This window comes from Indicator indicator, chromosome 22 (assembly GCF_027791375.1).
Source record: "Indicator indicator isolate 239-I01 chromosome 22, UM_Iind_1.1, whole genome shotgun sequence".
Taxonomy (NCBI): domain Eukaryota; kingdom Metazoa; phylum Chordata; class Aves; order Piciformes; family Indicatoridae; genus Indicator; species Indicator indicator.
This window is the reverse complement of record NC_072031.1, coordinates 145,233-214,856: the sequence shown is the minus strand read 5'-3', so window position 1 is coordinate 214,856 and position 69,624 is coordinate 145,233.

Here is a 69,624-nt window from a genome sequence, read left to right as displayed (position 1 = left end):
TCCAGACTGCCCCCCCCTAGCTGGGAGGAGGACTTGGGGACACTTTGCCCTGCCCCTGCCTGGTGTGGGACCCAGTGAGAAGTTGTCCCTGTGGGGCAGAGCTCTGCTGAGCTGGGCTGATTGGAGCCTAACAGCAGAGAGCTTCCAAAAGCAGCATGTTTGGGGTGGTCCCAGCAGGATCCCAGCTCTTTTCCCTGCTGTACACATTCCTGCTGCCTGGGGAGCACAGGCCAGTGCCAAAGCTTGGTGCTGCCCTTGCTGATCTCCACTTCTTGCCCCTGGGCTCCTGCCACTCCTCCCACTCTTCTGGAGTCTGGTGCCTCCTCAAATTCAGCAAATTCAGCAGCAGGCAGCCACAGGCCAGGCTGGGACCCACAGCCAGCCTGGTCCAGCCAAGGGTGAGCAGAGGAGTTCCCCCATGGTGCATCTGTGGGCAGGGTGCCAGGCTGCCAGCTGTGGCACTGCTGCACTGCCCAAGGGTTATCAACAAGGGCTGCTAGTAAGGAGTCATAGAACTACAGAACCATAGAGCTGTTGAGGTTGGAAGAGACCTCTGAGACCAGCAAGTCCAAGCACTCACCCCAATACTCACAACCTCACTCACCCCAATACTCACAGCCTCACTCACCCCAAGCTCCCAACCCCAGCACTGCTGCTGAGTCACTGCCACTGCACCACCTCCCTCAGCACCACATCCAGGAGGCTTTTAAACACCTCCAGGGATGGGGACCCCACCACCCCCTGGGCAGCCTGGGACAGTGCCTGAGAACCCTTGCTGGGAAGAAATCATTCTTAATACCCAACCTGAGCCTCCCCTGACAGCTTGAGGCTGTTTCCTTTTGTCCTGTCACTTGTCCTGCTGTGCTTTACCTGAAGCAGGATCTCCCTGGGATCTGCACCTTCCAGCCCCAGTCTGAACTGGGGCAGTGCTGTCCAGAGCCTCAAGCTTCTGGATGGTGCCACTTATGGCTGTAGGGCTCAGATCCATCCCTGTGTGGTGCTGAGTGGCTCCAGCACCACTGCAACAGCTCTGGCTTGCTGTGCCTCTGCCCTCCTTGGTGATGGAGGAGAACAGGCTGGCAACTCCTAGCTGCCAGCCTCCTGCTGTATTGGGGTGGTCTGTGCCTGGCAGAGGTGAGGACCAGGTGAGTTTTAAGGTCAGGACCAGGCACATCTTCACCTCTGGGACGGTGTAGGGGTGAAGTGTGGCTGCACAGCAACTGCAGTTCCCAGCTGCTGTGGAAAAGCCCAAGCCATGAGTCAGAGGGCTGGGAAAGCAGGAGATGAAGACCCAGATGGATGTTGATGAGCAGTGCTTGCAGTCTGACAGCCCTGCAGCCTGCTGTGCCGTTCTGCTGACTGTGGTGGAGCTGTGGTGGGAAGGTGTCAGCAAGGGCTGTCTGGGTGTGCCCACAGGGACTCAGGAACAGCTTGGCAGGGTTTAGACCAACCTCTGGTCCTACAGGTTGTGTGGCAAGAAGCTACCACTTGGCTGGCCCAGCTCTTGGATCAAAGCAGCTCCTCTTTGGGTGATGGTGGGAGGTCACTCACTTCAGAGGCAGCCAGAAACCCATGTCCTGGGCTGCAGCAAGAGAAGTGTGGCCAGCAGGGCCAGGGAGATGATTCTCCCCCTCTGCTCCACTCTGCTGAGACCACCCCTGGAGCACTGTGTCCAGTTCTGGAGGCTCTATTACAGGAAAGATCTGGAGGTGCTGGAAGGCATCCAGAGAAGGGCCACGAGGATGAGCAGAGGGCTGGAGCTGCTCTGCTATGAGGACAGACTGAGAGAGTTTGAGTTATTCCATCTGGAGAGGAGAAGGCTCTGAGAAGACCTTCTTGTGGCCTTCCAGTATCTGAAGGAGGCTCCAAGAAAGCTGGGGAGGGACTTTTTAGGGTGTCAGGTAGGGACAGGACTAGGGGGAGTAGAGCAAAACTAGAAGTGGGGAGACTGAGGTTGGATGTTAGGAAGAAGTTGTTGGCCAGGAGGGTGGTGAGAGACTGGCACAGGTTGCCCAGGGAGGTGGTGGAAGCCTCACCCCTGGAGGGTTTTGCAGCCAGGCTGGATGTGGCTGTGAGCAACCTGCTGTGGTGTGAGGTGTCCCTGCCCATGGCAGGGGGGCTGGAACTGGATGATCCTTGAGGTCCCTTCCAACCCTGACAATTCTGTGATTCTATAAATTCCTGGAGAAGTGTCTGAGCTGCTCTTGGTTGCGTGTGGCACCACCCTGCTGAGCCCAGAGCTTTCCTCTCTTCCTGCCTGTCCTTAGTTTAGAGCAAGCAGATGCTCTTTTAATTCTTCCAAAAGGGGTAAAAGAATAATGCTCACACCCAGGATTGGATAGATGGGATAGAGACACCTGGCCTCTAAAGCATCCCAGTGCTGCAGAACAGGGATGCTCTGCCCACAGAGCTGTGAATGGATCGGGTGCTGTGCTTCATGGAGGCATTGCCCCCTCCCTGAAGGTGTTCAAGTCCAAGCTGGATGAGGCCTTGAGCAACCTGGGCTGGTGGGAGCTGTCCCTGCCCATGGCAGGGGGTTGGGACTGGATGACTTTGAAGATCCCTCCCACCCCACCCCACTGTGTGATTCTCTGCTGATTCCCTGTGCAAGCAGACATTCAGCACAGGGCAAAACATTTCACACTGCTCCCAGCTCCCGGAGCTCTCTGGCTGCCTTTTGGAGCAGGCATCAGCTGCCTCCCTCCCAGCTGCTCTGGGGACTGGGCTGGCCTCCCAGCCCTGGTGGCAGAGGTGGTGACAAGGAGGGGGTCTTTTCTCTCAGCAGACTGCCACTTCTAAGCCCATCTTCCTCACATGGGCTGGCTTTGAAGGCAAGCCCCCAAGTATGCGTTTCATTAAGATTTAATAAAGCAGCTGCCTGCTCCTGAAGCACCAAATGATTATTAGAGCCTTTATTGAGGATTAATAGCTATGTAATCAGCACGTATCTGGTTCCTACAGGCATCTATTACATAGCTTCTAAACCTCAGTGAATATGTTTCTAATTGGCCTTTAAGAACATGCTGGTGCTTTATTAAAGCCTAATTAAAGGCACATTGGGTGAAGTCCATTCAGAAGTGGTTATTGCAAGCTACTTGTCAGTACCTAATATGTGCAAGCTAATGGGCATCTCAGCTTATTTGCTCTGGTAATTATTGGGCTTTATGGCCTTTGCTTGGGCTTTGTCTGTGTAATTTGGGTCACACATGGTGCTGGCTGCCCTGCTCCAAGCCTTCTGGAGGAATGGCTGCTGCTGTACAGCCAGGGCCTGCCACTGGGCTCACCCAGCAGGGCAGGCTGGGAGAGGACCTTCCCAGGTCTTTTTAGGGATGTTCCTGTGCCAGCTGCTTGCACTGAGCTCCAGCTGCAGGGGGGACTCACCCCTGCGGGAAAGCACAGCTCCAAGAGGCTTTGAGGAGAAGGCCTTGGGGGTGTCTGTTGGTGACAAAGTCCCCAGGAGCCAGCAATGGTCCCTGGCAGCCCAGAGCCAGCTGTGTGCTGAGCTGCAGCCAGAGCAGGAGAGCAGCAGCACAGGGAGGGGATTCTGCCCCTCTGCTCTGCTCTGCTCAGACCCCTCCTGCAGCACTGCCTCCAGCTCTGGGGCCCCCAGCACAGGAAGGACCTGGAGCTGCTGGAGAGGGGCCAGAGGAGGCCATCAAGATGATCAGAGGCTGGAGAAGCTCCCCTGTGGGGACAGGCTGGGAGAGTTGGGGCTGTGCAGCCTGGAGAAGAGAAGGCTCCAGGGAGACCTTAGAGCAACCTTCCAGTAGCTGAAGAGGCTCCAGGAGAGCTGGGGAGGGACTTTGGACAAGGACTGGGAGGGACAGGATGAGGGACAATGGCTTTGAGCTGGGAGAGGGGAGGGAGAGTGAGAGTGGAGAGGAGGAAGAAATTGTTTGGAGTGAGGGTGGGGAGACACTGGCACAGGTTGCCCAGGGAGGCTGTGGCTGTGCCCTCCCTGGAGGTGCTGAAGGCCAGGCTGGATGAGGCCTTGAGCAGCCTGGGCTGGTGGGAGGAGTCCGTGCCCATGGCAGGGGGTTGGAGCTGGATGAGCTTTAAGATCCGTCCCACCCCACGGTTCTGTCATTCTTGATGGGCTGGGGGCTTCAGCACAGCCTTCAGGCTGGACCATTTTGGAGGCTCAAGACCACACTGAGCCTTGTGGGCAAGTCCTTTACCAAGCTCCACTGCTCTGCAGCTTCCACTTAGGACCTAATGAAGCCTCCCAGTTTGTTTCTAACCATTTCCAGTGATGTGTGATGGTGGTGCTGGGGCAGTCATGAGCATCCTTCATCCTTGGTTTGAATTTGCTGCTGCATTGTGCTGAGGCACAAAGGAAATGGCAAAATCCAGGAGAGGCAAAGTGCAGGATAAAAAAGGCTTCTTTGTCCACATGTGTTTGTTTTTGGTGTTTGTTTTCATTTGGTTTGGGTTGGGTTTTGTTGTTTGTTTGGGTTTTGTGTCTGTTTGTTTGGTTTTGCTTTGGTTGGTTGGTTGTTTGTGGTTTTGTTTGTTTGGTTTAGGGGAAAAAGGAAGGAATTTTCCAGCCTGGAGACATCTCCTTCTCTGGAGACATTCAAAACCTACCTGGAAGTGTTGCTGTGTGACTTTCTCTAGGTGAACCTGCCTTGGCAGGGGGGTTGGACTTGATGAGCTCCAGAGATCCCATCCAACCACCACCATTCTGTGATTCAGAACTCTCTGAGTTTCAGAACTCTCCAGAGCTGCTAGGTGAGGGCTGGTGCCACCAACACCTTCTCCCCAGCCTTTACCCTGCTCTCCTGTCCTGCCCCCTCTTGAGTCTGAGTACCATGGCTGGGGCTCAGGTGGCTCCCTGGCTTGACTGGGCAGCTCTGGGGGGTTGTGTGAGGGCATCAGCTGCATGGTGCCACATCTCAGAGGGCATGCCTGGCTCTGTGGTGGGTGGAGGAGGCACACTGGTAGGGGTTCAGAGGGAAACCATGTTGAGATGCTGGAATTTATCCAGAGAAGGGCAACAAAGCTGGGGAGGGGTCTGGAGCACAGCCCTGTGAGGAGAGGCTGAGGGAGCTGGGGGTGTTTAGCCTGGAGAAGAGGAGGCTCAGGGCAGACCTCATTGCTGTCTACAACTACCTGAAGGGAGGTTGTAGCCAGGTGGGGGTTGGGCTCTTCTCCCAGGCAACCAGCACCAGAACAAGAGGACACAGTCTCAAGCTGTGCAGGGGGAAGTTTAGGCTTGATCTTAGCAAGAAGTTCTTCCCAGAAAGAGAGACTGGCCATTGGGATGTGCTGCCCAGGGAGGAGATGGGGTCAATGTCCCTGGAGGTGTTTAAGAAAAGCCTGGATGAGGCACTTGGTGCCATGGTCTGGTTGGTTAGTTAGTGTTGGGTGATTGGTTGGACTGGATGAGCTTGGAGGTCTCTTCCAACCTGGTTGATTCTGGGATTCTTCTCCAGGCCACCCTAGGACCTTCTCCAGCTGCCAAACTGGAGAGGTGACACTCCCAACAGGATGCCTGACCCCCTAGCCCACACTGGGGTGTCTCATGTGCTGCCTGGTCTGCCATCCTCCATCCATGCTCCAACATCTTGCACGGGGCCAAGCTCAGCTCCTGTCCTAGCTGGGGAGCGAGCTCAGATCCAGCCTCAGGGCCTGGCTTGGGCAGAAGTCCTGCCCCTCGACAGCCACCTCAGGACCCTCAGCTCCCTGTGTCTCCCTCCTGTGATGTCTGGATGAATGCAGATGCTCTGCTTCATGCAGGTGAGCAGCTCTCCTGAACTTTCCCCTCCAGCTTGAACCACACCCAAGTCAAACTTGCTAATGCTTGAAAACCTTTGGCCAGCACTCCCCCTCCTCCCCCCACTCTATTTCTCAGATTTTGCAGCCTTTGTACTTTCTGCATCCCTGCTGGGAAGCAAAGGTGCCAAAATCCTCCACAAAAGGGCTGTTCTTGTAGCCTTTCCCAGACCTTCCCCCCTTCGGAAGCGCCGGAAACCGTGGGAGCAGAGCTGCTCGCTGGAGAGCCTCAGCCCAGGTTCCGCAGACCCTGGAGATCTTGGAGGAGCTTGAACTTCCCCAGGCGTGGACCTCTCTCCAAAGCCAACAGGAACTCGGAAACTTTGGGGCCTCTTTGGTTTAGCTTCTGCCTAGATGCTGAAGCTCTGAGCTCCTCCGTTGCTTGCCGTGGCTGCGGTGCGTGAGCGTGTCCTGAGTTTTCTAATTAGGGTGGCAAATTCCTCGTCAAAGCTGCCTGCAGGCCAAGCTTTGCCTTGCTTGACTTCAGGACAAATCACAGAGCTGTCTGGGCTTGGAGCTGGCTCTCCTCTCTCTCTCCTTCAGAGCCAGTGGAGAAAGAAAAGATCCAGATCTCGGGGCGCAGCTGCCCCAGGAAAAGAGTTCCCTGCTCTCTGCAATGAAAAGTGGAGAGCAGGAGCTGTGAAGGGCTTTAGGTGGGGCTGCCAAGCTGAAGAGGACCTCCTCTTCTTCTGCCTGGGGATGGAGATCCCAGTCCTGTGCACAGCCAGCTCAGCCTGACAGTGAAGAAGAGCAGCAAACCACTGTTTGTTCGTTTAACATCTCCCAGTGGCTTTGCTGCTGGCTGATTTATTTCAGTGGGCTTCCCCTTCTTCCAGCTCTGGCTTGGGTTTCTTCTCCTTCCTAGAAAATGCAAGGGAAAGGGGAAAGAAGGAAATTCCCTTTCCCACGGGAATGGCTCTTGGCTGCTCGCTTGCCGTGGGTTGAGGGAGAGAGAAGAATTCACAGGAAAGCTGAAATTGAGGAATTTTCATGTTGGAATCTCCCTGAAAATAAAACAAATTATATCTATGTATTAAAAAAAAAAAAAAAGTAAGTTTTTGCAAACTCTGCTGGCCACAGTTTGGTTTTGTCCCATTTCCAGCAAAGGAGGGAAGTCCTGGGGGGAGATTCCTGCTGACTGTACCCTGTTTTGCTTTGCTCCTGCTCTGGTGGCAGTGTGGCACCAAGCCCTGACCCAGGGCAACTCCAGCTGGGCAGATGGGACGTGAGGCCTGAGCACCCTGCTGCAGCCCTGGGACTGCCCCCAGAGCCTGGTGAGGGACAGACATGGTCTGTGGGGACTCCTGACCTCTGGCAGCAGTGTGGGATGGGCACCCAGACATGTCCTCAGCTGCACCAACAAGATCTGCCTGAGCCATCAGTGGGGACAGAGGAGTGAGGCATCATCCTGGGTCTCCCCATTGCCTCCACTCCACTGGTGGCTTAGGCTTATAGAACCACAGAATGGAAGGGAGCCTCCAAGCTCCTCTTGTCCAACCCCTCCACAATGAGCAGGGACATCTCCAACTAGATCAGGTTGCTCAAGGCCCCATCAAGCTTCACCTTGAATGTCTCCAGGGATGGAATCTCCACCACCTCCTTGGGCAACCTGTTCCAGTGTCTCCCCACCCTCACTGTGCAGAGCTTCCTCCTGATGTCCAACCTGATCCTCCCCTGCTCCAGTTCCCGGCCATTGCTTCTCCTGTTGTTACAAGTCCTTCTAAACAGTCCCTCCCCAAGTCATGGGTTACTCTCCCATGGCTGGGTCCTGCTCAGCTCTTCCTGCCCATGTCTGCATGCCTGTGACAGCTGAAGGCTTCTGCAGTGCTCTTCCTGCAGCTTCTCTGGAGCTCCTGGGGCAGTGGCAGGGATGCTGGCACCTGTGTGCTGTTACACTGTGTGGCACTGGCAGTCCTGGAAGCATGGCCAGGCATTGTCACTGAGATGGGAAGTGGTGGTGGAGTTGTTTGATGTGTGCACCTGGCTCTTAGGGACATGGCTTAGTGTCTTCAGTGCTGGGTCGAGAATTGGGCTGGATGATCTTGGAGGACTCTTCCAAGCAGCTGTACTCTGTGTGCTCCTGTGTGGGAAGGGGAGAGCTCAGTCAGATTGCTCTCTGAGCAGACACCCAGGCTGAGAGCAGCAGCAGCAGATGTGCTGTCATGGGCACCTGGGGCAAGTGAAGAGGAGGCTCAAGGGAGATCTTACTGCTCTCTACAACCACCTGAAGGGAGGTTGTAGCCAGGTGGGGGCTGGTCTCTTCTCCCAGGCAACCATCCCCAGAACAAGAGGACACAGTCTCAAGCTGTGCAGGGGGAAGTTTAGGCTCCAGGTGAGGAGAAAGTTCTTCACAGAAAGAGTAATTGGCCATGGGAATGTGCTGCCCAGGGAGGTGGTGGAGTCACCATCCCTGGAGGTGTTCAAAACAAGATTAGATGTGGCCCTTGGTGCCATGGTTTAGTTGTCAGGAGGTGTTAGGTGTTAGGTAATAGGTTGGACTTGATGATCTCTGAGGTCTTTTCCAACCTGGTTGATTCTGTGGTTCTATCATTCTGTGATTCAGTTATTCTGTGATTCAGTTATTCTGTGATTCTATCATTCTGTGACTCTTATTCTGTGATTCTATCATTCTGTGACTCTATCATTCTGTGATTCTGTTATTCTGTGATTCTGTTATTCTCTGATTCCATCATTCTGTGATTCTGTGATTCTGTGATTCCATCATTCTGTGACTGTTATTCTGTGGTGCTGTGATTCTATCATTCTGTGATTCTCTGATTCTATCATTCTGTGATTCTGTGATTCTGTCATTCTGTGATTCTATCATTCTGTGATTCTGTGATTCTGTCATTCTGTGATTCTGTGATTCTGTGATTCTGTGATTCTGTCATTCTGTGATTCTGTCATTCTGTGATTCTGTGATTCTGTGATTCTGTGATTCTGTGATTCTGTCATTCTGTGATTCTGTCATTCTGTGATTCTGTCATTCTGTGATTCTGTGATTCTGTGATTCTGTGATTCTGTGATTCTGTGATTGTGATTCTGTGATTCTGTGATTCTGTGATTCTGTGATTCTGTGAAGTGCAGTCCTCAGCCTGGCTGCGCTGGGAGAAGCAGAGCAGTGACACGCTGGGGACATGGCTTCTGGCTCAGCAGCAGCTTCCCTCCTCCTGCAGACTCTCCTGGCTGGTGCATGTGCCCAGTGGTGTCTCTGCTGCGTCCCAACGACCACATCCCTCTGGTGACCCTGCAGGGTGCCTAACTGAGGGCAGAGGTGGCTGTGGAGCTACCACCTTGGAGGAGGGCTGAGTCCCTTCGTTTCTTTCCCCCCCCTTCCTTTGCCATTGCCTTTGGCCATGGATCAGCTGGCGGGACCCAGCACGTCTTGCAGCAAAGATGAGGGGGAAAAAAGTCTCTTCATGCCTGTAAAAGGAAAAAGGAGAGCGGGCAGAGGCCGATCCAGCCCTGCTGGCCGCTGCGGAGGCGGGAAGCCGTTCGGACAGGATTTATTTTGTATAGTCTTCCACAGAGGCTGCATCCCCCTCCCCTGCCCGCCCTGCCCGGCCTTAAATCATATCCTTTGTAATGACATTTCGTGCTTGTGTGGCGCCTCGCTTCTGAGCATCCCCAAGTGCTCCATAAATAACCCACGTCTCCTCGGCTGCCAGGAGAACACAGCACCGCCCCTGCTGCGCCCCTGCCACCCAGGGAAGGTGAGAAACGCTTCCTGTGGTCTCACCTGGATGCCTGACTGTGCTGGGGTTGACATGGCAGCATCCCCTGCATCCTCTTTGGTTCTCCTCCCACCATAACTGCCCCCAGGGACATCCCCATGGACCTGCCTGTGTTTGTTCCTGGGTGACCTGCCCTAGGTGACCCTGCTTTGGAAGGGAGGTCGGATTTGATGATCTGTAGAGGTCCTTCCCAACCCCTACCATTCTGTGACTCTGTGATCCTGTGATTGTGTGATTCTGTGATTGTGATTCTGAGATTCTGTGATTCTGTGGTTCTGTGATTCTGTGATTCTGTGATTGTGATTCTGTGATTCTGAGATTCTGTGATTCTGTGGTTCTGTGATTCTGTGATTCTGTGATTCTGAGATTCTGTGATTCTGTGGTTCTGTGGTTCTGTGGTTCTGTGATTGTGATTCTGTGATTCTGTGATTGTGATTCTGTGATTCTGTGATTCTGTGATTCTGCCCCTGAAGCACCCAGGGACAAGCAGCCAGCAGGATGTGGCCCTGCAGCCTTGTACATGAACATGGAGCCCTACCTTTTTGTGGGGAAACCCCTGTCAGGGAGCCAGCATGGCTTGTCCTCACCCCATGGCTATCCTCACCCCGTGGCTGTCCTCACCCCATGCCTGCAGGGCAGTGATAAAACCACCCTCCATATTCCCAGACCCCTGTTCTTTAGGTCAGGAGTGGATTTGTCTGGCTGGCTGGGTCCTGGCGCTGGAGCAGGGCGGGAGCTAACCGCACGGAAGCCTTGCTTGCTATTGAGTCCAAGTAACACAGGGTCTAGGGTTCCCTTTTCCCTCTCCAAGCCCTTTGCTGTCATCAGGTCCTTCCTCGTCCTGTCCGGAGGTCTGTTCGTAGATGCGGTGTCCCAGGAGGTGCAGCGGTTTTCATTGGACACCGCTTGGGCTTGGCACGGCTGCGGGCTGCCCTCCCTCCCGGAGCTGCCCTCCGTCCTGGAGCTACCCTCCCGGAGCTGCCCTCCCTCCTTGAGCTGTTCCCGGAGCTGCCCTCCCGGAGGGTGCCCGGGGCCGTTCTGCTGCCCGGCTTCCTGTGCTGGGCAGCCCGGGCAGGGAGGCTCTTGTGTGCTGCAGGGCCCTCGGCTGCTGATGCAATACCTGTGCTCAGCAGGGTTTTTGGCTCCCCGGGTTGGTTTTGGAAGTCATCTCCAGCTGCCTACTGGATTCTTCCGAAAATTGCTCCCCTGGGAAGAGCCCTTTTAACTTCTCTCACAGCTGCAAAGCCGCAGCCCAAGACCTGACCGGAGGCGGTGACGCCCTCTGTCTGGGAGGCAGTGTGCTGCCAGCTCTGAAGCAGCCTCCGGGGCGACCCTCACAGCCTCTGGAGTGGTGGCTGGGAAGGCTCTTCACCAGCAGCGGAAGGAACCTCCTTGCCTATGGCCTGATCCATCCTCAGAGCGGTGGGACAGGGAATGGGAAAAGGAAAAACTAATCCTGGCTGGAGGTGATGCCTTCCTCCAGCTCCAGCTGGTCACTGCTGGCAGAGTCAGTGCACAAACCTCCATGAGCACCTGGGTTGGCTCCAGGCATGGAGCAGCCACTTCCTGAGGTTCTAGACGATGGGGCTTGAGCCTGCCAGGCCACTGCAGCTGCTTCCATGTGGAACAGACCTGCTGGCCTGTGCTAAGCCCTGAGGGGCTCAGCCATGAGTCTGCAGCAAGACCCATGAGTATCAGGTTGCTCTGGGATTCCTTTTCCTGTACAGAAAATGAGTTTTGTTCTTTTAAGTCATCTTAAGGAAAAAAGATTAAAATTTGAGGGATGGTTTGTGGTGAAATGGAGAAAGCAAGTGTCCTCATCTCTTCTCATCATCTCATCTTATCTCATCATCTCATCTCATCTCATCATCTTATCTCATCATCTCATCTCATCTCATCTCATCTCATCTCATCTCATCTCATCTCATTGATTCATTGATTCATTATTTCATTGATTCATTGATTCATAGATTCATAGACTGGTTTGGGTTGGAAGGTGCCTTAAAGGTCATCTAGTTCCAACCCTCTGCCATGGGCAGAGACACCTCCCACTAGACCAGGTTGCTCAAGGCTCATCTCATCTCATCACATCTCATCTCATCTCATCTCATATCTCATCTCATGGAATCATAGAAAAGACCTCTCAGAGCATCCAGTCCAACCATCAACCCAACACCACCATGGCCACTAACCCATGTCCCCAAGTGCCATGGCCACATATTTCTTGAACACCTCCAGGGATGGGTTCTCCAGCACCTCCCTTGTCAGCCTGTTCCAATCCCTGATCACTCCTGCAGCAAAGAATTTTTTCCTCCTTTCCAACCTAACCCTCCCCTGGTGCAACTCTAGCCCATTTTCTTCCACCATCTCATCTCACCTATCATCACACCTATAGTCTCACCTATCATCTCAATCTCATCATCTCATCTCAGATTTTATCCCACCCCATCCCAGTCGCCCCATTCCATCCCTCCCATCTCATCTCATCCCACTCCATCTCATCCACTCCTCTCCATCCCTATCTTTTCTGGCTATCTGTGCCAACCATCCCCACTCAGAGCTCCTCTCACCAGTGGAGCAGGCCTGGTGGTGGTGGTGGAGGCTCCTTGGAGCATTTTCTTATCCAGGATGGATGTCAGTGAAAGCAGAAACCCAATAAGCAAGATAAGGAGACGATTTATAACAGAGTTTGTGAACTTTAAGAAAGAGCTTTACAGCCAGACTTTGCAGACCACACAGGGAGAGGTTCTACTCTCTCCCAAAAGCTTGGAGACATGGAAAAAAATATTTTCATATTTTTGAAAAGAAAAAAAAGAAGAAAAAGAAAAAAAAGTAGAAGAAACAGAAAGAAAAGAAGAAAAAACAAAGAAGAAAGAGAAAAAAGAAGAAAAATAAAAAAGAAAGGAAAAAAAGAAGAAAAAAAAAAAGAAGACAAAGAAAAAAGAAGACAAAAAGACAAAGAAAAAAGAAGACAAAAAGACAAAGAAAAAAGAAGACAAAAAAAAAAGAGAAAGAAAAAAGAAAAAAAGAAAAAAGAAAGAGAAAAAAGAAGAAAAAGAAAAAAGAAAGGAAAAAAGAAAAATAAGAGAAGAAAAAGAAAAAAGAAGACAACAAAAAAAGAAGGCAAAGAAGAAAGAAAAAGAAAAAAGAAAAAAAGAAGAAAAAGAAAAAAGAAGAAAAAAGAAAAAGAAAAAAGAAGAAAAAGAAGAAAAAAGAAGAAAAAGGAAAAAAAAGAGTGCGAGGAAAAAAAAAGAGAAAAAAAAAGAGGGAGAGAGAGGAAAAAAAAGAGAGTTTCCAAGAATTAAATAAGACGAAAGTGTATGAAATATGATGTAGGGAATGTTCCCATTGCTCTCACATCTGAAGTTAATTTGGGAGACGCTCTGAATAGCTTTTTAAAGAGTGGATAAACATTGGCATCAAAAGTGTAAATAAAGTTACCAGACGGAGCGGCCCTTCAAAGCCCAGCGGCGCTGGCAGCCCGGCCCCGGCGCTTAGTGCCTGCGTGCAGGAACAGCTGAAGATAAAACGAGGGCCTGGCTGCTCGGCACCGCCTCAGCCTCTCCTCTTTGTCTCCCTCTCACCACGCCAAAGGCAGGCAGCTGCTCTCCAAAGGTTTGCCACCCGCAGGCTGAGCTGCTCAGAGCTTCTCTACCTGCGGCATCCTGGCGGCCACCTGCCCCGCGGCTGCCCAGCACCCCCACGGGGGCACAGAATGGGAGGGGTTGGAAGGGACCTCTTGGAGATTGTTGAGTCCAAGCCTCCTGCCAGAGCAGGATCAGCTAGGGCAGGTCACACAGGAACACATCTAGGCAGGGCTTGGAAGTCTCAACTTGGAGCCCTGTGGCCAGTGGTGTTCCCCAGGGTCCAGTTTTGTTCAGTATCTCTATCAATGACCTGGCTGAGGGCATTGAGAGTACCCTCAGCAAGTTCCTGAGGATGCCAAACTGGGGGGGTGTGTGGGGGTGTGAGTAACTGACACCCTTCAGGCTGTGCTGCCATCCAACAAGACCTGGACAGGCTGAGAGCTGAGTGCAGGCAAACCTCATGGAGTTCAGTAAGGGTAAGTGCAGGGTCCTGCATCTGGAGAGGAATAACCCCAGGCACCAGGACAGGTTAGAGGCTGCCCTGCTGGAAAGCAGCTCCATGGAGAAAGACCTTGGAGTGCTGGTGGACAGCAAGTTCTGGTGCCCAAGAAAGCCAATGGCATCCTGGGGTGCATATAGAAAAGTGTGGCCAGCAGGGCTAGGGAAGTTCTTCTCCCCCTCTACTCTGCCCTGCTGACTGTTCCCTTAGGAGATCTGGCTCTGTCAGAGGGGATGGGCTGGAGAAAACCTGGGCCAAAGCACCTCTGAGAACTCCACTATCACATCCTGCCTCACACCCACAGCTTCACCCAGGACAGTCCTCCTTGTCCCCACTCAAGTTTTGGGGGACAGGTGCTTGGTTGGTCACAACCATTCTGAAGTACAAGAGGACCTCCAGCGTTCCTGGGTTTAAAGTAGCAGCTGGTTGGAAGAACATGGAGGAACTGCTTCTCTGCCAGAGCACATCTCCACTCTATGCCACCCCTCACAGTCCAGGGACAGTGAAAGGAGGTCTGACATCTCACTTTAATCATTCCAAGAGGAAGAAATATGAACCCTTTGGAGTTGGGGGTGTAGGTTGTGTCTTTTGGTGCCAATCTGAAGGGAAACCATTAAGAGTTGTCTTAGTTCTGGATCACTTCGTTGGTGAAGATGAAATGGCAAGGAAAAAAGATGTGGTATAAGAGATGTGTTCATGGCTTGAAGTGGTGGAGACTTCCCTGGGTTAAGAACTGGCTGATGGCTGGACCCAGAGGGTAGTGGGGAATGGAGTTAACTCGTGTTGGTAGCCACTCAGCAGTGCTGCTCCCCAGGGCTCAGCACTGGGCCCAGTTCTCTTTGATGTCTTCAGCAATGCTCTGGGTGAGGGCATGGAGGCAGCCTCAGGCAGTTTGCAGATGGCACCAAATTGGGTGGCAGAGTTGATCTGCTGCAGGGCAGGAGGCTCTGCAGAGGGCCCTGGCCAGCCTGGATCCATGGCTGAGGCCAATGGGATGAGGTTCAACAAGGCCAAGGGCTGGGTCCTGCCCTGGGGTCACAACAACCCCAGGAAGGCTCCAGGCTGGGGGCAGAGTGGCTGCAAAGTGCCCAGCAGAGAAGGGCCTGGGGGTGCTGGGTGCCAGCAGCTGAAGAGGAGCCAGGGAGTGCCCAGGTGGGCAAGAAGGGCAGCAGCAGCCTGGCCTGGAGCAGCAATGGGGTGGCAGCAGGAACAGGGCAGGGATTGTGCTCCTGGAATGGGCACTGAGGAGGCTGCACCTTGAATCCTAGGGTCAGTTTTGGGCTCCTGACTGCAAGAAGGACACTGAGAGGCTGGAGCAGGTCCAGAGAAGGGCAACAAAGCTGGGGAAGGGTCTGGAGAGCAGGCCTGGGGATGAGCAGGTGAGGGAGCTGGGGGTGTTGAGCCTGGAGAAGAGGAGGCTGAGGGAGACCTCATTGCTCTCTGCAGCTCCCTGAGAGGAGGCTGGAGCCAGCTGGGGCTTGGGCTCTGCTCCCTAGGCTCAGGGGATAGAAGGAGAGGCAATGGCCTGAAATTGTGCCAGGGGAGGGTTAGGTTGGAGAGAAGGAAAAATGTCTTTGCTGCAAGAGTGGTCAGGGATTGGAAGAGGCTGCCCAGGAAGGTGATGGAGTCCTCATCCCTGGAGGTGTTGCAGAACTGTGTGGCCATGGCACTTGGGGCCAGGGTTTGGTGTCTAGGGTTTGAGGTTGGATTGCTGGTTGGACTGGATGGTCTTGGAAGGCTTTTCTAGCCCAAACAGTTCCATGGTTCCATAAATCCACCTCTGGGCTGTCCAAGAGCAGATGACCTATTTCATGGCTAACTATACTGCAGGCCCAGTCTGTATCTACTTCGTGAGTGGAAAGCTGCTGAGCTGTTCTGGTGCTGGCATGGCCATGGTGATCCAAGAGTGCTGCAGCCTGACTGACCCAGCCTGGGGATTCTGGTGGACTCCAACCAGCATCAGCTGGGGGTTGGCTCCCACTGCCATGGCTCATGTGGTAACTGGGAACGGTCCTCCTGGGTGAGGTATTGGCTCCTGAGGCTGAGGAGCAAGGATGCAGAGCATCATAGCTGGCAATCTGCAAGCCCCCATGGCCTTGGGACCTTTCCCAGCAGTGGCAAGTCCTGGTGTCTCTTACCTTGTCTTGGAGACTGTTTTCATTCTCCCTGGTGCCCTGATCCCAGAGCATCTCTGTCCAACCCTGAAGTCTGGGCACTGGAAGAAACAAGAGGCAAGAGCCATATTTGGTAAGAGCCCTGAGGCTCTTCTTGTTGAACTTTTCACCTTCTCAGGTGTTTTCAAGGTGGATAAACCTAGGAGGACTCCTTCCCTCTGTCCTTTGCCTGGCTTTAACAGGAGATAGCAATGGCCACAACTCTTCTGATCTTTATTTTCAGTCTTGACTCTGCAGGTTCTTTCCTAAGCAATAAAGAGCAAATCTCACATGGCCAGAGCTGGTCCCACCCTGTAGCGTTAACCACAAGCAGCAGCAGCTCCTCTCAGCACTCCTGGTTGAGACTCAGCAGGGCAGGGCCTCTGCCTACTTGAGCAGCAGCTGGAAGGACCATGGTGACCCCAGAGCAGCTCTGCTGCAAACCCCTCTTCAATGACACCCAAACTCCTCCTTTGCCTGGCACCTGGCTGCAGACAGCAGCTGATTGCTGCATGAGGGCTCCTGAGCTGAAGTCACAGAATCATGGAATGGTAGGGGCTGGAAAGGACCTCCAGAGATCATTGAGTCCAACCCCCCTGCCAGAGCAGGGTCACCTAGGACAGGTAACACAGGAATGCTTCCAGGTTGAGTTTTGAAAGTCTCCAGAGAAGGAAACTCCACAACCTCTCTGGGCAGCCTGCTCCAGGGGTCCAGCATCCTCACACCAAAGAAGTTTTTCCTTGTGTTGAGGTGGAGCCTCTTGAGTTCCAGCTTGTATCCATTGCTCCTTGTCCTATCACTGGGCACAAGCAGCCCCAGCCAGGTCCACACAGCTCAGGAGGATCAGTCTGCAGACATTGTGGGTGCCCTGCTGTGAGCACAGGTCTGTGACACCCTCCCTCACCACTGTCCCTGAGCAGCTCAGAGCCTGCATGGAGACATAGAATGGTGCAGGTTGGAAGGGAGCTCCAGAGGTCATCAGGTCCAACCCCTGTAGGGCAGGTCACACAGGAACACATCCAGGTGGGGCTCGAAAGGCTCCAGAGAAGGAGACTCCACAACCTCTCTGGGCAGCCTGCTCCAGGCCTACAGCACACTCACACCAAAGAAGTTTCTCCTCACGTTGAGGTGGAACCTCCCAGGTTCCAGCTTGTATCCATTGCTCCTTGCCCTATCACTGGGCACCATGGAAAAGATCCTGGCACCTTCGTCCTGGCATCCACTCCTCAGATACTTACAGACATTGATAAGATCCCCTCTCAGCCTTCTCCTCTCACATCTCCCAGCCAGGAGCTGCTGAGCAGCTCTGAGGGGGAGGAGCTGGGTGCTGGGGAGGTGAGCCTGGCTGGGAGGGTGCCCGGTGTGGGCGCAGTGGTTGGGGCTGGCTCTGCCCACCCCTCGCACCGGCAGGCTGCAGCCTTCGTGCCACTTGTGTAAACGATTACAGCAGAGGGCAGAGGTTAAACGCAGCACATGTGTGGCATCAATTAACAGCATTTCAAGGTCTCTCTGGTGGAGTTTCTCCTCAAATCTCTCATGGCAGGTTGAGTTTTCTTAACCCCTCAGACGCTGCACAGTTGGCAGCCTTGGCTCTGCCATGCTCTTGGTGGGGAAAAGGTTTGGCTGGTGGGGAGGGAGGAGAGGGGGCAGCACAAGGGGTGTGCTGGGAGAGGGCTCTGCTGACTGGGCATGAGGGGACAGGGACATGGAGTCAGGAATTGTTTTGGGTTGGAAAAGCCCTCCAAGATCACTGAGTCCAACCAGCAACCCAATTCCACCATGGCCACCAAACCCTGGCCCCAAGTGCCATGGCCACAGGGTTCTGCAACTCCTCCGGGGATGGGGACTCCACCACCTCCCTGGGCAGCCTCTTCCAATCTCTGACCACTCTTGCAGCAAAGACATTTTTCTTCCTCTCCAAACTAACCTAACCCTCCCCTGGCACAGTTTCAGGCCATTGCCTCTCCTTCTATCACCTGAGCCTAGGGAGCAGAGCCCGAGCCCAAGCCCCAGCTGGCTCCAGCCTCCTCTCAGGGAGCTGTAGAGAGCAATGAGGTCTCCCTCAGCCTCCTCTTCTCACACAACAGTCGACTCATGGGGCAAGTGCTGCTCCCTGCAGGAAGAGACCCTGGAGGGATGTTGAGCCCTGGAGAGGCAGCTTGTTGGCAGGTTGGTGCACAAGCAGCCCCCATTCCATCCTCCTCTGCTTCAAAGCTCCTCTACCCCCATCTCAGAGCCCTGCTGGGGATTGGCTGCTCCTGCATTTGGTCCCTAGCCAGAGCCCTCTCTGCTAAGGCACCCATGGTCCCATGGTGTCCTGCCAACAAGCAGGCAAATGTCCCTGCCAGGCTTGGGACACACTGGTGCCTTCAGACCCTGCCTGAGAAATGGACACCACCCCCCCACTGCTGCTGGTGGGCACTGGGAGGAGAGGCTCAGGGTGATTCAAACCCAGAGTGTTCTCTGGCTGGAGAAATTGCAGCTGTAATTCTTCACCAGGCTGCAGCATTGTGCTGCCCCAAGCAGCTGGTCAGGGCTGCTTCCAGGCAGTGTATCCATCAGCAGCACATCTCCTCTTGGATTTATCAGTAGTGCTGGGCATACTGGAGAGGGAGTGATTGAAATGGTGGTAGTGTGACTCAGCTTGCCCTTGGTGCAGCCTGCATCTCCTCCAACTGATCCATCAGAGAGCTTTGCACTGCTGCTCTGCCAGACTGTCCTCTCTCAGTCTCAGATGTTCCTCCAGAGGGCCAAGCTCCTAAGTGTCAGAGTGCCTGGGTGGCTTCCACTTTGCTAGATTTGGGAGGGTTGGCAAGGAAAAAGGAAGGCTTGGGCTGTCACCACCATGGAGAAAAACTGGAAACAAGATACTAGCATGACTTGGAGACTCAGAACATTTAAGACACATTAAAAGAAACTGAAATACCCCAGCCTGAGGGCTTATGCAGGCTCCTTCCCTGAACAGGATCACAGGATGTTAGGGGTTGGAAGAGACCTCTGGAGAACATTGAGTCCAACCCCCCCTGCCAGAGCAGGACCATAGAATCCATCACAGGTCACACAGGAACACAGCCAGATGGGTCTTGAAAGTCTCCAGAGAAGGAGACTCCACAACCTCTCTGGGCAGCCTGTCCCAGTGCTCTGTGACCCTCACAGTGCAGAAGTTCCTCCTCATGTTGGGATGGAACCTCCTGTGCTGGAGTTTATATCCATTGCCCCTTGGCCTATCACAACTGAGCAGAGCCTGTCCCCTCCCTCTTGACCCCCAGCCCTCAGATATTTATAAACATTTATTAAATCCCCTCTCAGTCTTCTCTTCTCACAGACCACCAATTCTCCATGGTCAGGGGCTGCTGAAGGCAGGAGGTTTCAGTTCCTGGGGTTCCCAGTCCCAGCTCAAGGCCTGGGACCAGTGTGAGGGAGGGCTCAGGGCTGGGAGCTCAGTGAGGAACATAAATTCCAACACCACAGATGCAGAACCCATCCTGGAGGACTGCCCAGGGCTGTGATCTGCCTGGTCTGCTAGGGCAGGGGGCAATGGCTTCAAACCAAAGCAGAGCAGATTTAGATTGGATGTGAGAAACAAGTCCTGCACCAGGAACACTGCAACAGGTTGCCCAGAGAGGTGGTTGAGGTCCCATCCCTGGAGATACTCAAGGTGAGGCTGGACAGGGCTCTGGGCAAACTGATCTGGTGGAGGATGTCCCTTAGTGCAGGGGGTTGGACTGGAGGAGCTTTGGAGGTCCTTTCCAACCCAGACCATTCTATGATTCTATGATGCTATGATGCTATGTTTGGAGGAACAGGGCACCGTGTGCCCTTCAGCCCCTGCATTCCCCTACCACCCCCTGGCCAATGCATTCCTCTCTGCTTTGGAAATGAGTGATTTCAATCCCCTGAGTTGAACCCCCAACCAAACCATTCCAAAACTCTAGACCCCACTGCATGCCTGCTAGATGCTGAGGGAGAAATCCATGGTTTTCAGGCCTGCATCCTGTTTAGATGAACAAAAGGCATGCCTGGGAAAAAAAAAAAAAAAAGAGGTGCTTAGCTCCCCCAGCTCCCCGTGTCACAGCTGAGGGGAGACTGCTGGATGAAAGATGGATTTGGCCTGGACAACTCCACACAAATACCCCACAGTTTGTTAGCAAACCTGTAAAAATCTTGGCAATCCCCTTGATCTGAAACAAATGGGCTCTGCTGTCTGCTGCTGATTTTATTATCAGACACTGCTTAGGCTCATCACATGGCTTGGACTCGTGCCTAAGACCCAACGTTGAGTCAATCATCTACTGGCAGGAGAAGATCTCCCCTTTGCTCCAGATACATGCTGGTGCTCCACATGGCTCTGGTGCCTTGGATCCTGGGCTGCCCCCAGCAGGGAGCAGCTTGGGTCTCCTGGGACCTCCAGAACCCCAGCAGGACCTGGTCCAAAGCTCTATCCCAGCCAGGATGGAAGCGATGTTGCATGGCTGGCATGGGGAGAGCTGTCCAGAGTTTGACAGCCTGGGTTTTGCTGAGTTGCTCCTGGTCTCTGCTCAGGCTGGGGTGGGGAGGTTTGCTTGGTGGGTGCATTTCCAGGGCCTGGAGCTTTGTGCAAACACAGGCCAGGGGAGAAGGAGTGCTTCTGGGCTGTCACAACAGTGCTGTCAGGGCATCTGTCAACCTACCCTCACACCAAACTATCCCTTGGAGAGTGGCCCTAGGACGAGCCATGAGCATCCACAGGCTGACCTGAGGGCTATGAAGCATCCTGACTTGGTCAGGCCAGGGGGATACCTACCTGGCTGCCTGCAAGGTGTGTGAGCTGCCCGTGGCCCCTGGCAGCAGCATCGCCAAGGCCGCTCAGCATCAGCTGAAGGTTAGCATCTGAGCCCCGCCGAGAGCCGGCGTGCAGCAGGGGAGCCCCAGCCGGTTTTGTTTTGGTTAGAGGTTTGCTTCCTCCTCCTGGGAGTGTCTGACACAGCTTTTACCTCTCAGCGCGTCAACGCTCGGCTTCCCCCCGGCCACCTCCCTCCCCTCCCGTCGGCTCTGCTTGGATTAGCCCTGACCCCTGCTGAACCCGGCTGCCAGCACAAGTGTCAGCCCCTTTCACTTTCTGAGAGCTTTCCAGCCCCGGTGCCGCTCAGGGAAGGGCTTGTTCTCCAACCCAAAGCCTCCCACGTCAGTTTTTCCGACTCCCTGCTCTCACTGTGCAGCTGGGGAGGGCAGGTTCTGGTCCTTGTGCTTGGCCACAGCTCCAGCTGGGGCAACCTGAGTGACTGGAACAGCACATCCTCTGGAGCTGGTCCAGAGGAGGCCACTGAGATGCTCAGAGGGCTGGAGCACCTCTGCTATGGGGACAGGCTGGGAGAGTTGGGGCTGTTCAGCCTGGAGAAGAGAAGGCTCCAGGGAGACCTTAGAGCAGCCTTCCAGGACCTGAAGGGTCTCCAGGAGAGCTGGGGAGGGACTTTTGACAAGGGGGACCTACAGAAAGACTGGGGAGGGGCTGTTTAGAAGGGCCTGTGGTGATAGGATGAGGGGAAATGGCTTGAAACTGGAGCAGGGCAGATTTAGGTTGGACATCAGGAGGAAGCTCTGCACAATGAGGTGGTGAAACACTGGAACAGGTTGCCCAGAGTGGTGGTGGTGGAGGTCACATCCCTGGAGACATCCAAGATCAGATTTGATGTGACCCTGGGCAACCTGATCTAGTTGGAGATGTCCCTGCTGACCACAGAAGGGTTGGAGGAGATGACCTTGGAAGGTCCCTTCCAGCCTGATGCAATCTGTGATTCTATGCCCCTTGCCCTTCCTGGAGCCAGCACAGGTGAAAACAGGGCAAGAGGTATTTTTGAGGAGGATTTACTCAGTGGAAGTGAGAGAGCAGAGGGTCAGCTATGGGCATGGCAAGACATGGCCTGGTGCAGAAGGACAAGGGGAGTGCCTTTGTGCAAGCATGGCAAGGTCAGTGAGGTTTTATTTATTACTTAGTTATTTATGACTTATTTATTGTATATTTAATTCTGTGGGAGGATGCCCAGCCCCCATGAGATGGGTGGACTTCAACAAGATGGGAAGGAGAGGAAGAGCTAGCTGCTGCCACCAGCAGCACAGAGAATGAGGAGAAGGAGCTGATTGTTGCCACCAGAAGCACAGAGGACAGAGAGAAGTCCTGCCACTGTTTCCACTGGCTGTTGGCAGAGGTTGAGCTTCTCCACACTGAGCAGTGGGCAGCTTAAACATCCTGCAAGAGCTCCAAAATGCACAGAAAAACATCTCAGGAGCAAGAAGGACTACAAAGACCATGTGAGGAAAGGGTCCAACTGTTGCTCCCACAGCCACAGCTCAGCAACTTTAATGCCTGGGAGGCCACACAGCCACCCAACAGCAGTCACTGCTTCCAGACCAGACTCTGGGTGGTGGATTCGAGGCCACAGCCAGGGAAGGGGAAGGTTAACTCCAGCAACACCAATGAAATGAAGAGAGGGAATGCCTCGTGCTAAGGAATTGCAGATGTTTGGATGCTGGCAGGGATTCGGGTAGAGCTGCTGATGCACAACATGGTCTGCAGCAGGCTGAGGGGTGGGAAGCACAGGGAGAACCTGTCCCTTCCCTAAAGCCTGTCAGTGCTTCAGAGCCCTCCCTGGTGCAGGTGTCTCGGGTGAGCGCATGCCTGGGATTGTCTCCTCCTGCAGCTTGGGGATGCCATGGAAAAGGGGTGGTGGGATCCTTACAAATAAACCAGCTGCTGGGTCTGACTGCTCCTGTGGCCCTCTCCATCAGAGCCCCAGGAGCAGCTACCTGGGCAGGTCTAGGGCAGCTGATCTGTCAAGACAATGGCTTGGGGATGTGATGGCTTCCCTGCCTGAGGCTGGGAGGGGTCACAGGCCTGTGTTGGCCTCACTGGGTAGGCAAAATCTCTGTGCTCCCAGAGCTGAAGTAGTGGTGTGTGCTGTGCCAAAATGAGGGGCAGCACCCCCTCTGTAGGGAAGAAGGCAGAGGTCTGTGTGGTCAGTCTCAAGCCAAGGCACTGCCCAGGAGCTGCCTGCCTCCCTCCATTAACTGTGGAGATATTAAATTAAGCAGGGTAAATCCAGGCTGAAGCTCACAGTCAGGGTTGCACTGACCTCAGCATGCAGTGATTTTGCCTTTTCCCTGGCACAGGGATGGGCAGGGACCTACCTGGCTGTGCTGCTGGAGCTTCCCTCTGCTGGCGAAAACAAGGTCCCAGTCCTTTGCTGTTGTACCCAAGGGTGTTGGGTGATGAGGTCACAGGGACTGAGGAGTCTCTGTGGAACCCATGAGCTTCAGCTCTGGTGTGTGAGTATGAGCAGGTCTGGCTCCTTCCTTGGGTGTCAGCTCTTCAGGAGGGACATGAGATCCTCTTTGGCTAAGAGATTGAGTTGCACCCCAGAGGAGAGCTTTGCAATCTGCTTTGTGCAGGTCCTAATGAAAGCCTGATCCTCCTGGAGCACTTTGCATCTGCAGCCTCAGACTCTCAGGAGCATCCCCTGCACCTAAAGCCCTCCTGATCACAGATCCTCTGCCATACTGGCTTGCCGAAGCCATCTTGGTCTGTGTGGCTGGCACGTTTGGTGGCTGGGCAGCTGTGGTGCTTTCTGACATGCTTGCTTTGCCCCAGGATTTGGAGAAGCTCATTTGCCGCTTTGTTGGGGAGGGAGAGGAAAAGGTCAGCCCTGGCTAGCAACTCATTACAGTGAAACAATGGAAAGAACAGCAAAGAGGCTCTGGGACCGGCTTCTGCAGGCATCTGTGACGCTGCCTTTTGTCAGCTCAGGAGAGGGGTGGCCCTGGAGATGGTGGCATTGTAGGGAGGCCCTCCCACCAACCGGTTCAAGGCACGACTGGAGGACCTCAGTGTGTGTCAGGGCTTTTGTCTGTTTGTTTTGTGTGGGTGCCTGTGTGCGCCGCGCGGCCAGCGCTGCTGTCACTACCCACAGCATCTGATGGAAATCTTCTCCTCCCCCCCTCCTGAGCTGCCCAGCTTTGACCAGTTCTGCTTCCTTCATGTGGGAGGCAGCTGCCTTTTCTCAATAGTTGTGTTTCCCTGTTGCTATGTACAGCTGGGGACTTGGTGACACAATGAAGATGTGAAGTGTTCCTCTTTCCCAGGCCTGGCTCTGGAGGTTTGCTTTCAGGGCATGCTCTGCCATTCCCTCTCTTCAGGATGCCCTGAGGGACTTTGAGGACCATCTGGCATTTGAAGGGAGAGATGTTGCTCAGAACTGATGGGTTTATGTTTGATTAGAGCTGATGGTTGGGCTCAGAAGTGTCATGGAGAAAGAACCACTGCTCCGTGCCTGCAGTACATCTGGGGATCTCTTGCTCAAGACCATCGCCTGTCCAAACAGGAAAGTGTGGACAGTAGTGTCCAGAAGAAAATGTTTCCATGAGCACAGTCAGACATTGGAATCATCTCCCAAAGGAAGCAGTGGATTCTCCTACACTGAACAGTTTCAGGACTCAGCTTGACAGGGTGCTGGGCCAGCTCATTTCAACTAGACTGCTACCTGGAAAGGTTGGACAGGATGACCCTTGGGGTCCCTTCCAAGCTGGCATTCTGAAATTCTGTGCCATGTTCATGGAGCATGGCCCATCTCTGCCTAAGAGGATGCCTAACACCTGTGCTGGGCCTCTTGGCCTCCAGACCCCAACCAACCTTTTGATAAGTTTTCCCAAGCCCCATCCCACCAGCTGCTGGCTCAGACAGTCGTGGTGTCACCTTCAGGACTGCAGAGAGCTGCACTGTGGGCAGAAGCTGCTGCAGTGCATTGCTCCATGCCTGGCGTCCCCTGCCCTGCCCTCTGTGGGGATCCATCGACCTGAGGTGGGGAGCACAGCACAGCTCCAGGCTGCACAGAAGCTCTCCCAGTCTGAGCTGGGACACGTCACGGGAAGAAGGGCTAGGCACAGGGGTCTCAGGTGTGCTGCTGTAGCAGGGCTGGGAGTGGGACAAGGAGAGCTGCTGGTGTGGGGAGCGAGGGACACGTGGGCAGTGCTTGCATGGCGGGGGGGACCTTGCTGATCTCACGGGGGGCACCTTCTGGAACCCACAAGGCACCGTCACTGGTGGGCTGGGTGTGAGGGAGACGAGAGACCTTAGGAAGCGGGAGGCGCTGGAAAACCGCTGGGAGCGGCGGCGGGAGGAGCCGCGGGGCTCAGCACCGCTCCGTGCCCCAGGCCCCTCCTCGGAGCAAGGACGGAGCAGAGCGATTGTCAGTTCTGGGCAGGAGGCGGTTATGAGGAGCTGGGCAAACGGCGGCGGACCCGCACCGGCAGCCCTCAGCCGCCCTCAGCTGCCTTCCCAGCCGGGATCTCGGCAGGGCTGCCCCGGGGCCGGGCCGGGCCGGGCTGTGCTTCCCCGCAGCGCGGGGAGGTGGCAGCAAAGGCCCTGGGACGGCCGGGCCGGGGGTCGCGGGGACCCGGCAGGTCCCACCAGCGGCTGGCGCCGGCTCCATCCCTGCACCACGAACTCCAGAATGGCTTGGGTGGGAAGAGACCTTCAAAGAGCATCTAGGCTATGGGACCCCCCAGCGCAAGAGAGACATGCGCTCTTGGAGAGGGTCCAGAGGAGGCCACCAAGATGATCAGAGGCTGGAGAAGCTCCCCTATGGGAACAGGCTGGGAGAGTTGGGGCTGTGCAGCCTGGAGAAGAGAAGGCTGCAGGCAGACCTTAGAGCAGCCTTGCAGTACCTGAAGGGCTCCAGGAGAGCTGGGGAGGGACTTTTGAGAAGGGCTGGGAGTGATAGAACGAGAGAGGAGCAGGGGAGATTCAGGTTTGAAGGAGGAAGTTCTGCACAATGAGAGTGGGGAGACAATGGAACAGGTTGCCCAGGGATGTGGTTGAAGCACCATTCCTGGAGGTGATCAAGATCAGACTTGATGTGGTCATGGGCAAGCCTGATCAGGAGGTGTCCCTGCTGACTGCAGGGGGTTGGACAAGATGACCTTGGAGGGTCCCTTCCAACTCAGTGCACTCTGTGAATCTAGTCCATCCTGTCCATCTTTCACTAGATGAGGTTTCTCAAAACCTTGTCCAACCTGATCTTGAGCACTTCCAATGATGGGGGCACCTACAAGGGCAACAACAACTGGTTCAGGGCTTCTGAACCTGCTTTTAGGACTGGATGAGCTTAAGCATTTTTGATTCTTGTTCAGGACTGTCCCTCTGTGCCCTCTGACAGTCCATGGTGATAGGAATCCTACAAGAACAGTTTGTGAGACTTCAGGACTTGTCAAAGCTGAAGCTGACCCTTGATCCCAGGCTGGCTGGGTGCCCACAGCCCAGCCAGGCCTAACCTGGCTCTGTGGAAGGCCATGTCTGATGAGGTCCTGTGCAGGCTGTGCTTGGCTGTGTGTGTGCAGATGTCATGGGCATGGTGTGTCCTGCTCAGGGTTTGCATCTGTCTGTTAGCAAGCTTGGGCACATGGGGCCCTTCCCCTTGCCTGCTTAAGCATCCCCCCAGGAGTGTGTTTGTGTAGCTGAGGATCTTATCACACGTGTCTGTGTCTGCACACAGAGCTGCTCACAGCTTTCCATGACTGCGGGGTTTGCTCAGAGCCAGTGGGCCATGCCAGGCTGCTGAAGATGCTTCTTGCACTGTTGGGATGTGTTGGGTGATGGGGGGATGGGTGGGTGGCCAGCTTCAGGCCAAGGGCTGTATGAAGCAGTGCAGATCCACCATGGGTGGTGGGAGAGGGTAGGGACCAGCACTGCTCTGAGGCCTTTTTCTCTCTCTGATGGCAGGTGGAGCCCAGCTCAGACACTGTCCTTCACCTCAGCTTTGGGGACAAGGCATTCCTGAGGCTTGGAATTGAAGCATCATAGGATCATAGAATTGTTCAGCTGGAAAGACCTCTAGGGTCATTGAGTCCAGCCATCAATCTGAAGAGCACCATGGCCATCAAACCATGTCCCCAAGTGCCACAGCCACACATTTCTTGCACACCTCCAAGGGCAGTGTCTCCAGCACCTCCCTGGGCAGCCTGTTCCAATGCTTGACAGCCCTCCCTGCTTGCAGTGAGGTGGCTCTGCAAGGGGGCTGCTGGCATCTGCTGTGGCCTGGACAGGGCAGGGCCCTAAGCCTGGCTATGGCTCCTTTATGCCAAGTGACTCCAGGGCTCAACAGGCTCCCCCCTTGCCCAAATGGCTCATGACAGAGAAGGAAGGATCTGTCTGGTGAGCTCTGGTCCCAGCCTCTTCCCTCTTGCCCTCTCTGCCTCCAACCAGATCATTTCCCATCCCAAGGACCATCCCTCCATCACCACCTCACCCTCCCTGCAGGCCCCCCCAGGGCATGTGGCTGGCAGGCAGGGAGGGCTGGCAGCAATGGGTGGGATCACAGCCTCTCACACATGTGCTGCCCACCCTGCTGTCACCTCTGTGACTCAAAGCCGAAGCTGGGCAGGGATGTGCCCTCCAGCTCTCTCCCTTTGTCGTGAGGAGCCAAGTGTGCATGCCTGACAGATCAGCCCTTGGTGGTATAAACCATCCCTGCAGGAGCATGGTGTGCCCTGGTGGCTGCAGGGATCTGCCCAGCAGCTGGAATCCAGTTCCAGAAGCTGGAAGGACTGGCAGGATTTTCCCTCTGGTTTTCTCTCAACTGAAGCCAACTTGTCTGAATTACAACCTAGGAAGCATCTCATTAGTAGGAAGTGAGGTCTGCAAAACACACAGGGGGCAGAAAACATTCTGCCAGCAGTGCTGGGAAGTGGCCTGGCTGGCATGTGAGAGGCTGAGGAGCTTATCTGCTCATCATCTTCTCATGGCCCTGCCAATCTTCTCCATGCACAGCCTCTCCTGTGGCACCTGAGCAGAGAGGAGATGGCATTCTGGAGGCTGCCAGCTCCTCACATCACATTCCTGCTCCTGCTTTGGCTCAGGTGTTGGATTTTGCTGGACTGAAGGGTAGGCTGGTTTAACCAACGCTTTCCTTCCCTGCCACCTTCTCCTGCTCTTCTTCCCAGGGTGTGTGGTGTCACCCAGGCCAGGGGAAGGTGTAGGTCTAGTGGCAGAGTCCTGAGGATGGTGGTGACAAGCATGTAATGACATTGCTGAAAGCAGGATCCTCAGCAGTACTGCTGGGCTGCTCCAGCTTACCACTGTTGTCCCAAGAGGCTGGTGACCAAGGGACATCCCTCACCTGGCCTTCCAAGAGATCTGGTCCCTCATCTGGCTCTCCTGGAGAGACTTATCCCAGAGGGACCTGTGTGGAGCCTGCATGGTCTCAAAACTTGCTGGAGACCCGGTCTGGGGTGTGATTCAAACTGCCACAGGGGTTGGGATGTGGGGAAGGGGAAAGGCAGGAGTCATCCTGCACAGGGGCAGCAGGAGAAGGGAGCTGGGGAGTACTGGCTGTGACTACAGAGGGGTTTTCTGCTGAGGTTTGGGAACGGGAGAGATGAGGGAAGTGCAGCTGGCAGCTGTGTTTGGGATTGCATGGCTGAGAGGTGACTTCTCTGCCAATAACCAAACGCCCTTCCAGAAAGGCTTTCCTGGAGAGAGCCTGCAAGCAAGCTGCTGAGCCAGCTCCTGCCAGCAGCTGAGATGGAGCCACAGCTCTGACATCTTCCTGCCTGCCAGGCTCAGGGCCTGCCTGGCCCTGAGGACGTTTCAAGGGGGGAGCTGGGGAGTGGGGACCCCGCTTGCCCAGCTGCCTCCCCACCCCAGCACAGCCCATGGGCGCCAGCAGGGAGCTGTGCCACGGCCCTGGCTCCTGTCCCACACGAGGAGGTGGCTGTGCTCCCCTGTTGACTGCACCATCTGCTCCCTGAGCTGCTGGCCAGGCTGGTTCTGCTTGGCTGCTCTCCCTGCCCAGAGCCTCCCAGCCCTCTCAGTGCTGGGCAGGAGCATCTGGCTGGGCTCTGTCAACATGGTGGAGGTGACCACCAAGCAGCCCTGGTTCCCTCCCCACCTCTGCCAGCAGCTGGGAGCCAGTGCGTGCTTGGAGAAGTGGCTCTGGTGGCTGTGCTGTCGAGAGCCATTTCCTTTCTTTGCTCCTCTTCTTGGCAGCTCTGAGGCTGTAGCTTCTGTTCCAAGGTTGAATTTGATGAGCTCCAGCTTCCAGCTGGGTGATCTTGCAATGACTTTGCACAGGAGCATGGCTCCTGCATTCTGCAGGCATTCCCTGGCCAAGGGGCAGGCTGGACACCAGCTCCCCTGAGCTCAAGGTGAAGGAAGGGCTGGGATGGAGAAAGCCAATCTGCCTGCAATCAGCTCAGCCCTTCTGTCCCCATGCCTCCACCAGCCCTACTGGCAGGAGAGCTGCTGGGTTTCTCTGGTGTGATGCTCTTCCCACAGAGCCAGCTTGGCCAGCATCTGCTCTGCTCCATGGGTCTCCATGTCTCCAGGACACCACATTGTCTTGCTTCTGGGCTGTGAAGTGCCTAAGCCTCTTGACATGGCCAGGGCTGGTTTTGATGCAGGCTTTCTTGTTCCCCATGAGGACTGTGTCCCACTGAGGGAGGATGAGGAGGAAGCTGCTGAGCAGGAGAGGTGGAAGAGTGGTGGTCTGGCCCAACAGACATGGGACACAGCTGTCTGCACCACAGGCTGCTTGTCCTGTCCCTGTGTATGGATGAATCAGATCCTCCTTCTCCTGAGATGGCCCTGCCTGACCCTGGGCTGCCTGCCCTTGAAGTGGCTCCTTGCTGCTCCCAGCCAGGCATGGCAAGCCCCCCATGAGCTCCATCCCACGCAGCTGCTCTTGGTGGCAGGCCATGCTCCATGTCCTCTCCTGCCTTTGCTGCTGCTGGTATCCTGGGGATGCCCACTCTTCACCTCCCCGGCCCCCAGCTGCCCACAGTCTCAGCCCCATCTCTCCTTGCCCCTCCACTCTCGGTTCCTACTCCCTTCCCTCCACTGCTCCACCAGGGCTGGCATGGGTCCGCAGGAGCCCTGCCTGCCGTCCCCTGGGGACGGTGTGGGGGGCAGAAACAACCCTCCCAGGCTGCACGGGGTGAAGAGGAGGGGTGGGAAGGGGTTTGGGAGGCAGGGCAGCCCCCAGCCCCGCTCTGCCACGCCAGCTCCCCTCCCTGGCCCCAGCATCCCATTTATTACCCCTCCGCCATTCATCGGGCCAGACAGATGCCCCCCAAATAAATACCCCCAGACAATGGGGTGGGCGGGGCCAGCGAGGCCGCTCATGAATAAACATGAGGGGCTTTGGACACAGCTTCCTCTCTGCGCAAAATGGGAGCGATTGTGCCGCAGGCGTTTAAAATTCAGCCCTGGTCGGGCTGCCTTCCAGTGCCCCCCGAACCGCTGAGGTGCTTCATTTATTTCATCATTTCCCCTCCTCCCCTCCCGGCGACGGACCTGGCCCTTTTTCACGCCTTGTCCTCCCTCTTTCTTTCCTTCTTGCTCCCTTTCTCTCTCTACTTTTCTTTCCCCCCCTCCCCCGATTTTTTTTTATCTTCCTTCCTTTTCCTACTCCTTGTTTCTTTCTCTCCGTGGCTTTTGTGCCTGGGGCCGTGACGAATGGCTCAGAAAAGAGGGTGCTGTGAGAAACTGGAGCTGCTGCTGGCAGAGTGGGTGGTGAGGACTCGGCGCTCAGCGGGCCGGGGAGGGGGGTGGGAGGGGTGGGGTCCTGCCTGCCAGCTCCGGGCTGGGAGCTGGGACAGGGTGGTGGTGGGGTCATACAGGCTCCCTGAGGACCTTGCTTCTTGGGTGCTTAGAAAGCCAAGGATCGGGTCCTTGCCTTCTCCTCCTCCCTGTCCTGTCCCCCTGCCTGTCCCACTGCCTGTTCTCCCACCTGTCCTCTTGTCCTGTCCCTCTGCCCGTCCCTTGCCTGCAGCCAGCCAGCCCTGCCAGTGCCCATCCCAGCACTCCCACCTGCTGGTACCCATGTGCTGAGGTCCTTGAAGCCATGCACCTCTGGGAAAGTCCAAATACGCCCATGCCATGCACGGGATGGCTGCACAGGTTGTGGCATCCTCTGCCCTGCTCACTGTGCTGCTGCTCAGGGGCTGGCAGGAGGTTGTATAGATGCAAAGTCTTACCCCCATAAGCCTGGAGGGATGAGCAGCACCCACACCCCTGGGGAGCTGCAGAAAGTCCCCTGAGCTATGAAAAGCATCTCCACCCTTTGCCCAGCTCTGTGATCCTCTGCCTGGAGGCCAGGCAGAGGAAACAAGGAGTTTCACCCAGGGGCTGGCAAGAAGGACAATGTGAGCAAGGTGTTCCCTGCCAGACCATCCGCCCTTGGGGAATGGCTGGCAGGGGAGGAAAGGGCCACGCTGGCAGCAGCAGGTGCCAGTGGGGACAAGGAGACATCACCAGCTGCGGCCTGGGGATGGACGCAGCCTTCATTGCGGCCACTTGGGGCTCTCGGTGCCTGGGAACCCGGGGCATGGCTTCCCCAGCCCAGGAGCAGATGGGGGAGGGTCTCACTCAGGGCTGAGGGGTGGGTGCAGGTGTGGAGAGCCATCGTGCATCGCCCACCTCCCACGCGGGCACCGCTGCCCGGCTGTGCCGCTGCCGGGGCAGGGCTGGCCAGTGGCCACGGGAGGCTGGGCCTGGCAGGCTCCAGCAGCAGGAGGGCTCCTGCATGACAATCCAGGACAATCTGTCCCCCTTCCTGCTGCCCAGCAGTAGGGGAGACGGTTCCTGTTTAATCCCGTTTGACAGCTCTTTCATCATCTGCCTGCCTCCCTCCAGCCTCCCCGTGGTTCCTCCAAGGTTCCTTTGTGGCCCTAATCAAAGCCTGGTGAGTGATGGCTGCTCAGGGAGGGAGGGAAGGGGCAGGCCAGCGAGGGTGGTTTGGCCGCTGGGGGGGCAGGGAGCACGGCCCCAGAGAGCTGCTGGGGGGGCATGATGGCATCACAGGGGCTGGGTGCCTTGGCTGGGCAGCTCCTGCAGCTGGGGCTGGTGGCACCATGGACTGGTCTGGATGGAGCATCTCCAGCTCTGGAAAGCCAGACTGGGCTGAGCTTCCCCAGTGCTCAGAGCTGGACTGGACTGAGCACCCCAAGCACTGGGGGATGGACTGAGCAGATCATCCCCAGTGCTGGGAGCTGGTCTGGATGGAGCACTCCCAGTGCTGGGAGCTGAGCTGGATGGAGCACTCCCAGTGCTGGGAGCTGGTCTGCATGGAGCATCCCCAGTGCTGGGAGCTGGTCTGCATGAAGCACTCCCAGTGCTGGGAGCTGAGCTGGATGGAGCATCCCCAGTGCTGGGAGCTGGTCTGCATGGAGCATCCCCAGTGCTGGGAGCTGGTCTGCATGGAGCATTCCCAGTGCTGGGAGCTGGTCTGGATGGAGCATCCCCAGTGCTGGGAGCTGGTCTGCATGGAGCATTCCCAGTGCTGGGAGCTGGTCTGCATGGAGCATTCCCAGTGCTGGGAGCTGGTCTGGATGGGGCATCCCCAGTGCTGGGAGCTGGTCTGCATGGAGCATCCCCAGTGCTGGGAGCTGGTCTGGATGGAGCATCCCCAGTGCTGGGAGCTGGTCTGGATGGGGCATCCCCAGTGCTGGGAGCTGGTCTGCATGGAGCATTCCCAGTGCTGGGAGCTGGTCTGGATGGAGCATTCCCAGTGCTGGGAGCTGAGCTGGATGGAGCATCCCCAGTGCTGGGAGCTGGTCCGGATGGAGCATTCCCAGTGCTGGGAGCTGGTCTGGATGGAGCATCCCCAGTGCTGGGAGCTGGTCTGCATGGAGCACTCCCAGTGCTGGGAGCTGGTCTGGATGGAGCATCCCCAGTGCTGGGAGCTGAGCTGGCTGGAGCATCCCCAGTACTGGGAGCTGGTCTGGATGGAGCATTCCCAGTGCTGGGAGCTGGTCTGGTCTGGATGGAGCATCCCCAGTGCTGGGAGCTGGTCTGGATGGAGCATCCCCAGTGCTGGGAGCTGGTCTGCATGGAGCACTCCCAGTGCTGGGAGCTGGTCTGGTCTGGATGGAGCATCCCCAGTGCTGGGAGCTGGTCTGCATGGAGCACTCCCAGTGCTGGGAGCTGGTCTGGATGGAGCACTCCCAGTGCTGGGAGCTGGTCTGCATGGAGCACTCCCAGTGCTGGGAGCTGGTCTGGTCTGCATGGAGCATCCCCAGTGCTGGGAGCTGGTCTGGTCTGGATGGAGCATCCCCAGTGCTGGGAGCTGGTCTGCATGGAGCACTCCCAGTGCTGGGAGCTGGTCTGGATGGAGCATCCCCAGTGCTGGGAGCTGAGCTGGCTGGAGCATCCCCAGTGCTGGGAGCTGAGCTGGCTGGAGCATCCCCAGTGCTGGGAGCTGAGCTGGCTGGAGCATCCCCAGTGCTGGGAGCTGAGCTGGCTGGAGCATCCCCAGTACTGGGAGCTGGTCTGGATGGAGCATCCCCAGTGCTGGGAGCTGGTCTGGATGGAGCATCCCCAGTGCTGGGAGCTGGTCTGGTCTGGATGGAGCATCCCCAGTGCTGGGAGCTGAGCTGGATGGAGCATCCCCAGTGCTGGGAGCTGGTCTGGTCTGGATGGGGCATCCCCAGCACTGGGAGCTGGCCCAGACTGTTCCTAGTGCTGAGAACTGGACTGGATTGAACTTGTACAGTAGTGGGAGCTGCACCAGACCAAGCACTCCCAGCACTGGGAGGAGCATCCCCAGTGCTGAGAGCTGGCCTGGATGTGACACCCCCAGTGCTGGGAGCTGGAGCTGATGGAACATTTCCAGCACTAGGAGCTGAACTCCCCATCACAGAGAGCTTGACTGGACAGATCATCCCCAGTGCTGGGAGCCAGATGGAGCTGAGTATCCCAAGTGCTGGGAGCCACACTGGATTGAGCACCCCCAGTGACATGTGGGTGACTTCCCCACAGTTAGGCTGGAAGGTCCTGGTTGGGACATGAGGGCTGGTGTCTGAGCAGGGGCCAGGCAGGAGGACAAGGGTGCCCAAAGGCAGATCTACCCCCACAGCCTTCCCATGCCCACTCTGCTGCCTCCCTGTATCCAGGGAGACTGGGAACATTGTGGGAGGGTTTTGGGTACAGTGCAGGCTCCTGTCAACACATTGAGGTGAACCTCACCATGCTATGGGAGCCTCTGGTGTTGCCAGCAGCAGAGTCAAGGAGTTCATTGCTCCCAGTCAGGCTGACTATGGTCAGGGCAGGCTGGGGCAGGAGAAAAGCCTCCAAGGGTTCCGCTGACTGTTAGAGTGGGTCCAGAGGAGGCCACAAAGATGATCAGAGGGCTGGAGAACCTCCTCTATCCTGGCTTGGTCTGCCCTGCAGCCTCTCACAGACTCACAGAATGCCAGCTTGGAAGGGACACCAAGGGTCTTCTGGTCCAACCTTTGTAGGTGGTAGTGTAGTCAAAATGAGCTGGCCCAGCACCCTGTCAAACTGAGTCTTAAAACTATCCATTGGAGGGGAATCCACTGCTTCCCTTGGGAGATGATTCCAATGTCTGACTGTTCCCATAGGGAAACATTTTCTTCTGGAGTCCGATGGGAATCTATCTCCCCAGGAGTAACTTGTCCCCATTATCCCCTGCCTTTTCACAAGTTCAGTGATGGCATGGGGTTGGAAGGGACCCTCCAAGAGCATCTTGTCCAACCCCCTTGCAGGCAGTAGGGACACCTCCAACCCGAGCAGGCTGCCCAGGGCCACAGCAAGTCTGATCTTGAATGTCTCCAGGGAAGGGGCCTCAACTACATCCCTGGGCAACCTGTTGTAGTAGTTCAGGACCCTCATGGTGCAGAACTTCCTCCTGATGTTCAGCCTAAATCTGCCTTGCTCCAGTTTCAAACCTTTCCTCCTTGTCCTGTCCCCACAGACCCTTCTGAACAGTCCCTCCCCAGCCTTCCTGTAGGTTCCCTTTAGATATTGAAATGGAGCTCTAAGGTCTCCCTGGAGCCTTCTCTTGTCCAGGCTGAACAGCCCCAGTTCTTTTAGCCTGTCTGCACAGCAGAGGTTCTTCAGCCCTCTGATCGTCTTGGTGGCCTCCTCTGGACCCACTCCAGCAGCTCCATGTCTCTCCTGTGCTGAGGGCCCCAGAGCTGAACACAGCACAGCAGGTGAAGTCTCAGCAGAGCAGAGAGGCAGAATCATAGGATCAGAGGATGTTAGGGGTTGGAAGGGACTTTTGAAGATCTTCCAGTCCAACCCCCCCTGCCAGAGCAGGACCCTAGAATCCAGCACAGGAACACATCCAGATGGGTCTTGAAAGTCTCCAGAGAAGGAGACTCCACAACCTCTCTGGGCAGCCTGCTCCAGTGCTCTGTGAGCCTCACAGTGCAGAAGTTCCTCCTCATGTTGAGCTGGAACCTCCTGTGCTGGAGTTTCTATCCATTGCCCCTTGGCCTATCACAGGGTGCAGTGGAGAAGAGCCTCTCTCATCCTGAGACTCCTTCTGCAAAGGCAGTCTCCATCCTCCTGCTAGCCACCCTTGCTCAACAGCAAGGGAGCAGGGAAGCCAGGGAGCAGGGATGTAAGGGAGCAGGGAAGCAAGAGGGTAGGGATGCAAGAGAGTAGGGATGCAAGGGAGCAGGGAAGCAGGGGAGCAGGGATGCAAGGGAGCAGGGATGCAGGTAGCAGGGAAGCAGGGGAGCAGGGGTGCAAAGGAGCAGGGATGCAAGGGAGCAGGGAAGCAAGGGAGCAGGGAAGCAAGGGAGCAGGGGTGCAAAGGAGCAGGGAAGCCAGGGAGCAGAACCCCCGTCAAAAGAGGCTGACTGTGGCCCTTGAGCTGCCTTGGAGCCCGGGGGCCAGCTGGGTTCGGTGGGGGCAGGATGGTGCTGGGCGCTGGGCTGCGGTGCGCGGCGCGGCGGGTGCCGGCGCTTCCCCACAACACATGTTCCCTCGTAAACCCTCGGCTCTGCTTATCTCAAAGGGCACATCCGACAATTAGCTTATCTGCTGTGAAAGTGAGGAACGGCTTTGGTTATCTGCCTGGCTTCCGCAGGCCAGGGCGGGGAGGGAGGAGGGAACCACCGCAACAGAAAAAAACCGAACCAGAGCCCCCTGCCAGAGCGAGAGGCACATCCTCAGCCTCCTGTAAATAAAGTGCCTGCGCTGCCGGCGTGTTGCAGACGGGCTCCATGTGCTGGGGCTGGGGGGATGGCCTCTGCTTTAAGGACGCTCGGTGCTGCCTTCTCCACAAGCCTGCCCTGCCTGCAAGCTGCTGCCGCTGCCAGCGCTGCCAAAGCGTCGCAGGCTGGGTGGCAATTGTCTGCAGGGTGGGTTGCAGCCTCCAGTTAAATTTGGGAGAGCTGGGGGGAGGGGGGTAGGGGGAGAGAAGGAGGAAATTTCAGCTGGAGAGCAATGGCTCTTTCCAAGAACGGGGATCAAGGCAAGGAAAGCATTTGTCCTTCTTTTGTTTGAAAATTCTGCCTTTTGAAGCCATTTGGCAAGTAGGGAGGGTGGAGAGGCTGAGCTTCTTTGCCTTGTGTCCCTGGAATATGCCCAAATTCGACCAGGCTAGGACACTTTATTTGGGAAAAAATGTGGTGAGCACAAGCTTGGTGCAAGAGCAGCTGCCGGCGCAGGGCACAGGTTTGCCACCTCCCAGCTCTTGGGCCAAGAGCTGTCCAAAGCAAAAGGGGCACCTGTGTCCCAGGTTCAGAGGGGTGACACCAGTGAGCAGCCTGCAACCAGGTCAGCTCCATCCTCCAGAGCTTGGCTTTGGGGGTAGGGGGTTGGCACCTTCCTGTCCCACAGCAATCCCCCTGGAAGCAGAGCACAGCCAAGCACACGTCTGGCTGGCCCCGTGCGGCGTGGGGAGGCTCTCATCTGTCCAATGTCCTTCAGGCCCAAGGGTGTTTCTCTCTCTCTGGCCCAGCACATGGCATGCCTCACTTGGAGAGAAAATTAAGAATTGGTTGAGTTAATTTGCTGCAGATTCTTGTTTGAGGAGCCAGTAACCAAAAAAGAAAAAGCCCAATTTTCCTCCCTGCTGGAGACTCTTGGAGACTTTCTGGAGCTCCTTCCTCCTGGAGGCTTTCTGGAGGGTGCCTGGTACCCCTTGTGCTGCTCTGAGGAAGGCATGGGCTGCCTTTGGAAAGGAGCTTCAGTTGGCTCCCCCCTCTCCTCCTCCTGCCTCCTGCTCTCCCCCAAATCCATACAGAGAAACAAGGATCTTGTTTGCAAGCTAAAAACTAGAAATGATTTATATGTTTATAAGCCCAGCTCTGGCTCCATTTGTTTTGGCAAAGCAATTGTTTGCATCTTTGCAGAATTCCTTCACCCAAACCACTCATTAGATATGAATTTCAAAACAGCCAGGGGCAGAGGGTGACTCAGGGGAATTAGCAAATGGCTTCCCAAAGCCTTTTACGTCAAGGCCAGCAGCTTGAATCCAGCCCTTGATGCCAGTGGCCCAGAAGACTTTGTCATCTAACACTGGGTCAGTGACCAAGAGTCAAGGAGTGCATTGGAAGGCCTTGGTCCTTGACTCCTGGCTGGCAGGTGTCTTCCCCATTGGAAACCTCAGCCAAGGGAGAAGCCAGAAAAGATGGGAAGAGAATGATTTAATCCATGAGCTTCCACCAGATAGGGCGACGTCGGCTGCAGGAGTCGGAGGTATTCCACCGCAACCCCAGTGGAGATCTGGGGACTTCTGAAGAGGACACCTGAGGAGGGTCAGCCTCAAAGTGTGGAGATGGGGAGAGTCCCTTGCCAGCTGGTGGCTGTGCTGTGGGTTTAAAGATCATCTTGATTTTCAGCTAGAAGCTATTAAGGAAGCTGCCCGTGGAGATGGTAGCAGCCTTCTCATTTCTCTGGCAGACAAGGACCAAGGAAGCAGCCATCAGATGTGGCAGCAGCCATCAGGTGTGGCAACCTCCATCACCTTATCCTGGCAGAGCTTCCTTCCCTGGCACTGGGAATAGGAGCACCATCTGAGGGTGCTTTGGCTGTGGATAAGAGCATGGAGGACATTACTCTTCTGATGGCACCATGAAGACTTCCAACAGCTTTCAGTATACTCAGAAATGTGTGTTTAGGGGTGAGGGAACAGGCACCTCTTTTGCAGAAGAAGTTCTGCGAGGAGGTGGATCAGCCAAGATTCCCCTGGCAGGAGGAGAGCTCTCCACCCTGGAGCAGGCAGCCTGGACTACCAGAGGCGTACCAGAGGTCCTGCTGATGGCGTTCCCAACCTTCACATCAGCTGTTTTCACAGACTCACAGAATGTTAGGTGTTGGAAGAGACCTCGAAAGATCATCCAATCCAACCCCTCTGCCAGAGGAAGAGTGGATTCCTTGGAAGCACAGCCAGAGGGAGAGTGGATTCCTTGGAAGCACAGCCAGAGGGGCCACCATGCATCATATCCTGCAGTGGCACAATCCCTCTGCCCAAGCTACCACTGGAAGCTCACAGTGCTCCCAGACTCCTGCTCTCCACCCTTGCTCTACCCCAGCCTGCCCTCGCACCCCTTCCTCGGTGCGCTTGGGCTCGCTCCGAGCCAACCTTGGCTCCTTGTCTTGTGCAAGCAGAGATGAAAATAAACTCCAGTGAAGGGTCCTTTAACTTTCTCTACTTGAGTGAAAATAAATGGGAGCTCCCCAGCACCGGGCCCTGCTCGCTGTGAAATCTCTTCCAGATATAGTAAAGAGCCGGCGGCCGCTGGTGTTTTTAAACATCTCGAGCTGCTGTATATATTTCCAGGGAGACTCAATAAGCGCTGCAGCTAATTTATCTGCCTCTATTGTAAATATTTTCAGGAGATAGCAGAAAGGATTTCAAACACATGGCTGGGAGGATTGGCACACAGCAGAGGCTGGGTGGGAAGGACGCTGTTAACCCTGCGTGCACTGCCTGCCTTCCCCCCTGCCTGCCTCTCCCTGCGGCCGCCCCCTGCAGCGTCTCTCTGCCAGCTCGCAGCTGCTTCTGCAGTTCGGTGCTTAGATGCCTGAAGATGCTTGGTTGGAACAGGGCATCGAATCACAGAGTCAGAGGCTCACTAAGGTTGGAAAAGACCTCTCAGATCATCAGGTCCAACCTTTCACCCAGCATCTCCATGGCCACCAAATCATGGCCCCAGGTGCCATGGCCACACATTTCTGGAACCCCTCCAGGGATGAGGACTCCACCACTGCCCTGGGCAGCCTCTTCTAATCCCTGACCACTCAGGGGAAGAAATTTTTCCTCACCTCCAACCTAAACCTCCCCTCATGCAGCTTGAGGCCATTTCCTCTTGTCCTCTTGCCTCATCCTAACCTCCTTCCAGGGAACTGTAGAGAGCAATGAGGTCTCCTCTCAGCCTCCTCTTTTTGAGGCTGAACAACCCCAGGTCCCTCAGCTGCTCCTCATCAGCCCTGTTCCCCAGACCAGCTTCTTTGCTCTTCTGTGGACACACTCCTGCCCCTCAATGTCCTTTTTGGAGCTAGGGGCCCAAAAATGATCCCAGTATCAAAGGTGTGTCCTCACAAGCACCTGATAGAGGGAAACAATCCCTGCCCTGCTCCTGTTGGCCACACTATTGCTGATCCAGGCCAGGACGCTGGTGGGCTTTTTGGCCACCTGGTCACACACTGGCTCATGTTCAGCTGCTGTCAACCAGCACCCCCAGGCCCTTCTCTGATGAGCAGCTCTCCAGCCACTCAGCCTCAAGCCTGGAGCCCTGCAAGGGATTGTTTCATGAACAATGCTCTTCCACTTGACCGCAAGGTCCTTGCTCTGGGGCCTCTGAGAGCACAACTCTGCTGGGACCCACTGCCTGCAGCTGTGTCTAGATCCCCTCCAACCCTGCCTGCACATCTACTTGCTGCTACAAGCACAAGACCAACTTTGGGAAGTGTCCTGCAGCCCCAGCAGCCTCTCCTGTCAGCAGAGGTTGCAGCTCCACAGGAGAAACCAGGGCACCCAGTTACTGCTGAGAACTGGGGCTGGGGGAGGAAGCTGAGCAGGGCAGGGGCAGAGATGCTCACCACAGGTTTTGGGGGTGGGAGTCCTGTAGAGGAAGGAGCCTTGGCCCCCACCAGCCCATCCTCAGGGCTGTCAGCTGGGATGGGAGACACCTTGGGAGACAGAGATCTGGGGGTCAAGGGTGTTGGGATGCAAGTGTGGATGACTCTTCAGGGAGCAGCCACCTGAAGATGTGGAGGTCCCTGTCCACCCTCCACCCAGTCTGGTCCCAGGGGAAGAGCAGAGAGCTGATGGAGCACAACCCACAGTGTGCCCACAGCCCCAATTATGGGCATGGTCCTGTGCCACTCCTGACCCCACCCTTAATGCCAGGATCTTCTGGGGACTGTGTCCTCACTCTGGGGAGAGCTTATGCAGTGAGATGATGTGACCAGCAGGACAAGGGAGGTGATTCTGTCCCTCTGCTCTGCTCTGCTGAGAACTCACCTGGAGCACTGCATCCAGCTCTGGTGCCCCCAGCACAAGAAGGACCTGGAACTACTGGAGAGGGTTCAGAGAAGGCCTTGAAGATGATCAGAGGCTGGAGAAGCTCCCCTGTGGGGACAGGCTGGGAGAGTTGGGGCTGTGCAGGCTGGAGAAGAGAAGGCTGCAGGCAGACCTTAGAGCAACCTTCCAGTAGCTGAAGGGGCTCCAGGAGAGCTGGGGAGAGAATTTGGGCAAGGGCTGGGAGTGGCAGGATGAGGGACAATGGCTTTGAGCTGGGAGAGGGGAGAGTGAGAGTGGAGAGGAGGAAGAAATTGTTTGGAGTGAGGGTGGGGAGAGACTGGCACAGGTTGCCCAGGGGAGGCTGTGGCTGTCCCCTCCCTGGAGGTGTTCAAGGCCAGGGTGAATGAGGCCTTGAGCAACCTGTGCTGGTGGGAGGTGTCCCTGCCCATGGCAGGAGGTTGGAGCTGGATGATCTTTAAGATCCCTTCCAACCCAAACCACTCTGTGAATCTTTGATTCATGATATGCTCATGAGCAAGGAGAAGAAGGAGCATTGATGGAGGAGGATGTCCTGGAGACACCCAGGAGACAAAGGTGTTGCTTCTGCTGCTGTGCAGCTCTGTACAGGCAAGGAGGTGCTGGTGCTGGTGCTGGTGCTGGTGCTAGTGCTGGGGCTGGTGCTGGGGCTGGGGCTGTGCTGCCACCATCCTTGCTGCTGCTTTCCTGTGTGCTTCAAGAAGCATTGTTCCTTGCCACACAGCATGGACCTCTCTGGTTGCTCTTCTCCCAGACCGTGCTGGTCTAGTGGAAGGTGTTGTAAAGATGATCCTTAAGGTCCCTTCCAACTCAACCCAACCCATTCTATGATTCTATGATGAGATGAGTCCCAAAGGTCACCTTTGCTTTCCCTGTGCCCTGAACCTCCCACCAGGTGCTTCTGTGGGGCGGGGGGACAGGAAGCTTTCCAGGGGAAAATCTGGGATGCCACAGGGTGCTGGGCTGGGGGAGCAGACATCTTTCATCACTCAGCCAAGGCCTGGTGTCAGCAGGGAGCTGCACAAAAAGCACATTCAATTCAATGCCTGGTATTAAGCAAAGCCAGCTCTGTGCACGAACAGCCTGTCCTGATCTGTGGGTCACTGCAGCTGGCACTGTCACCCCGCCAGGGGCTCTGCCTGCGGTGCCAGGGCTGCTGTGTGCCCTCCCCAGCACTGCCATGGCCTCTGCCTCATGCTCACCCCAGCTCACTGCCATCCTCCTGCTCCTGCCTGGCTTGTTGGGGGGATTCTGCCAAGGCAGCCTCATCCCTGGGGTGATCCCATTTGTCATAGATTCACAGAATAGTTTGGCGTGGAAGGAGCATTAAAGATCATCCAGTGCCAACCCCCTGCCATGGGCAGGGACACCTCCCACCAGCCCAAGTTGCTCAAGGGCTCATCCAGCCTGGCCTTGATCATCCCCAGGGAGGGGACAGCCTCAGCCTCCCTGGGCAACCTGTTCCAGTGCCTCCCCACCCTCACTGCAGAGAAGGGACATATAAGAAGTTCAATCCTCCACTCCACAGTATCCCTCCTCTGGAACCCACCTTGGCCAGGGGATCCTGGGGATTGCTGGAGCTCCTCTGGTCCCATCAGCTGGGTGCTTCTGGCTCACTACACCCTGGTGCTGCCTCAGAGAAGGCAGGTTTGGTGTCTCTGTTGGCATGTGGGAGCAGGAAAGAGGCACTAAGGGTCTGTGAGAAGGAAGATGGCATTTCCCCAACTTGCCTGCAGAAGCCCTTGAGCTTTTGGGACTTCTCCTCATAGAACCATAGAATTGTTTTGGCTGGAAAAGGCCTCTAGGATCATCCAGTCCAACCACCAACCTAACCCCACCATGGCCACTAAACCATGTCCCCAAGTGCCATGGCCACACACTTCTGGAACACCTCCAAGGATGGGGACTCCACCACCTCCCTGGGCAGCCTGTGCCAGTCCCTGACCACTCCCTCTATAAAGAAATCTTTCCTAGTATCCAACCCAAACCTCCATCCCCTGAGTGCTTGGATCCGGGCTTATAGTGCAGGCACAGCTGTGATCTGGACCAAACCTCAGAGGTGTTGCTGTCCCTTTAGCTTGTTGCAAAGCATCCTTAAGTCCTAGAGAGGACAGTGGCCCCCAGGTGGACCACAGGCTGAGGTTTCAGGGCAGGGAAGCTGCAGGTATGAATTGGCTGCATCCTCCTTGTGCTCTGCTCCTCAGCCTCCTTCCTCCCTGATGTCATTGCAGGCAGAGCAAGGACACGAGGTACCTATTGGCTTGGAGCCCACCCCAAAAGCCATAAAGAGGAGATAAAAGCCTTTCAATGCTCAGCCTGTCCAAAGAGACAATAAAAGACAAATGTCTTCCCAGCATTATGTCTTTGCCTTCTCACTTGATTTATGGGGGTTTTTCTATATGCCTTCATGGTTTGTGACTCTTCAAGCTGTTTGGCTGTTGTAAAAGGTCCATGGAAGCAAACTGCATCAGCCAGGGGCTCGTTTAGTCCCCACACTCATCCCTGAGCCCAGGCTGGTCCTGCTGCAGGGTCTCATCTTGGCATCTACAATGGCTTTTGCCCAGTGTCCCACAGGGGACAGCATCTTGTGGTGAGCATCCCCCATGCTGCCACAGAAGGTGGAGAGAGGGTTTCACAGCCACGAAGAGGAAGAGGAGAGCAAAGAGAGCCCAAATGTTTCCATTCAGCCTCCGGGTGAGCAGCAAAACGTTTGGGAACTGGATCTGCAAAGAGGATCCAGATGGGAGGAACCGCAGCTGCTCCCTGCGAACAGAGCCTGGCTGCCTTTGGGGACGTGGGGTGGAAGGTCGGCGGGGGGCAGCCCTGGGGCTGGGGGCGGGGGATGGGGGGGCGGTGCTGCAGGAGCGGCGAGGGGGAGGCAGCCATCCCCAAACAGCCAGGGCGTGCGGATCTGGAGCTCATCAGCCCCGGGACAGGATGCGTGTGCGTCTGCTGGGGCAGGGCAGGCAGAGCAATTGCTCTCAATAAAACAATGCTTCCCTCCTCCGCTGCCTTCGGAAGTGAAGCTGTGAGCCTGGGCGTCCTCAGCTGACTCTCCTGGTCCTCCTGCCTCCTCCGAGAGGGAGGAACTGATGGAGATGCTGGAATCGGGGTAGGAGCCTGCGTGCTTTTGCATCGCCCAGCGCCGGTGCCCCCAGGGCAAGCTCGCTGCGCTGGTTGCTGGCTGTGGTGCTGGGCAGCTGAGCAAGTCTAGAGCTAGGGATTTTCAGGTGCAATCAAACCTCTGAGGTTAGGGAGAGAAGACATCCATCCCTACCTTCTCACATCACTTTGGTCTGCCCAGAGCAGCTTCTGCTGCAGGAAAAGCAACAATGGGGCTTGCACTGTGCTGAGGGGGAAGGGGATCACAGTCATTGAACCATAGGATGGGTTGGGTTGGAAGGGACCTTAGAGATCATCCAGTTCCAACCCCTCTGCCATGGGCAGGGACATCTTCCACTAGAGCATGCTGCTCAAGGCCTCATCCAGCCTGGCCTTGAACACCTCCAGGGAGGGGGCTCTAAGCCAGCATGGATGTGGGGATGGGATGATACTTGAGCTGGATGGGCAGCACCTCTGCACTGTGGCATGACAATGGTACCTGCTCTGCTCCCAGAGGTGGGAAGGTCCTCAGTGGTCAGGCAGGGGGGAGCAGCTGACTGTGGCTTTCCTGGGGGCAGCCAAGGACAACCCTGCTACCCCCTTGCCTCCAGGGTCCATGGTGTCCCTGTCCCCACTCCTGGTGGGCAGCAGCAGGCCCGAGAGCAGCGTGTGACCCCTGTGTGAGGACAGCCTGGCCTTGGCCTGCAGCACCTCGGGAAGGGCATGTGTGTCCTGGCATGTCCCCTCATCACACAGCCTGTCCCAGCAGGTTCTGTTGCCACACAGTATGTCCCAGCAGGTCCCCTGTCCTCACAGTGCATCCTGGCAGGTCTTCTCATCACACAGCATTTCCTGGCAGGTCCTCCTGCCCTGCAGCCTGGACCACCACCGGTGATGCCCAAAGCAGCATCCCCTCCCCACTGTCACCCTGTGCCACATTCCATTTTCTGTTCTGCTTAGAGAGAGGCACATGAGCAGCACCTTTGTGCCCATTCCCCAAGCCTTCAGACTCCAGGTCCAACTTCTGCAGCTTCAGCTGGTGACTTCAGGTCTCTCCTCCCTGCAGGACTTCCCCAGGACCCCTGACTCCCCAAGCTCTCCGTCATTGTCCATTCTTAGCTCTGATTTTCAACAAACACGATGGGGTGGGGGGAGGGGGTGAGGGGAGGAAGGTTCAGGGGTGCTGGGGGCATGATGTGGGGGAGCAGAATTTGGGCTGTCCTTAAAGATCTCTCACAATGTATACATATATATATTCTGGGCTGCAAAAAAGAAAAAAAATTACTCATTTCCAACCGCAGGCAAATGCTTCACATTCCTGAGCAATGCTGCCCTCTGTTTACTGCCGGCATTGTTCTCAATGAGCTGGAACCCTCAAACGAGCGCTCGCCCCGACCCCATCCTCCGCCCTGGGACAGCGGGGAGGAGGGAAAGAGAAGGGGGGAAAGAAAGCTGCCGAAGGAAAGCAGAGTCACTCTCCCCATCACCCAGAACCACAGGATGTTAGGGGCTGGAAGGGACCTCCAAAGTTCATCCAGTCCAATTCCCCCCCTGCCAGAGCAGGATCACCTAGAGCAGATCACACAGGAACGCATCCAGGTTGGTTTGGAATATCTCTGGAGAGGGAGACTCCCCATGTCCCAGCAGAGCTGTGCAAGCAGAGCTGCCAGGGCACGGCCATTGATTTAGAGCAGGACCAGAACCCATCCCTGCTGTGGGGTGTGGGGCTCACCCTGCTGTGCTCCCCCAGCCATCCCCCTGCTATGGGAGGAGGTGCTGGCTGTGGAACAGGGACTTGGAGGTGCTGGTAAAGGCCAGGAAGATTAAAAGCCCAGCCTGGGGCTTCCTCTGCTTGGGTTATCTGGAGCTGGGGCACGGCTGCAGACCACACAGGCACATGCTGAAATCATTTTTATTGGTTCCGCAGTGTAAGGGGCAGAGCGTGGGGCTGGGAGCCCTGCTGAGCTGGCAGCCTGCCTGGCACACCCTGGGGCCTGCCGAGGGCTGCCTAAGCAGGGATGTCACTGGGCTGCAGTAGGAACATCCATCAGGCCATTTGGGCTGCAGCAGGGACATCCATCAGGCTGTTGGGCTGCAGCAGGGACATCCATCAGGATGCAGGAGGGATGTGCAGCAGGGGGGACATAGATCAGCAGCTGTGGGAGGGACATGCAGCAGGGGGACATCCATCAGGGGGATATCCATCAGACTGCAGGAGGGGACAAGCATCAGAGGAACTGGGATCAGGGGCATGTGCCTTGGGAGGATGTGCATCAGGGGGATATTCATTGGGGAATGTATCCAAGGGATATGTATTGAGCTGCAGGAGAAACATGAATCAGGGGAACATGTATTGAGCTACAGGAGAATATGCATTGGGTCACAGGAGGGATTGTGCATGAAGGATGTGTGCATTGCAGCAGGACATGCATTGGGCTGCAGGAGGGAATGTACATGAAGGAGGTGTGCATTGCAGCAGGACATGCATTGGGCTGCAGGAGGGAATGTGCATGAAGGAGGTGTGCATTGCAGCAGGACATGCATTGGGCTGCAGGAGTGAATGTACATGAAGGAGGTGTGCATTGCAGCAGGACATGCATTGGGCTGCAGGAGGGAATGTGCATGAAGGAGGTGTGCATTGCAGCTGGACATGCATTGGGCTGCAGGGAAACATTTTCTGGGCTGCAGAGGGGATATTCGTGGGGGCAATGTATAAATCAGGCTGCAGGAGGCCATGCATTGGGGTTCCTAACCTAACCAAGGGCTTCCAGGCTGCTGGAGGCCAGGGAGCAGAGACCTTGCCTGGAAGAGGACTCCAAGCACCATCGCCTGGTTTTGCTTGCCCAAGTCATGACCTGTTGCCTGAGGGCTGTGAGCACCAGAGGTATCAGCTGAGCTTCGGGCTGCAGCGTTTCTGCTGAGGACCCACGTCCGCCCTGCGCTGCGGGAATTGCCCCGGGGGCAGCGCTGGGTGCGGGGCTGCCCAAGGCGGGGAGGAGCCTACTGCCCCCCACCAGGGGCGGAGGCAGGCAGCGCTGGCAGCGCCCGGTGCCGCCCGCCCCGCGCTCCCGCAGTTAATCATCAGGTTAGGTAATTGCGCGAGTGGCCGAGCGGGCAGCCCGCAGGGACCTGCCTGCAGGTGTGGGGAGAGCCGGAGGGCTGGCGGGCCCTGGCTGGGTGCAGAAAGCTTTTAACTGGAATAGAGTTACAGCCAGGCAGCCCAGCAATGCCAGGGATGCGAGGAATCCCCTGCCTGCTTCAAAAGGACGCTTTCTTTATCGGCTAATTAAAAACCGGGCAGCGGCGGGGGGCGGGGGGAACCAGCCCGCACCTGCGCTGGCAAACACCCGGCCAAGAGAGGGGGGAGAGAGGGACCGAGCTGCGAGAGAGGAAGGGGTGAAGGGGCTGCAGTGAAGGGCAGCAGCAGAAGAGCAAAGGCTGGGACCAGGCAGCGCCTCCAGGACCTCACAACGTTGCTGCTGCCAGCCCGTTGTGCCAGGCAGCCCCTGCCTGATGCCCGCCGTGATGGTGCAGGGGAAAGAGGCTACGGTCAGGGCATCCTCATCCCCATGCAACAGCATCCCTCTGCCTGCCAGGTTCTTAAGGAGAGAAACAGGCTGGAAAACCTCCACGGTTGATTTATAGGCAGGGTTTAGTATTAATCCGTAGGGATTCATCATAGGTGCATAGCCTGGCATGAGCTGCAGGCACCCTCACAGCTCCCGGGCAGTGCCCTGGCCAGGCTCTGAGCTGTTTGGCTTCTGCTCTTCCTTCCTTCTCCCTCGGTTGTTATTAAATGGGAAGAGTGGTTTAACATTGGGATTTGGGGCAAAACAACTCCTGCAGGGAGTCAACCTCAGCAGCATCGATGCAGCCAAAATTTCCAGCAGGAAAGAACACATTTTTTTTCTTGGGGCTGGTGGGGGTGAGCCCCCACTTGAGGATTTGTGCCTCAAGGCTGTTTCCCATCCGGCTCCTCCACTGTCCAGTGAAAGCTGGGATGGGGACACCACATCTCCCACCCTGCCTGTGGAACACACTGGGGATGGAGCATCCCTGATGAGCTCTCCATCCCTCCTTTGACTGTGGTTGACACTGGCTGGTGGCTTTGGAAGTTGTAGAGCTGGGCAGGGAGACATACCCACACCTACCACAACTGATGGAACCTTGTGTGCTTTGGGAAGCAAAAGAGAAGAAGAGAGGAAGGGAAGAAGGGAGGAAGGAAGCAAGGGAACAGTGGAAAGGAGCCATTGGTAAGCTGTCAGAGCAGTCTGGACCAAGAGCCCAGCACTGGCTTAATGAGATCATTTCACACCTTTAATTAAATAGGTGCAGCTCCATATAGGGAGGAGGCTGTGTGCACTGGAACACCCCAGAGGTCTGGAGGCCAGAGGAGCAGGGGGATGGAGGAGCAGGGCTGGTGTCTGCAGCTGTGCTGGATGGCTTCAGCCCTGGGGAAAGGGATGGAGCTGTCACTGAGTGTGTGGAAGGTACCTCAGAGGGGTTGTTCAGGGGACTGTTGCATCCTACCCCTGCACTGCCTTGCAGGGATGGACAGCCCCCAGGAGGGCAGAGTGTTCCCAGATCCCAGGGGCATGCTGGTGGCAGCTGGTTGAGGCTAGGCTGCAAGGTGTTCCCACATGCAGAGCCTCAGCTTCCCCAGTTCTGCTGCTCAGGCTGGGGAATGAGGAGTACTGGGAGACTGCAATGGAGGAACCAAAATCCATCTTGGATGGGGTGGGTCTGTCTCTCCTTATATCCTATCCCCTCCCCCGAAATAGGATTTGGGTTTCCCAGGTTCTGCTGTCCCTCCACTCTGCAAGGATGTTGGTGCCACTGACACCAGCAGCAACGATGGATGTGTCCTATCAGACAGAGCCCAGCACAGTGCCCAGGACAACTGCCTGGCAGGGCTTACCCCCATGGGTCACATTCTGCACCACAGTCTAGCCCCAGGCTGTGCCTCTCCCTTGCAGGGTCAGAGCTGGATGGGGACACAGGGTGGATGCTGAAGCAGCAGCACAAGCTGGGCAGTGCCTGGATTTGAGCCTGGAGCCCCTGAGAGCCAACCTGTTCCTGCCAGAGCAGAGGGGCTCCTGTGCAGCCCCTGAGCCCAGGGCTGCTGCCTGAGTGTGCCCAATGCTCTGCCCTGGCCCAGTGCCCACCCACCCAGCCCTGCCAGCATATGGGAAAGGCATGGTCCTCTGGGGATGGGGGTGGCAGGAGAAGGGCAGGGACAAGGACAGCTGAACCTTGAGCTTCACGTGCCTGGCTCTATAGCTCTTGGCTTGGCCTCGCCTGGCAGCCAGGCTCCGTGTGGAGCCATGCCAGGGGATAACAAATGCCCTTCCAGCCCCTCATGGAGGGCAGCAGGATGGGAGGGTGGAGGAGCAGGGGTTGGGGGTGGGGACTGTGTGGGAGAAAAGAATACCCATGGCACAAGGGAGGACTTCTCCATGCCTGCTGCAGCAGGCCCTGGGATAGGGTGAAATCTCAAACCTGGGCATAGTGGGGCTAAAGGCCTTCCCTCACCCCACTGTGCCCTAAGGATGGGCACACAGGGGCCCCTCTCCTTCCATCCCCCTCTTTGGGGAGTGGTGGGAAGCAGTGCTCAGCCTTGGCAGCAGCAGCACAGCGGCATGGCAGGGACGTGGCAGGGACATGGCAGGAACATATGGTCCTGGCCACTCTGCAGCCAAGCAGGAGCTGTGGCCGGGTGGGGGCTGGAGCTGTGTGACAAGGAGGGAGCCAGAGCAGGGCCTCAGCCCCCGAGTGCTAGGAGTGGTGGGGCTGGGACTTTGCAGGTCTGAGCCTGCACCTCAGTCCTGTTTACAGAGCTGTGCCACACTGGATGTTCCCAGCCCAGGTGCCCAGGGCAGGGGGGCAAGCAGCCTCACAACGCTCCTGTCTCTCTCCCTGGAGGGGATGTCCATGCTGTGTAATGCCACCTGAGTCACTGCCACCTCCTGACACATTCCCCATGCTCCTTGGATGTCCAAGAAAGAGCTTTGCAAGGACTGTGCCTGTAGCAGGATGGACCTGTGCCAGCTGGAGCTGCTGGTAGCTGGGCACCTGCCTGCATCACCTCCTGCCGGGCAAGATCTGGGATGTGTTTCCGAACTGGAAGTTATTTTAATACCACTGACTCGTGGAGTCAGTGCAGCTCCTGCTTTTCCAGGACATCTCCCCTTTGCCAGTGGCCTTGGCACCTCCCTGACCCCTGCTCGTTGTCCTGTGGTGGGATTAGAGCCAGTTCCCTGTCCCCTGCCAGCTCTCCCCTGGGACAACATACTGCTGCTGCCTGGTGCCAGGAACGGCCCTGCCCCCCCCTTTGCATGGCAAACAGAGGCAAGTGTGTCCCCAGAGCTGCCGTGCCAGCTCCAGCCCCAAACACCTGCTGGGGCCCTGCAGCCATGGCACATGTGCGAGCTGGCCCCGGCACCACCTGGCACCCCGCTGCCAGCTCCCTGGTGGCAAGGCTGGGCCTGCCCTTCCCAAAGATGTCCCTGAGCCTCAGGTGACAAATGTTAAAGGAAAATCTCAGGCAGAGGGCGTGGAGCCCAGCAGCTGCTGGAGCAGTCTGCAGCCGAGCGCAGAGCCTGGCCGGATGCTCAGCGTGGGAAGGTTTCCTTGGCTGCTCCTGGACACAGGCTCTGCAGGGAGGGCACAGGGCCAGAGCTTGGGGTGAGAGTCATGGAATGGGTTGGGTTGGAAGGGATCTTAAAGATCATCCAGTTCCACCCCCCCACTGCCATGGGCAGGGACACCTCCCACCAGCCCTGGGTGCTCAAGGCCTCATCCAGTCTGGCCTGAAACACCTCCAGGGAGGGCACAGCCACAGCCTCCCTGGGCAACCTGTGCCAGTCTCTCCCCACCCTCACTCCAAACAATTTCTTCCTCCTCTCCACTCTCACTCTCCCCTCTCCCAGCTCAAAGCCATTGTCCCTCATCCTGGCATTCCCAGCCCTTGTCCAAAATCCCTCCCCAGCTCTCCTGGAGCCCCTTCAGGTACTGGAAGGCTGCTCTGAGGTCTGCCTGGAGCCTTCTCTTCTCCAGGCTGCACAGCCCCAACTCTCCCAGCCTGTCCCCACAGGGGAGCTTCTCCAGCCCTCTGATCACCTTATGAATGCCAGGGCTGCTTAACACATCCCTCCTCTGCCACCTTGATGCCAGTAGCAGGCTGGCACAGCCAGCTCGTGATGCTGCTTACTTCTCTGCTCAGGTCCTGCTCAGTTCCCATGTGATGAATTGTGTCCCTGCTCAGCACCATGGGACTTTCCCCACTCCAGGATGCACCCATGCCTGCTCCATCATTCTCAGTGCTCATTACTACAGGTTCCCCCAGCACCATCCTGCTCCTATTGCTGATGCAGCCTGGTGTGGTGCCTTCACCTCAGGCACCTTGGACACAGCCAAGCAGCCCCTGCTGCTTGTTGCAGCACAGGGAGGTGTTCCCCAGCCTGAGCTGCAGCTCCATGAGGTCTTCAGTTGTTCCAGAAGAACTGTGAGAAGTGGAGCTGCCCCAGAGGAGAACCCCAGGGGCAGGTGGGGGGGCGGAGTGGTAGAAGGGAGGAGGGGAGAGTTTCCCCTCCTAATTTCAATAAACTAAATGAAAGAGGTGGAAAATTGGTATTTCATGCAAAACTTGGTGAAGGTTAAACCACTTCCAGATGCTGTCTCAGAAGGTTTTGCTCCAACCAGATCTGCTGCAGATAAAGTTGTAGACGCCCCAGCCAGATATTGTGTTACCTGCCAGGGGGTTTCCAAGCAGCGCCAGGAGCCAGGCAGCAGTTCATGCCCTGCTGGCCTGAAAAGGGGACAGGAAGGACCCAGAAATGTTCCTGCAGCTGCAAGCCCATCCTGGACTGCACTGAGCATCCTTTGGAACAGACAAGACAAGGCAGGGGATTGAGGTGGCAGCCTCTTGGGGCACCAGGCAGTGGGCAGCTGCCAACAGGAGGGACCCCCTGCACCACTGTGGCCATAACTTGCACCAAGCCCTGTCCAGAAGGACCATTCCTGGCTTCTCTCTCTCCTCCTAGCCTGATCTGCTCCCATCCCTGTGGGTTCTGCTCCACAGCCCATCAGCCCTGCAGAGCCTGACATTCAGCAGGGGTTGGCTTCTCCATAGCCATGGACATTGAGGACCAGAAGCTGCCTTGGTCTTGGCTCCAAGTGACATCACATCCCTGCAGCTCTAAGCCCTGGTGATGGCTTGTGCCAGCCCCAGCACCTCTGAGGTGGGGCTCAGTGCCATGTGTGGCGCAGGACAGGTTTCAGGCTGGGAAAACTGAGGAAGAGCCAGGCCAAGGCTGGAGGAGGAGCTGCAGCAGCTCTTGGGCTGATGCTCTGCTCCAGGCCTGCCTGTGCTGAGGAATTTGGGCTCCTGCAGATGAGCTGCAGCTCTAGGGTGGGCCAGTAGCAGGTCAGACACCAGGGCCAGCAGTGGGGTGGGCAGCAGACTGGGCAGCAGATCTGACAGTGGGTAGGGCAGTGGGATGGGCAGCAGATTTAGCAGCGGGTTGGGCAGCAGGTTGGACTCTGGGAGGGGCAGCAGGTCCGACAAGTGGGGTGGGCAGTGGGTCAGCCGCTGGGATGGGCAGCAGGTCCAGCAGCGGGGTGGGCAGCGGGTCCAGCAGCAGGTCCAGCCGGGGCATAGCTGGCATTCCTGCCCCTGCAGTCCCCTTCCTGCCCCCCCGGCGGGCCCTGCGCCCCCGCTGCCGCTCAGCCCCCGCTTGTTTTCTTAGCAGGCGGCTCCCTCTCGCCGAGCCCAGCCATTTCCTGCCGGCTGCGCGCATTCCTCTGCCCCAGCACAGGTCCCTGCCGCCGCCTTCCCACCTTGCTGCTGGATGCTGCCTGCACCGCCTCCCCCCGTCCCCCGCCCCCTGCCTCAGTTTCCCCAGCTGGGACCCTCAGGCTGCCCCTGGGAAGCAGAGCAAAGCCTGCGGGGATGCGGAGTGTGGGCTGCGGAGGTCCGCGTGGCCCTGCTGCTCTTTGGGAGTGCTGAAAGAGTTGATGCCCGTCCCCGTCTGCGGTGCTGGGGCCTGGCCGAGCACCTCTGGGGAGGGGGTGACCTGGAGCAGGAGCCGGGGAGACCCAGGCCAGCCCTAGCGTGGGCATCAGCTCGGGAACACTGCTGGCAGTGCTGATGGCACCGGGACTGCTCCCGGGCTCACTGAGTGGGTGATTCGGGGGTTTAACCTGCCCCCTGTGAGCAGAATGGGCAGAGTGAGGCAATGCTGGGCACTCCCCTGCCCCTGCTCGAGGGCATTCCTCTGCTGGGCTTTCCACCTCGACGAGCTGGGAAACCAAAAAGGCAGCAGAGCAGCAGAGGGACAGGGACCTGCGATGTCCAGGGACAGTCCTGGTGGCTGTGGGTGGACAGTGACATCACTCCAAGGTGCTGAGCCCAGCACCAGTGGAGCTGCTGGGGGGGGCAGGAAGGGAGGTGGTGAAGCAGTGCCCATGAGGTCCACCTCGGAGAGCCTCTCCTTGGCTGTCTGGAGGAGCACAGCACAGGGGCCAGGTGCAGAGGGCTGTAGCTGGTGTGATGTGACGTGGTGAGGGCTCTGAGCCAGAGGGACCCCTGTGTCTGGGGCTGGTGCAGTTGACAGAGGGGGCCAGGAGGTGGGTGGGCAGGGGTGGTGAGGCTGGCACAGGGAGGAATGCCGGACGTGCCCTTCCCACCCACCTTGCGTGCTGCCAAGCCTCCTACCCACCCGTGACCTGAAAGGAAAGGGAAAAAAGCCCTGTCCCGCCCCTCAGGAAACCTCAAATCAGGGCCAATGTTTTCCAAAGGTTTTTTTCCTCCTCTCCCCTTGAAGACATCTGCCAATAGCATCTGACCTTTCCCAAACAAACACAGCCCACGCGCTCCGGCTTTGATCCCGCACTCCAAGCCCTCTCTTTGCTTGCTTGGCCCACCCCAGGCCTGAGCCAGCTGCTGCCAATGCCTTCCTGGGGGCTGATTCCCCCCCTGCTCACCTGGTTCTCATTACCTCAGCCAGCCCCAGCACCACGGCCCTGCTGTGGCCACCTGAGCCTGTGTGTCCCTTGCCCCAGCTGCCCACATTCTGGTCCCCCACTCCCGGCAGGCAGCCAGCCCTGCTGCCCTGGGGTGTGGGAGTAGGGATGCCCTGTGAGGGTTTCATGAAGGCTCCTGCTTGGCTGGTGGTTGTTTTTGGCACTGTCATCCTGCTCCACCCTGCTTCCATCTCAGGGTGGGGAGGGGGGGCTGGACAGGATGACCTTTGAGGATCCCTTCCAACCATGGATGGACCACTGGGTGGATAAAGAACTGGCTTGATGGCTGCACCCAAAGAGTGGCTGTCAGTGGGTCCATGTCCCAGTAGAGATCAGTGCCAAGTGGAGTCCCTCAGGGATCAGTCCTGGGACCAGGCTTGTTCAACATCTTTGTTGGTGCCATGGACAGAGGCATTGAGTGCACCCTCAGCAGGTTTGCTGATGGCACCAAGCTGTGTGGTGCAGCAGACAGGCTGGAGGGAAGGGATCCATCCAGAGGGACCTGGACAGGCTGCAGAGCTGGGCACAAGACAACCTCAGGAGGTCCAACAAGACCAAGGGCAAGGTCCTGCAGCTGGGCCAGGGCAATCCCAAGCACAGATAGAGGCTGGGCAGGGACTGGCTGGAGAGCAGCCCTGAGGAGAGGGACTTGGGGGTGCTGGGGGAGGAGAAGCACAACAGGAGCCAGCAGTGAGCACTTGCAGCCCAGAGAGCCAAGCAGAGCCTGGGCTGCAGCAAGAGAAGTGTGGCCAGCAGGGCCAGGGAGGGGATTCTGCCCCTCTGCTCCACTCTGCTGAGACCACACCTGGAGCTCTGGGTCCAGTTCTGGAGCCTCTGTTCCAGGAAGGATCTGGAGGTGCTGGAAGGTGTCCAGAGAAGGGCCACGAGGATGAGCAGAGGGCTGGAGCTGCTCTGCTATGGAGAAGAGGCCAGCACCAGCCTCAGTCCAATCTCCTTTCAGGAAGCTGTAGAAAACTGGAAGGTTCTTCTCTCAGGCTCTTCTTCTCCAGGCTGAACACTCCCAGCTCCCTTCAGCTGCTCCTCCCCAGCCCTGTTCTCCAAGCCCCTCACCAGCTTGGTTGCCCTTCTCTGGACCTGCTCCAGCTCCTCAATGTCTCTCTTACACTGCAGTGCCCCAGACTGGACACAGTACTGGAGTTGTGGCCTCCCCAGGGGCACAATCCCTGCCCTACTCCTGAAGAAGTGCAGGGAAGGCTGGAGGCAGACCCAGACATGCTCCTTGATCCTGCATCTTCCCTTCCCACAGCAGCTAAGGTGGTGCCTGGTGCTGCCCTAGCAGGCAGAAGATGCTCCTGGCTGTGGCTCCTCAGCTTCTGCAGGCAATGCCTGGAGGGCAGGAATAGGCTTTGTGACCCTGCAGCTAGCAGGGAGGCAGGGGGAGCAGCACTCCAAGGGACCCCTCTCCAAGCAGAAGGGGTTTGCCTGGGCATGGGCACCCCTGGCACGACTTGGAGCCTCTTGTAGGCAGGTCCCAGCCCTGTGATACCATGCAGCACCTGCTGAGGAACCTGTGTGCAGGTTGGGCTTGGAGATGGGAGGGATGGCTCAGCTGGGCTTTACTTCTCCACCCCTCATTTGGGGAAGGAGGTCTCTGCTTAGCCTGGCCCAGCACAGTGGTGGTGCTTTGTGCACCCAGAGTGTCCTCTGACGTGTGGGGAAGGCCTGGATGATCCCTGGGGAGCTTGTTTATGGCACTTGGACACCATTAAGGCATGAAGATGGACTCCAGCTCCTGAAAAAACCTACAGCTGGCTGTAAACCTTGGGTTCCTGGCACCCACCACGGTGAGATGTGGGAGATGAAACCCTGGACAGTGCTTGGGGTTGAGAGGCAGCAGCACTGGTGGCTTTCCTTCTTGATCTTCAGGGTGGTGTGAATGATGGCAGGTGGATGGTCCTGGCCATGGCTACTCCCCCAGGCCAACCAAGCTCAGGCTCTGGGTTGTAGGAAGCTGAAGAGCCACAGGTTAGAGAGGGCCATGGCTTGGCCCTAGGGACCAGGACTAGGAGCTAAGGCAAGAGGTGGTCAGGTTGCTACGGATGGAGCTCAGCCTCTGCAGGGCATCCAGCCTGGGGAGGGAGCTGGACAGCTGCCACCAAGCATTGCTCTTGTCCTGGAGTATCAGTCCTGCTCCCCAGCAGCCTGCTGGGGTTTTCCTCTGGTTCACTCCCAGTTCTGCTTGTTCATGTCATGCTTCAGAATTTATAGAGCAGGGATGGCAAGGAGGAATATTTCATCCCTGAGCATCCCTGGCTGGCTCTGCTGGATGCTCAGTGATGGATGGGCATCACGGGGTAGGGGGGCAATGGATCACGTCCAGACCACTGCAGAGGAGGACCCCCCCCAGGAGCAGAGGGCTCTGTGTTGCTGCCCTGGGCAGTTGATAGATGTTCCACATCCAGCCCATGAGGGATGAGGCCTCCAGCAGCTGCCCTCCCTGCTGCAGCAGGGTGTTGTGGAGCGTGTCCTGCGGGAGGTGGACGTCCCCCCTCGGGGACAGTGGCTTTCAGGGCTGTGCCATCCTGGCCTTCCCAGCCAGCTCTGGCACTGCTGTTAATCCTCACAGTGCATCTGCAGTGACAATGATGATTCAGAGTGCATGGCCTGTCCAAGAGCTCCTTTCTTTGCAGCAGTGACCCTGTGGCCACCAGTGTGCCTGTGCCCTTCCTGCCTTGCTGGCAGCTGTTTCCTCAGCTGTGCTCACTCAGGCACTGAGAGAAGCCTGGGCTTTGTCTTGTGGGGAAAGCCTTGCTGCCAGAGACCTCAGATGGCTTCACCACCAGTGCCATCCTGCTGCAGCACTGCTCCCAGCTATTCAGAACTGCTTGCAGATGCCTCCTCAGCTGCCTGGCTCTGCCTCACCCAAGGCAGGCAGCACCACTATGAGCTCAGCAGGTCTCTCCACATCCCTCTGCTTGGTGACCAAGGGATCCCAGCTGCTTCCAAGTGCCAGGCTCAGCCTGTTGACACCCCTCAGTGACAGCCATCAACATTCAGTGTGCACTGAAAGCCAAGCAGAGCCTGGGCTGCAGCAGGAGAAGTGTGGCCAGCAGGGCCAGGGAGGGGATTCTCCCCCTCTGCTCCACTCTGCTGAGACCACTCCTGGAGCTCTGTGTCCAGTTCTGGAGCTTCTGTTCCAGGAAGGATCTGGAGGTGCTGGAAGGTGTCCAGAGAAGGGCCACGAGGATGAGCAGAGGGCTGGAGCTGCTCTGCTGTGAGGAGAGACTGAGAGAGTTGGGGTTGTGCAGTCTGGAGAGGAGAAGGCTCTGAGGAGACCTTCTTGTGGCCTTCCAGGATCTGCAGAGGGCTCCAAGAAAGCTGGGGAGGGACTTTTGAGGGTGTGAGGGAGTGACAGGACTGGGGGAAATGGAGCAAAAGTAGAAGTGGGGAGATTGAGATTGGATGTTAGGAAGAAGTTGTTCCCCAGGAGGGTGGTGAGAGACTGGCACAGGTTGCTCAGGGAGGTGGTGGAAGCCTCATCCCTGGAGGTTTTTGCATCCAGGCTGGATGTGGCTGTGAGCAACCTGCTGTGGTGTGAGGTGTCCCTGGCCATGGCAGGGGGTTGGAAGTGGATGATCCTTGAGATCCCTTCCAACCCTGACAGTTCTGTGATCCTACGATTCCAGACACACCTCTTGGTGCCATCCCATGGGGGTGGTGTGGGCAGCACAAGCAGAGCAGGAGAAGGAGAAGGAGAAGGCAAAGAAGGGAAGGTGGGGTGGGATTTGCACATCTGACATGTTGAGCTTTCCCAAGCAGGAGCCAAGCTCTCCACATCTGGCCGGGAATATTGCGTCTTGCTTAAGAGCAGCTCCAGATGTTCTCGAGACCTTTTTTCATTATTTCATTTCTTGATTTCATTCTTTTCTTCTTCCCCTCCCCCCCCAACCCCCCAGCCACTCCAGACTCAGTAAATCAGGGGAGACAGGCTTTTAACTCCCTGGCTCAGTGGTGAGATGAAACGGATCCCTGGGACCCTGGGAGCAGATGTGTGCTGGGGGAGGGAAGGAGGGAAGCAAGGTGAGGGAAACCAAGAGAAAGTGAGGGGCACGTGTGCATGGCCACCTCCTGAGCAGGAGCTGACCCAGCTGGGTGCACAGCACGAGGGCCAGAGGGATGTGCAGTCTGCATTGAACATGCAGGACTGGCAAGGGCAGGACTTGTGGAGGGAAGCAAAGGGGAATGGAGCAGCTCCTGTCTCCCCATGCTGCCTGGTGATCCCCTCTCCAGCATGACTGGGTCCATTTCTTACCTCCTGGAAGTGGCTCTGGGCCAAGGAGGTGAAAGGAAGGCTGAGTCTGATGTGGTGATGATGTTCCTGCATAGAGGTGATTTGTCAGCCCTGATGGGGATGGGAAAAGCAGGGGCCAAGCAGGGAGAACTCTGGGGAAAGGGAAAGTTTGGCAGGAGGAGGGGAGAGGTCAGAGGTGAGAGAGATGAACAAGAGGAAGCTGGAGGAGAAGGTGAAAAAAGATGCAGAGATGTAGATATGTGACTTCTCTGCCAGGCTTCTTGAGTCCTGCTGAGGATCTGTTCTGTGCTGGCCAGCCCCACAGCGTGGTGCCCACTCTGTGCCATGCTGACAATGCCTCAGGTGTCTCTCATGGCCTAGAGTTGCTCCACCTGCAGCCTCCTCAGGCAGAACTTCTTCCTAACATCCAATCTGAATCTCCCCACTTCTACTTTTGCTCCATCCCCCCAGTCCTATCCCTACCCCACACCCTAAAAAGTCCCTCCCCAGCTTGCTTGGAGCCCCCTGCAGATCCTGGAAGGCCACCAGAAGGTCTCATCAGAGCCTTCTCCTCTCCAGACTGCACAACCCCAACTCTCTCAGCCTCTCCTCACAGCAGAGCAGCTCCAGCCCTCTGCTCATCCTCATGGCCCTTCTCTGGACACCTTCCAGCACCTCCAGATCCTTCCTGGAACAGAGGCTCCAGCACTGGACCCAGAGCTCCAGGTGTGGTCTCAGCAGAGTGGAGCAGAGGGGCAGAATCCCCTCCCTGGCCCTGCTGGCCACACTTCTCTTGCTGCAGCCCAGGCTCTGCTTGGCTCTCTGGGCTGCAAGTGCTCACTGCTGGCTCCTGGGGAGCTTCTCCTCCCCCAGCACCCCCAACGCCTTTTCTTCAGGGCTGCTCTCCAGCCAGTCCCTGCCCAGCCTGTATCAGTGCTTGGATAGGTGAGGCTGGTTCCTCATCCTTGGTGAAGTTGAAGCTTTCATGCACAAGAAGTGGTTCCAGATGCCTGCCTGAGCAGCCTTCCTCCCTCCAGGAGCCTCAGCAGGCTCCTGACTTTCAAAGAGCTGATGCTCAGCTCCCTCTTGATAGCTGGGTGTGAGGGCTGGAAGTGCACTCACACAGCCTTGCTGAGGAGTTTCCACTGTGCTCACTTCAAGTCCTTTCACACTTGAAGTTCACCAGAAACCCTCAGAGACCTGTCTGGCAGTAAGAGCCCTTCAGAAAATGACACAGGAGGTCTCTTGAGGTCTGGAGAAACCACAAGTAGTGTCCAGCTGACAAAGGGCTGCTAACACAATTCTGCAGAGCAGCTCAACTCATCCAACAGCAGAAAACAGGTCTGGAGCTGTGAAGCAGGAAAAGGTCCTGCAGGATTGCACCTCAGGTTCTGCTTCTGGTGTGGCATTGATTCTATGGACTACCCAGGGTGATCCTGCTTTGGCAGGGGGGCTGAATTGATGATCTCCTATGAGGACAGACAGAGTTGGGGTTGTTCAGGCTGGAGAAGAGAAGGCTCCCAGGAGACCTCCTTGTGGCTTTCCAGTATCTGCAGGGGACTCCAAGAAAGCTGGGGAGGAACTTTTTAGGGTGTGGGGTAGAGATAGGACTGGGGGAATGGAGCAAAAGTAGAAGTGAGGAGATTGAGATTGGATGTTAGGAAAAAGTTGTTCCCCATGAGGGTGGTGAGAGACTGGCACAGGTTGCCCAGGGAGGTGGTGGAAGCCTCACCCCTGGAGGTTTTTGCAGCCAGGCTGGATGTGGCTGTGAGCAACCTGCTGTGGTGTGAGGTGTCCCTGCCCATGGCAGGGGGGTTGGAGCTGGCTGAGCCTTGAGGTCCCTTCCAACCCTGACAATTCTGTGATTCTATGATCTCTGGAGGTCCCTTCCAACCTCCAATGATCTATGATTCTATGTGCAGGGGGTGCCCAGGAAAAGTAACCACACCAGCAGCTGCCATGCACCAGCCCCTGTGTCCCATCCATGGCCAGCACCATGATCCATGATCTAGGGCTAGGGCTCGTTAGGAAAGTCCCAGCCTGGTTTTACCTTCTGGAAAAGACACTTTGCCTGAGCTGAGCCTGGTGGCTGTCCCCCTCCTCAGCTCCCAGCCCAGTCCTGGGGAAGCTGGACCCCCACATCCAGAGACCCTCTGTGAGATGAAGCTCTGGTTCCAGGTGGGCTTGTGAGGTCCTGGTCCTGGCCCAGCTGCAGGTGGTCTGCAGCTCTGTTGGGGTCCCTGCCCTGGAGCTGGGCTCTTGGCTCTTGGCTCTTGCTTGCTGGCTCTGGAGAGTGAGGCCAAGAGGCCATCCTGGCTCTCCTCAGGACCTGTGCTTCAAAGGTTTCCAAACAAATCACTCAGACTCTTTCTCACTGAGGGTTTTCTGGAGGGTTCTTCCTTCTGCCAGAAGGGAATGCCTTGAGTTATTCAGTTTTCAAAAGAATTCCTTATCCAACCCCCTGGATGCTGAGAGGGGAAGAGAGTTTGGCCAGACCGAGCCCACCAGGGCTGTTTGAAGCTGGCAGGCATGGGGGGCTCTGGCTCCTGGCACCTCATCACTGTACCAGACTTGCAGGTGGGCTCCCCAGCACCTCCCTTGAGTGCCCACAGCCACCCAGCACCCTGGCACTCGTGGGCTGGGGACCAGGGTTATCCAGGAGTAAAGCTTCAGTGTTTATGTCTTGGTGCCTTTTGCTTTTCCCTTTTTTTTGGTGGAGTTGTTTTGGTTTGGTTTGGTTTGGTTTGGTCCAGCCTCTCCTCCACCAGCACCCCCAAGTCCTTCTCCGTAGGGCTGTGAAATTCAGATGGAAAAGAAAAAAAGAAAGAAAGAAGAGGAAAAAGAAAAAGAAAAAAAGACAGAAAAGGAAAAATAAAGTAAAATAAAGGAAAAGAAAATAAATTAAAAGGAATAGGAAAAGGAAAGAAATTAAAAGGAAAGGGAAAGGGGAAGGGGAAAGGAGAGGGAAGGGGAGGGGAGGGGAGGAAAGGAGAGGGGAGGGGAGAGGGGGAGGGGAGAGGGGGAGTAAAGGAGAGGGGAGGGTAGAGGGGGAGGGGAGGGGGGAGGAGAGGAGAGGAGAGGAGAGGAGAGGAGAGGAGAGGAGAGGAGAGGAGAGGAGAGGAGAGGAGAGGAGAGGAGAGGAGAGGAGAGGAGAGGAGAGGAGAGGAGAGGAGAGGAGAGGAGAGGAGAGGAGAGGAGAGGAGAGGAGAGGAGAGGAGAGGAGAGGAGAGGAGAGGAGAGGAGAGGAGAGGAGAGGAGAGGAGGAGAAGAAAGAAAAGAAAAGAAAAAAAGAAAAGAAAAGAAAAGAAAAGAAAAGAAAAGAAAAGAAAAGAAAAGAAAAGAAAAGAAAAGAAAAGAAAAGAAAAGAAAAGAAAAGAAAAGAAAAGAAAAGAAAAGAAAAGAAAAGAAGAAAAGAATAAAGAGAAGAAAAGAAAGAAGAGAAAAGAAAAAAATCCATTTCCCAGCTGTTCCCTGTCACAGAAGGAGCTGTTCCTCCACTTCAAGCACAGGTGACAAGTACAAAAGGCATTTGGGGCTCTAAAGGAGGCCAGATCTTTCCAGGAGATGGAAAGATGTATGGTGCAGGCAGCAAGGCTCAGCTCCAACCTGCTCCTCTGCTGTGAATTCCAATGAGCTCAGGCTGCCTCCTTTGCATGCCGTGAAAGCTGGCTCCTGCCCCAGGTATGCTTCATGTATATATTGCCACATCCATCTGAAATAGACGGGCAGCAGCTTTTTTTTTCTGTTTTTTGTTTGTTTTTTTTTTTTTAAGGCACATGTGCAAAGCTCTCCCTCTTTTTTTTTTTTTTCCCCTTTCCATCTGGGCCTTTATGAGGACCTCTCAGAAAAATTAATAACGGCGCAGGGAGGAAATGTTCGAGCGGAGGGCGGCAGCGGAGATTTATGGCCACCCCCAGTGGGTGCCAGGGAAAAGCAGAGCCAGGCCTCAGCCTTCCAACAGGCACTTCCCTCTCTCTTAGCTGGTTTTGCATCACAGAGGAGCTGGGGAATCTCCCCAGGCAGGGGGGCAGGTTGTTGGGAAGGGATTGTTTGGAAGGGCAGGACCTTCAGCTTGGAGAGGAGAAGGCTCCAGGCAGACTTTAGAGCTGCATTTCTGAAGGGGACCTCCAGGCAGGCTGGGGAGGGACTGTTCAGAAGGGGCTGTGGGGATAGGATGAGGGGCAGTGGTTTGAAACTGGAGCAGGGCAGGGATAGGTTGGACATCAGGAGGGAGTTCTGCACAGTGAGGGTGAGGACACACAGGGACAGGCTGCCCAGGGAGGTGGTGGAGGCTCCATCCTTGGAGACATTCAAGATCAACCACAATACCACCCTGGGCAGCCTGCTGTGGTTGGAGGTGTCCCTGCTGACTGCAGGGGGGTTAGACAAGATGACCTTGGAGGGTCCCTTCCAGCCCCATGCAATCTGTGACTCTGTGAGCAATCTGCTCCATGGGCCTGGAAACATCTCACGGATTCAGATGTCTCAGAGCTTTGCTTTGCTCCTGCCCCTGCCTGCTTGGCTCCTGTCTGTGGGCAGCACAATGCCACCACCTCCCCTGTGCCATGGCCTTGAGCCCTGGAGGTTCTGCAGTGTGGGGTCAGGGTGAGGTCCTGCTGCCCTCAGCCAGATTGCCCAGGGCATGTGGTTGAAGCCCCATCCCTGGAGAAACTCAATAACAACCTTGATGTGTCTCTGGGCAGCCTGCTGTAGTTGGAGGTGTCCCTGCTGACTGCAGGGGTGTTGGACAAGATGAGCCCTTCCAGCCCCATGCAGTCTGTGGAGGTGTGACCTGAGCACTGGAATGTTAGATGGGCATGGAGGTGGGGAGCAGCCCCCACAGGGCTGCTGCTGCACAGCTTGGACCTGGGCAGGGCAGGGTGTCAGTGCTGCCCAGCCCCCCCAGCAGCTCCCTTCAGCCCCCCCAGCAGCTCCCTTCAGCCCCCCATAGCAGCTCCCTTCAGCCCCCCCAGCAGCTCCCTTCAGCCCCCCCAGCAGCTTCCTTCAGCCCCCCAGCAGCTCCCTTCAGCCCCCCATAGCAGCTCCCTTCAGCCCCCCATAGCAGCTTCCTTCAGCCCACCCAGCAGCTCCCTTCAGCCCCCCATAGCAGCTTCCTTCAGCCCCCATAGCAGCTCCCTTCAGCCCCCCCAGCAGCTCCCTTCAGCCCCCCATAGCAGCTCCCTTCAGCCCCCCCAGCAGCTCCCTTCAGCCCCCCATAGCAGCTTCCTTCAGCCCCCCCAGCAGCTCCCTTCAGCCCCCCCAGCAGCTCCCTTCAGCCCCCCATAGCAGCTCCCTTCAGCCCCCCAGCAGCTCCCTTCAGCCCCCCCAGCAGCTTCCTTCAGCCCCCCCAGCAGCTCCCTTCAGCCCCCCATAGCAGCTCCCTTCAGCCCCCCATAGCAGCTTCCTTCAGCCCACCCAGCAGCTCCCTTCAGCCCCCCATAGCAGCTTCCTTCAGCCCCCCATAGCAGCTTCCTTCAGTCCCCCCAGCAGCTCCCTTCAGCCCCCCATAGCAGCTTCCTTCAGCCCCCCATAGCAGCTTCCTTCAGTCCCCCCAGCAGCTTCCTTCAGCCCCCCCAGCAGCTTCCTTCAGCCCCCCCAGCAGCTTCCTTCAGCCCACCCAGCAGCTCCCTTCAGCCCCCCATAGCAGCTCCCTTCAGCCCCCCCCAGCAGCTCCCTTCAGCCCCCCAGCTCCAGGGTTTGCTGACAAAGGGACAGTATGGAGGTCCATATGGGTGAGCTGCACAAAGTCATGTGTGAGCCAGAACCTGCTGAGCTCTGTTGGCCTTCCTCTTGTCCTGGCATGAAGAGCGTGGAGGACTCCCAGGGTAACGACCCTGGCAGCACTGACCCCATCAGCACCATCCCAGTTCCAGCCCAGGCCTTGGGGCTGCAGGGATCACAGCATGGGTGGCCATCAGCACTGGGAAGGGACAGTTAAGAGTCATCACATACCAGAAGCCTCAGCTGGCCATGGGGTCGGGTGAGTGACCCACAGCACAGCCTTGGAGCTGCCAGCACTGGAGAAGCTTTGCTCCTGATGTCATCTGTGTGACAGGGCACAGGCAGGGGACAGGCAGCACCCAGATTTAAGCTGCTGCTGCTGAGCTCTCTGTGGGGAGGCTGGTTCCAGGGAGAGACCTGATCCAGGCACCTCTGGACCCCTCAGATGTGCTGAGCTGGGTTCACTCAGCCCCATCTCCATCCCTTCTCTCCCTGCACCATGAGCAGGACCCTGGAAGAAGCAGCCTTGAACTTATGAGGAGCAGCTGAGGGATCTGGGGTTGCTCAGCCTGGAGAAGAGGAGGCTGAGGGGAGATCTCATTGCTCTCTACAGCTCCCTGAGAGGAGGCTGGAGCCAGGTGGGGCTTGGACTCAGTATGAGAGGACTGTGTGCAGCAGTGACAGGACAAGAGGAAACAACCTCAAGTTGTGCCAGGGTGGTTCAGGTTGGACATGAGGAACAATTTCTTCCCAGCAACAATTCTCAGGCACTGCCCCAGGCTGCCCAGGGAGGTGGTGGAGTCTCCAGCCCTGGAGGTGTTTAAAAGCCTCCTGGAGGTGGTGCTGAGGGAGGTGGTGCAGTGGCAGTGACTCAGCAGCATTGGTGAGGTTGTGAGCTCTGGGTGAGTGGTTGGACTTGAGGAGCTCCAAGGTCTCTCCCAACCTCATCTATGTCTCTGTGGTCCCTGCTGTGACAAAGCCAGAGGTCAGCTGGTGGCTGTGTGTGCCTGAGCTGGCACCATGGGCAATCACTCTTTGGAGCTCCCCCCACCTCCTGGCAGTGCCACCTCTCTCTGCCCCTCCCAATGGCTGTGGGCTGATGGTGCCCATCTTGGGGGGTGCTGCTCACCTGGGCAGCAGAGAGGCTGCTCCTGCAGGCCTTGTCTAAGAGGAGAACAGAGGCTGCTGGGTTGAGTTTCACCATGCTGGGCAAGCACAGGACTTGCTGCAGCAGATGCTGGCTGGTGGCTTGGCACTGAGGGCCTGATCCTGCCCTATGTGGAGGCTCCCAGGCAGTCACTGACAGAGCAGAGCTGCAGCATCCCCCTGAACAAGCATCCCCCTGAACAAGCATCCCCCTGAATAATCAATCCCACCCAGGCCCCTGCCTCATGGGCTGGGGACATGAATAGCAGAGGATGAAATGGAAGGGATGAGATGGAAGGGATGGATGAGGTTGTGGTGGCAGTTGAGCAGGGAAAGCCTGGAAAGACACAGAGTGATGCTGAGACCAAGTCACAGTGGGACCAGCATGGCTCTGTGGGGCAGCACCATCGCTGGGGGGTGGGTGGTCTCATCTCATCTCATTTCTGAGGGGGGGTGGTCCCATCTCATTCCTGATGAGGATGGTGTCTTCTCATCTCTTGGGGGTTGGTGGTCTCATCTCATGTCTGGGGGGGTGGTCTCATCTCATTCCTGATGAGGATGGTCTCTTCTCATCGCTTGGAGGGTGGTCTCATCTCATTCCTGGTTGGAGGTTCTCATCTCATTTCTGGGAAGGATGGTCTCATGTCATTCCTGGGGGGGTGGTCTCATGTCATTCCTGGGGGGCGTGGTCTCATCTCACTCCCGGGGGGGATGCCCTCGCCTCCTCCCTGGCTGGGATGATCTCTTTGTGCCACCGGCACACATCGTGCAACCTCACAGCCACGCCTCAGGGCCAACGCAGCACAGATGCAAGTGCTGGGGTGCAGCTGAGACGACCTCCCCCCCCCGTCCCCCCATCCCCATCCCCAGGGGACCACTCTTGCCTTTTGCCTCATCCTGTCCATGGCTGCAGAGGTGGGAAAGCCCCGGCAGGAGGGAGCGGACGGCTTGCTCCAGATGGTGCCCCGCTGACCCCGGCCGTTCCCCGGCTTTGGCTCTTCCTTAGGAAAACACGGCGTGGGCCAGCCCATCCAGTAATGCTTTCCTCATGTTCCCCCTGCATGCCGACCGGGAAGCTGCCTCCCTGCTCCCCTGGCTCTGCTGAGCAGAGCCCCTGCCTCCCGGTGCCCCCCGCCCCCCGCCCGGGGGTGCCGGGCATGCTGCGCCCTGTGTTCAGCCAGGGGGGAATCCGTGCCCGGGGGAGGATGGATGGGGAGAGAGATGGCCTGGGTGAGGAAATAATGACAGGGTGATTAACTCTGATGTCACCAGGGCCCCCAGGGCTTGTGGAAATTCGCTTGGTGTTTGGGAAGCGCAGCACATTCCACACCGCTTTGCGAGGGCGAGGGTGGCTGGAGCAGCAGAGCCTCCTGCACGCTTGGCTGCCACGGTCCTGCGTGGGAAAAGCGTGGCCTGCCCTGGTCCTGCTGCGAGGGCCTGGGTGGCTCTGCGTGGGTGGGTGGCAGAGCCCTTGTCAGCCTCGGGATGGCAAGAGCAGAGCTGGGGAATGGAGAAGCTGAGGTTTGCTTTGGAAGCAAAATCTGGGAGGTGGGGGAGGCTTGTGAGTGCTGGAAGGTGCCTTGGGGAAGGTAGATGAGAGGTGGAGGTTTTGGGCTTTGGGGAAGGGCAGAGACGTTGGCCTCAGCAGGGCAACAGCAGATTCTGTCTATAGAACTCTGGCTGCTGTTGGGACACCTCTGATGCCTGTCCCAGAGGGCTGCCAGGATGGAGCAGGGTGGCTGCACACCTGAGGGCTGGCAGCAGAGCACCACTCCCTGGCCCATGATGTCCACAGGAGACAAAGAACCACTTTTCCATGTCATTAACCACAGAAGCAAGGACAGGACAGCTTGGCAGGGCCACCATCACTGCTCTCCTACGGCCGGAACCACAGCTAAGACCCAGGTGGAACTGCAAGCACAGGGTGGAGAGAGTTTGCTCTGTGTGCCAGGGGAGCACCAGGAGCAAGGAGACTCCATCAGGCTGTGCCAGGGGACCAAGCAAGCAGATTTTGCCTGTCTAAATAGGTCTTGCTCCTACTTAAAGACCAAACTCCTCACCAGGTAGCCTGTTCCCAGAGCCCAGCATGGAGCTGTGCCTCCCTGGACAAGCAAAAGGTGTGCTCTACCCAAGGGAAGGCTTTTCCTCTGGGATTCAGCTCTAGCTTTATTTGTGTGGATTTTGGTTACCAAGAGGAAAATGATGGCAAATGATCTGTGCATGCATCTGTCTGTCTGCTCCATCCCCCCTGTCTGTCTGTCTGTCCACTGAGGCTGGGGTTCAGCTGTCTGAGCTGCTGGGATCTCTGGTGAGTGGAGCTGGCTGGACAACACGGAAAAAGAGCATCGAGTTTTCTGTCCTCTCTGCTCACATTTTGCCTCTTTCCTTGGCCAAATTCCTGCTTTCCATGAAAAATGTGCAGTATTTTTTTTTTTTTAAAGGAGAAAAATTCCAACCAGCTGCAAAATTCAGTCCCAAAGCAGGGGGGGAACTTGCAGGCTTGGCCTCTTTTTCAGCTGCCTTTGACTCTCAGATGTTTTGCCCTGGCTGAGCACTGGGGAAAGGTTGTGTTAAAAAAGAAAGCATTTGGTGCCAAATGTGTGAGGTCAGCTTGGTCCTTGCCATGTGGGGATGGCAGCACCTGGTCCAGGAGTGTGCTGAAGCCTTTTCAGATCCTTTGCTGAATTTAATGTTTTCACCTTGAAGAGCTGCTTTGGAGAATGTCCACCCACACCGTGGTGAGGTGAGCTTGCACTGCAGCATCTCTTACTGGATCACAGAGCTGAGTTGGTTGGAAGAGACCTCTGAGAACACTGAGTCCAACCATCAACCTAACACCACCATGGCCATCAAACCATGTCCCCAAGCACCATGGCCATAGGCTTCTTGGAATGTCTCCAGTGATGAGGACTCCACCACTTCCCTGTGCAACCTGTGCCAGTGTCCCCCACCCTCACTCCAAAGAATTTCTTCCTTATCTCCAGTCTAAATCTGCCCTCTCCCAGCTCAAAGCCATTGTCCCTCATCCTGGCACTCCCATTCCTTGTCCAAAGTCCCTCCCCAGCTCTCCTGGAGCCCCTTCAGCTGCTGGGAAGGGGCTGCTTCTAAGCTTCTCCCTGGAAGCCTTCTCTCTTCTCCAAAGTCTCCCTGGGCATCACGGCCATGGGGGGCTTCTGGCAGAGGCTGGGGCCTCGGTTGGATGTGGGGCAGGGACATGGGAAGTGGTTTCCTAGCAGGCAGCCAACAGGCTCCCAGCCTTGCCAGGGGCTTACACCAATCAAAACCTCTCCATTTGGCCTCAATGGAGAGATGGGGAAGGCAGCTTCCTTTACTTGCCTTGCTTTATTGTTCCCCTTTTTTCACCCCCCCCCTTAGATGAGCTCTGAGGTAGCAGTTGTAAAACCCTACTGGAAAAATTGGTGCCTTTGGGTTTTGCTCTTTTCTTTTTAAAAACTTGTGGCTTTTGGGTTAAAACATTTTTGGAGGTTGTGAAGGGGAGGCAATGCATAATAATGGGACAAAAAAAGCCCATTCCATGGGAAGACATAAAAAACCAAACACCTAAATTAAATTAAACACCAGCTAAATACAATCATGGATGGTTCTGGGTTTGTTGAGTTACAGCTCTTTGGGGACCCGGTTCTGGGAATGGGGATTGGTGGACTGGAGAGGGAGGTGTCTTTTGAATTGAAAAGGCTTATTTTTTAATAACTCCTCTGCTGGTGGCTTTTTTTTTACCACATAGGGGGGGGCTGGCCAGTTTTGCCCCCGGGGGGGGGGGGGGACCCAGGGGGACACAATGGGGCATTTTTCTTTTGAGCCGGGGGGAAGGAGGGGGGAAGAATAGATTGCGGGACTGGAAGTTGAGGAGGAACAGGGAAATGTTTCTTTGGATGGAGGTGGAGGGTTTTGGGGAGGGGGTGTGACCCCACTGGAAACTGAGCAGGGGGTTTGCCCAGGGGAGAGGAGGGGGGGCCTATGGCGTGGGCCCCTTTCTCCCTGGGGAGCTTGGAGGTGGTTGAAGGCCCCAGGGGGGGCTATGGATGGAGGGGGGCCCTTGGAGGGGAACAACCCTGGGGGGCTGGGTGGGGGGGTGGTTGTCCCTCTTGTTTGGAAATCAAAGGGTCCTTACTACAAAGGCATTTAGGTTCCCCAACTCACTTTTTTCAAGGGGAGAGGGGAGGAAAAAGGGAGGTTAAATCACCAGGTTTTTTTATGCGCAAAAGGGTAGGGCCCCTGCCATGGGGCCCTTTTTCCTTTGCGCCCCTGCAGCCTATTGAGATTTGGGCTGAGGGTGGCGAGGGAGGGGGGCAGGCAGGGAAGGGTCCAGGGAGGTCAATGAGTGCTTTTTGGGGGGGAGCCCACAGGGGGGGGGTGGTACCACATTTGCCCCACCTTCTTTTCCTTGAGAAGGCCCCCCACCACTTTGCCTTGGGAGGAAAATTAGGCTTTTAAACCCCCTTCCTGGCAAAGGCCCTCCTTCAGGGGGGGAGCGCCATTCCATTGGCGCCCTTTAATGCCAGCTGTGGTGGGGCTGGGTTTATCCCTAGGGCAGGCCTGCTTTGGGGGAGAAGGGGGGCCAGGGAATTTTTCCCAGGACCATGGTGGGGCGGGGCTGGAGGGAGGGGGGTCCCCTCTGGAGGGGGAATCTAACAAGGGGGGTGAAAAAGGGCTAAGCCACCGCAGCACAGGCCCGTTCTTGGGCGGGCTTCTCTATGGTTGACCAAACTGAGGGCTGCAAACAGGGGCCCTAGGCAACATGTGGGAGGGGGGAAAGAGGAGGGGGAGGGTGCAAGGGGGGGTGGCCCATGATGGATTCCAAGGGTGGGGCCATTCCTTCATGGGCCAAAAAGGGCTTTGATTAGCCTTTGGGGGACATTTCCCAGGGAAATATAACAAGGGATTCCCAGGGGGGGACAGGGGGGGGGGAACTGGGAGGGTCCCCTTAACAGCTCAGGGGGGGAAGGGTGGTGGTTATGCCAGTGGGGCCAGAGTGGTTGGTTGTAGGGACCCAAGCTCACCCCAACAAAGGCCCCAAAGGTGGAATACCCCTTTGGCCCTTTTAAGGCTTTTCTCCTTGGGCCCTTTTCCCTTTTAGGCCCTTTGGTCTGCCTATGTGCCCTGTGTAGGGGCAAACCCCCAAAAGCAACCCCTTGGGACCCTACAAACCTGGGAAGGGAAAAGCTACATTCTTCTGAAAAAAGGGGGGCCCCACTTCCAACGCCGCCACCTCCCAGCCACCTTCATTCGTTGCCACATGGAAAGCTATCCCCCCAATAAGGGGCCAGGGGGGCACCCCCCCATTTAATGTCCCACCACGGACATCCCCCCAGGGGGGCGCAACC